The sequence below is a fragment of the Carassius auratus genome, chromosome 7 (assembly GCF_003368295.1).
Source record: "Carassius auratus strain Wakin chromosome 7, ASM336829v1, whole genome shotgun sequence".
Classification (NCBI taxonomy): domain Eukaryota; kingdom Metazoa; phylum Chordata; class Actinopteri; order Cypriniformes; family Cyprinidae; genus Carassius; species Carassius auratus.
The window spans coordinates 19,635,267-19,707,355 of record NC_039249.1 but is presented as its reverse complement, the minus strand read 5'-3'; the positions used below and the strand labels follow the sequence as shown (position 1 = coordinate 19,707,355).

The following is a 72,089-nucleotide window of genomic DNA, read 5'->3' as shown; positions in this document are numbered from 1 at the left end:
TTTGAGTCAGATTAAGCAGTATTTTGTCTTTAATGTTGACATTGGTCTAGTGCAGTTTATGTCAAGTCAGACTAACAGACCTGGAAAATGAGATTGCAGCTTGTCTTTCTCCACGTTACTCAGACTGAATTATCCTCTGCGTTATGTGTTTATGTAGGACTGAGATGATGCAATTCATGGTTGAAATTTTGGAGCAGTAGATACAACCAGTTAATCATCACTGATGAATAATCATTATCTATCACACAAGAGCATTATGCCACATTGTGAGCTGAAATATTGTACATGAAGTAATTAATTATGCCAGTTTTAAATTACTGAGACATCATCACCATAATTAAATAATTATAAAATAATCCAAATAATTAAGTAATTGAATTCATAATCATTGCAATCACTTTGGTCTCCTTACTTTTTTTGCTGGGAAAACAGTCGTCAGAAGATAAGACTACAAGCTCGCAGTTGTTTTATATCATAGCTCCACCTTGGTGAATTATTTATGTGACTGTGATTTATATCTTACAAACAACAAAACATTTCTTTCATGACGCCTTCCTGCCTGCGTCTCCATATGTCTCTCTGTATGATTCCTAATTTAAAGGCTTGGAGTGTTGGTGCCGTTTCACATTATCCTCAGGAATCTATTTCATTTAATCTATTCCACAACTCTTTTTTTTTTTTTTTTGAGCCTTGTTCTGCTGCTGTGTATTTTGATTAATATGTATATCTCTGCATCTATGCCTTCTAAGCACCTCTTTCTCCCAGCTCTGTCTTAAGGTAATCACATAATTCAATATTGATCATTTCCTTTGACAAATGAGGTGCTTTATTTTTCTGAAGGTACTTCAGTTTGAGCATAGGCAGATTCATTGCTTGAAGGTGAAAGCAAAACTACCAAAAACATGTACGCATAAGCATAATGAAGATTAAACAATTTTGCTTTACCTGCTGAGATAGATGAGAAAAAACAAAGCAGGAAACAAATAAAGAAGAAAAATAATCTATAGTATATTGACCTAGATGCCAATGTACTAGTTCTCCGCAGTAAAAGAACATCTTCTACCGAAAGCTATCGAGTCATCAATACATTGCTTCCTTGTTCATGGAAATAGCTGGACAGTTTCTCAAAGTGGCCATCAAATGAATGATTAATTCACAGCTGTATGTATGACACATGCATTGGATCAGATTTCTCCATGCATTTTTTATATTTATTAATAGTAGTGCTGGGCAAGCGCTCCACAGAGCTGGACACATGGGAGCCTGTGTTCCATTAAATGGCTCTTTCTTTATGAGTGATATCTTTACCTTTGAAATGGAACAGACGGAAAAAAATAATAAATAAGTAAAGAAATAAACCGAACCCAGTCTTTGTTTGTTTACTTCTCCAGAAGTGCTCAGAGAGTTGGAAGGAGCGCAGAGGAATAGGAAAGAAATCGTCAGGAAAATATGTACTCAGTGGAGACCTGCATATAAAATAGCTTTGGGTTTCTGATATCTTCCAGTTTGGCAAAAACCTCTGTCTCTACGGGTCATATGTGTTATTAGCGTATGCGCATACAGGAAGAGCTAACTGTTCTTGACCCTACTTTATACAGCAGCATGTGAACAACAGTATGTCAAATTATAGGCTACATCTAAATACTCATATTCATAAAATGGTAGGTGAAAAATACCTGAATGACCCACTTTCGCTGAGATTCTGAAGAATGTGTCCGATGGATGCTTTACTATCCCATGAGGAAAGGACCTATAAATGGTGTTACAGAGATGAGGCTGCCATCATAAGCCTCATAACAAAACCAACAGAGTGAATGCAGTATCGCTGTATTACAGAACATACTTCATCAAATGTGTCCCATACAGTCAGAATTATTGACACTCTTGGTAAATATGAGCAAAGAAGACTGTGAAAACAAATCTGCAGGGTTATCCTTTTGATCATTAATTTAATAATTCCAACTAAACATTCGTTAAATTAAAAATCATTGAAAGTGGCTGAGAAATGACATGGACACAAATATTGCCCCTCTTTTTATCCAATACTTTTTTTTAGCCTCCATCTGCCAAGAAGTGCTCTGTACATTTAGTCTACATCAGGTAAATCTCTACATTTGAAAGGACTTTATCATGGATTATGCTGGATAATTTATGAATATACAGTGCTGTTCAAAAGTTTGAAGTTAGTTTATGTATGTTTGTTTATTTATTGAAAGTTTCATATGATCAACAAAGGCTGCATTTATTGGGTCAGAAATACAGTAATATTGTGAAATAATATAACAATTAAGATGTGATTTATTTCAGCAATTATTACTCCAGTCTTCAGTGTCAAATGGTCCTTCAGAAATCAATATACTGATTTGCTGCTCAATAAACATTTCTTATCATTACATCTGTAAAGGTTTTTTTTTCCTTCTTTAAAAAAAAAAAAAAAAAAAAAACAGCATTCATTTGAAATATTAATTTTTCTATTTCAATCTGTGTGCAAGTACAATCGGTGTAAAAATAAATAAATAAATAAAATAATTGATCAATTTAATGTGCCCTTCCTGAAGAATATTTACATTTGGCAGATATTTGCACATTTCCTTGCCAGTTTACTGCTTACCATATTGCAATACTTTCAGAGATTTGGAAATATAAATACCAAAGGAGGAAAACAGCTGCAGTTGTATGTCATGTGACAGATGTTTAGTATACAACAGTTTGACTAATTCCTTGCAAAATGTCTATGGGTTGGTAAAAGTCAGCAAGGTGAAGAGAGATGATGTAAATACATGAAGTGCCCTGAGATTAGCCTGCTTGGAAAAGAAAAGGAACTTACTGCTATCCAAATATAAGTATGACTGCCATGTGACTGTCTCACTTCCCCACTTTTAAATATGTGCCTACTAACAACAGAACTATAGGAGCTACACAGAAAAATAGGTTTTTCTTATCTCTTCCCATCCAATCGAGTGCCATTGGTCAAATAGCTTTCACTTGTTGCCAAGGAAAGATTGTATTTCTCCACTCGTGGATATGAGAACACAACGACTGAATGCAAATACTTAATCAAGTTGCATCAATGTCCTCAGCACATCATCTGTAGATGTCTGATGCTGTTCATTTGCATAGATCTTGAGCACTAATGGTACAAAATCAATGATTCTGGCTGGAAAATCTTCACAGGACCCACAAAACATATCTGTAGCAGCCAACCAGTTGGCATAGGACTCGATGGCTCCACATCACACAGATTGGAGGCTGCTTTTTTCTGCTTTCACTTCCTGATCACTACCTACTTGAGAGCACATTTAGTTCTTCTCTACTTCTTCGTGTATGCCATCTATGTATTCATTATAGCGACATTCTACATGCTAGACATGCAAAGGAATTGACCAGAGTAATGTAAAAGTGCATATTAACACAATTGTGCTTCAGAGTGCTGTTCAATGACTGTAAGGAATGTGCTTGTTTAGTGTTTATTATATTAAGTTTTATATTGCATTTTTTCCAGTGTGAATATATCCAACATTTTTTTCAATGGAGTCATAAACATCACAACAGAGAAAGCAGGGTAGAAAAAAAAAAAAAAAACTAGTAAGAAGTGTTGCTATATTTAGTCAAACTATCCATCTGTCTGTTTGTCTATCTATCTATTTGTTTATTTGTTATTTATTTGTTTTGTTGTTTGTTTGTTTGTTTGTTTGTTTATTCACATTACCATGTTTAAACTACAGTATAAGTTGTATTTTGCATTATTAATTTGCTAAATATTTTTTCCTGTCCTCTTGTTTATTATTATCATTATTTTTATTAATTTGTTAGCATACATCTTAAAATTGTTTTAATAATAATAATAATAATAATAATAATTATTATTATTATTATTATAATTATTATTATTATTATTATTATTTATACATCCATTCTCAAACTGCTTATTTAATGTAGGGTGGATGGTTTAGTTTAGTTTAGTTTAGTTTAGTTTAGTTTGTATTTTTTCCTTGTCTGGAGCATAGATAAGTAAAAATTGGTCTGGCTTACAACACACTATATCAAAATAATAATGAGGTAGCAAGGTCTTTTGGAGTCTTGGGGCTTATTTATTGGTCAGCATTGTGGCTCTGCATGGGCATCTCATTGTTTGTTGACCCTTAACCCTTTGCTCATCAGTCCCAGCAATGGGGAGGCGTCAACTGTAGCCTCTCTATCCACAAGTTTTATGTTTGTTTGCAAGCATCATCTTAAACACAACCATTTGTCATTCAACCTACCCAAAAAGACACAGATAACGGGCAGCAGTTCAGTTTATGTGCACCTTGTCCCTGCTTGCTCTTGAAAGAGCAGCACCTCGAGGAAGATTAATTCTTCCTGCTGCCCAGTTTTCAATGCAAGGATGCTAAACGAGGTGATAAATACCTTGAGTTATCATACTCTGAGGAATAGAAACATCAAATCCGATCCTGTAGTGTTGATTCATTGGTGGACGAGGATGCATCTCAGAGGACAGTAATTGTGTGAGAGTGTAGAAACCTATTGATGAATTCAGGAAAAATGAAAAAGTCAATACATATAGCACACATTTAATGCCAGTGAGATGAAAATATATATTTAAATTAAGACCAAAAAATGTTACTATATGCTATATGTTGGGGTTCCCATGAAACATATGTTCACCACGGAGATGACCTTTAACTTTTCAGTTGGCAGATGGCATTGCTCTGAACATGAGTATCTACTGTATGTGTTCAGTCTGAGCATGGTTTTCAGTCAGCAAGGCTGCTTGAGAGGTTTTCAAAAGTTCAAAAAGTGAGCTTTGACAAACCTTTGACAAGAAGTACCTTGAGTGCTTGAATAATCAGTCCTGGATGAAAAATGTAAAGACAAGGTTGCTTTTATTTACTAGGGAGCATGTGTGGGCGAAAAGGGTGGCATCTCCAATTGCGACGGGAAACAGCAATTTACAGTAAAATGTTTCAAATAAACAAAAACAATTGGAGCTTTCTAGAACCTCATTTACAGAGGCAATGAAGGTTGATATAGCAGTGTCAAAAAAATAAAATTAAATCAATGTTTTATATAACAACAGGACAGTAGTGGAAATAGCCAGATGCTTGATCCCAATATGAACTATGTGAATTAGCTGTTTCGTTTTGTGTACCATAATCTCACTATCGATCATAAATATTATATTATAGTACTACTGAAAGCTTTTACTGGCCACCTCAAACTCATATACAAACCAACAAACCTTCCTAAAGCATTTCCTTTCCTCCCACACTCAGTTAAGGAGCAAGGTTTTACTTTATTTTACCTCCCTGTTTTCCTGGAACAGTGCCCACTCTCTAAACTGTTGGGCAAACATAGTAAGAGTGGTGTGTCAAGCAGAATAATCAGGCGGTCTACTGGGATTCCTGCACTCGGTTGTTTTGTATGTTCCAAAAACTCTTTCAAGGTGAGAGAGCAATTCATCATTGTATTTTGCGATGGAGGAGATCCACCCTTCTCCGCCAATCACACAGGGGACCAAGGGCTTCGGTTTGACAGAATCAGATCTGACTTTTTCAAGTCACTTTCTGGATGTGCCTGACTGTCAATGTTTATTTTGCTCAAATTGATGACGAGCTTCAACAGTTTTTCCACAAGTATACTATGCATCTCAGTTGCATGACAAATAGTCCCATGTGAGTGGCAAGAGTCTTGTTGTTGGATTGCCAGGCATCTGTAGGAGAGGCCCTCTTCTCTGTTCCTTAACTGCAGCTGCGCTTCTCACGCTGACACTTGCTGGCATTGGGATGCTTGCTGGTTCTTTTTCAAAATACTCTTGAGTCAAGGTGTGTATAATTATTATTATGTCCTTGGAGTTCAATTCTGTAATAAGCTCAACCTTTCTGCAATTTTTGTTTATGTCTAAATGCATTTATAAATGTCTCTTTGGGCAACTGCGCCATTCAGAAGTGATTGAGAATGGCTGGCGATTTACAATTACATTCCCTAATGTTAAATGGCATTGCAAACAATTTGCAAACAACAAATAGATAGATAGATAGATAGATAGATAGATAGATAGATAGATAGATAGATAGATAGATAGATAGATAGATAGATAGATAGATAGATAGATGGATGGATAGATAAATGGATGGATGGATGGATAGATAGATTAATATATAGATAGATAGAGAGAGAGAGAGATGGATGGATGGATGGATGGATGTAGAGAGAAAGAGAGAGAGAGGGATAGATAGATAGATAGATAGATAGATAGATAGATAGATAGATAGATAGATAGATAGATAGATAGATAGATAGATAGATAGATAGATAGATGGACGGACGGACGGACGGACGGACGGACGGACGGACGGACGGACGGACGGACGGACGGACGGACGGACGGACGGATGATAGAGAGAGAGATAGAGAGAGAGGGATGGATAGATGGATGAATGGATAGAGAGAGATGGATTGATGGATGGATGGATGTAGATAGATAGATAGATAGATAGATAGATAGATAGATAGATAGATAGATAGATAGACAGACAGACAGACAGATAGATGTGTTTCTAGGTCCCATAGCTGAGAAGCAAAAGATATTTAAAAAACAAAAAAAGTGATGAATGGTTCAGAATGAAGCTGTGAATGAACTCCCAGTGGATGTGATGCACTGTTGCCTGGTACTGGGAGAATTATTTCTTTTAACGACAAATAAAATATTATGAAACTAGGAATCTGTGAGATATTCGGTGACAGGTCGCAAAATGCTTCCTGTTTAGCTTGACAAAGGGGGACCCGAGGGCTTTACGTCCAAATGGTGAGCCTGCAGTCTCAGATGAGAGGGCACCACTCTCGGGCCCTTTACGCTCTGTTGCCTGCAAAAACTGAGAAAATGTTCTGGGTGGAGCTGTGAAATCCATTGTCCATCATCACATCCGCCTACCACAGTCCTCAGGCTGCTCTGAGACACCTGACAATACTGTCACAGAGGTGAGGTCATATGGACCAAAGTCACCTTCAGTGAGGATACCGCACAGGCATTCTAACTGCTTGGTAATATTTTAAGGAAAGGATTTCTTAGAAAACGAGTTATAATTATTTTCATTTGCCTTATTAGTGGGATGTTTACACAAACGCCCCATTAAAGCCGACTGTTGCTCTGAGCCTTGTTACGCTCTTACTGTTCGAGCTTCTGTAATGCCATCAGAGAATTCAGTTTAACGTTTAGAGAACAGAGGAAGTCATGCAACAAAATTGACTAACATAGTCCCATCCTCTTAAATTTATCATGTCTGAATCACCACATATTCCCTTCTTACACCGATAATGGGATGTGATGAAATGTTTCACTTTTACTCTGGCTGCATTCATATAGCCTACATAGAAGAACTATCTTTGAATTATGAATGCACTCATGCATACATAAGTATGCACAAATGTGTATGTCTCTTTCTCAGAAATCCATGGTGTTTGTAATGGCACTGAAAGAAAAAAAAAATGCTTTGTGCTTGGAAAAGGTGTACAAAAAAAAAAAAAAAAAAAAAAAAAAATTATATATATATATATATATATATATATATATATATATATATATATATATATATATATATATATATATTATTATTATTATTATTATTATTATTATATTTTTTTTTTTTTTTTTTTTTTTTTTTTTTTTTTTTTTTTTGCAAATCTGCCATCCCAAAAGTGTTTCATTTAATCAGATCAGAAAGGGAGATGCTGTGGAAGGCATCATTGCCATGGCAGTGGAGGGTCACAGGATGATATCTGAGACATTTAAGTATTTTAAAATCAATATAGAGTAAGGAAGATTTAAATGAATGAATGAACAATTGAACGAATGAACACACATTTAAACAAATGGACACACTTGAAATAAGACACATTTGAGGGAATAAGCAAACTAATCAAACTTTAAATTAATAAAAGCACATATTTGAACAAACTCGCCTTTAAAATAAACAAACATTTGACATGGCAAGCATTTGAAATAACAGACATTTGAAGGAACAAAATAAGGTAGAATTGAAATAATTAGAGAGTAAATTCACATTTGAATTAATAAAAAAAACATGTAAACAAACAAATGAACACATGAAGTAACACATTTTAAAAGAAAAAAAAAAACTCACATTTGAGAAATGCATGCATTAGATGAGTAAACAAATGCACATTTGAACACAAACATTTGAGCAAACAAACAAATCACATTGAACAAACAAACAAATGCACATTTGAACAAAAGCACAAATGAATGAATGAATGAAAGGCTGAACAAAGTTGAAATTTAAACAAACAAATGCACATATGAACAGAAAAACAAATACATATTTAAACAAACATTTAATGAAAAAATGCACATATGAATGAAACAAACAGACACATATTTGAACAAATGCATATTTGAACAAACATACATTTGAATGGACAAACAAATGCACATGCATGAATGAATGATCAAAGAGATTTGAACAAACAAATGCACATAAGAATGAACAAACAAATGCACGTATGAACAAAATTATGCATATTCGAACAAACAAATAAATGCACGTATGAATGAATGAATTCATGAATGAATGAATGAAGTGGAGATTTGAACAAACAAACGCACATATGAACGAACAAACAAATGCATATTTGAAAAAACACATTTGAATTAACAAACGAACACATACTTTAACAAATGCACATTTGAAGAAACAAATAAATATTTGAATGTACACATATCTGAATGCAAACATGTCTGTTTCTGAAACTTATAAATTGTTGAGCTATACTTTGGCTTTCCAGTGCCTTAACCCGCCCAGCCCGGCTGAAGGTGAAGGATGGGCCGTTCAGTTTTTCTCCTCTATTCTTATCTTGGATACCGTGGAGAGCAGAGAGCAGGCAGCAAGTGCGAGTGAAGGGCTGGGACCGCGTAAGCTCTTCCCTGCAGCTGCACACCCAGCGTGCTGCACCCTCTTTGGCTTCAGATGCAATTGAATAATTTAAGGCAATTAACGCTGGCAGGGGTTAGGGCCTGTGGCGTCCATCTTTTTCTGAATCTGCTGCTGTGTGGGTCACAGGGGAATCTTTGTTGCTTCTGCTCTTGCAGCTGGCAGTGAGTGAGAGAACACTATATCGCATCACACTGGCAAGAAGCCCAACAGTCCACAGCGTCAGCCCTGCTGCCTGCAGGTCGCCCGTTTTTTGGGTGTTGAGTTTAGCCATTTTAGCTAATATAGTTATCTGGCTGCTTTAAATGTCCTTATTTTACCCCTCAGCCATGACAACTGTTTTAAAAACTGAAAAGGGCCACTTGCGGTCAACAGTACTGTAGTGGAAATGATTCCTAAAGCATCACGATCATCCATCTTGCTTTTTCAAATTTTCTTCATTAAAGTGCATCTTTTGAGCCAGACTCACCGAGACATAAAGTCCATCATGTCTTTAGTGCTAAGATCCATCTGTTGACACATCATCTGTTTTCATTCCATAGGTGGCAGACTGCTGTTTCTTGGGGGTATTGACAGTGTCATTTCTCTGGATGCCTCATGTTGGGATCAAATGAGGATGAGTTTCAACTCTGGAAAGAAAGAAAACAAAAGAGTGTCAAATGAATTGACGTTAGAGGCAAAGACCGACAGACTGACGGGTATTTAACGACCTCCATTTTACATCTGGTCCCCTTCTCAAGTTTACTTGGGTCTAGAATGATGGCTGCCCAGAAAGGTCAAACCTTACCAGATTGTAAAACAACACTAATCATCCTGGCCAGCCCATTTCCCACACTGACATCCCCTAATTTGTTACCAGCCGTCCAGCCGTTTCAAAGTGCTGCCAGCCACAAGCAGTGTTTGGCTTCTCTTTTCTGCTAAATAAGAATTAGCGAGGGTGGTGAAGGGAGATGTGGAGGAGGGCTCAAAGCGTTTCATCAACACTGTTGTCTCTGCTGCTAAGGAGAAGGGCACACTTTATGTAAAATTTATATGGGCTTTCTTGTAAATGTCCTTTGGATGTGACACGTTAGCTCGCCGCTTGATACCAATCTGTAAGACTAGTGTCCTGCTGTCTAAAACAGGGCTCTCCTGCTTGTTCTTGAGTACGGATGAGACGTGGCCACTTCTTTACTCCCGCTTCCCCTCAGTAATAACAGCCCCAGCCCATGTATACGGGAATTCCATCTTCCTTGTGAGACAGCCGGCTTTGACCATGTTTTGTTGTGAATAATTGCATTATGACATTGATAAATATGAACAGGATATTAAACTTGCTACATGAGGCCTGGTCACAGAACAGGAAAACAGACGTGGTGTGTTTACTGTGCATTGATACTAGAAGGGCTGCTTTCCCAGACACCGATTAAACCTAATAGAGAGCTAAATGGGACATTTGATGGAGAATCCACATTGGCAATATCATTTTCTCCAGGACAAAGTTTAATCTGTTCATATTAAAAGCATAAAAAGAAAAAAAAAATCTATTGGCCACGCCGGAGGTAGCAAAACCAACAGCAGAATACCGTTAGGATGTAATACTAGACTAAATAATGACTTTTTAAATAAATAATGTGCTTTTTGTCATGATGAAAATATTATTTTTTGCTACCACTCATGACTCAATTTAATTTCCTCAATGGTATCGTCAGTGACCCATCCTCCAATTCAATTTCCTCAAATAGTAAGTAGCCTTCTGTCCGGGCCTAGCTAACAAGATCCATATGATTTCAATCTCAAGGCAGTGATAAAACACCGTTGAGAAGACAATTGGAATTATTGTAGAAAATCTGTCCTTTTAACAAGGCATTCATGAAAAAGAGAAAAATTAAAGATAATTAGACTTTGATTAAGACCAGGCAGAGGCAGGAATATAGATAATGGGGCTTCGTGAATGAGTGTACATGAGCGGCTTCACTGAAGCGTATCCAAGAATGTGGTACTCACAATCAAATGAGCTTCTTTCGGGAAGACCTCTAGGCAATGTCCAGTTTTCCTATTCAAACCAATCAGACACGCTCTTTCTTCAGCCCAGATGGCTGGAATCATCATTGTGTATAGATGCTGTCTGCAGACTTTCAACACAACAAGGCCATGATTCATTCATGTTGACAGGAAGTTGCATCAGCACATTTGGATTACAAACAGTCAGATGTTTCTGATGTACTTTTCTAGAATAATATCAGCACATATGGAAAGCATTCATACACAAGTACTTGTCCGATGTTCACACTCTTCAGTCTGAATACTGTAGTTCACATATGTCAAAATGGAACTATTATTTACTTAATTAAATTAACTAATGCTATGTATTGGTTTTAAACTGTTTAATTTAAATGAAAACAAAAATCATTTAAACAAAAGATTGCTTTGGATAAAAGCATCTTGTAAATGTAGTCATGTTTTTTTTTTAAGCTATGAACTTCATTAATATCCCTGATGGTCAGTAAACCACAGTGAATGGAAAGTGAATGTCAAATATGTAGTAGTGTACAAATATAGGAACATTTAAAAAGGCCTCATGTAATATCTTAACTGAAAGATACCAAATACTTCCATCATATTTACAGGGTAACTACATAAAAAAAAAAAAAAAAACAGAAATGAACGCAACTCACCATGTGTGTTCAGACTGAGCACTGATATTTCAAAACTAAACTTCGGGTAAAGTTTTAAAATTTGGCTGGTTTGTGAACACTGAGTGTCTCAGTGTTAAATCCATGTTTTTGCTTCTCACTCTGATCTTCTGTATCCTTTAATCTGGTGTCCCGCCTCCAAGCCAATCACAAGTGATGGAAATGAACAGGACTTCTAATCAAGTAGCTCCACGTTTTTTATCGTGTACATCTTAGACAAAATGAAATGTTGTAATTTATTATTGATATTCCAATTCAGCAGTGTGCATGAACAAACAAGAAGAAATGTAACACATACTTTGCATAACAATAATTTTGATATATCAGAATAAGTATGAGACTGACATATCTGTACACTGGAAGGGCAATACATGCTAACTTCTCCATAACTGGTATGAGTGCAGGTAATGCTACTTATAACATATGAAACTGGATATATTTGGATATATTTATTATTATTATTATTATTATTATTATTATTATTATTAAATTAGTTTTTTATAATGTAATGGAAATGTTGCCAGAAGGTGTTTGTGTTCGAGATAGATGGCCTGACTCATATGTGTTTTGGGCTACATTGTTTGCTGATGTAATACAGTAATTGTGCCTAATTTGTATATGTCGACAAATACTTTCATTTTACTATAGTTTAAGCCACCTACTTTTCATGCTGAAGGTAAATTACAAATTAGTTTATTTGATTTACAAAATGCATGTATTCTTTAATGGCCACGAGACATTATTAGAGAAATTCATCATTGCTTAACCTTTATTTATTTATTTATTTATTTATTTTTTAATGAGAAAAACTGTATGCAATGTGTTGAATTTCGTTTTTCCTAATTTAGAGAGTTCTTTTCCAAATATCACCTGGCATTTTACATCAAGCTTCAATGAAATGATTGCTTTGAAGGTTGCACATATTCAATGATGAACCAAAATGGTTGTTTGTGCTCATGAGGGTGAAGATCAATTATTAATTTAGCTTAGCCATGTGTAGTCCAAGTCAGCTGGTGTTTTATCCAGACTGAATTAAACACAGAGGCCACAAACAAGGTCTTGAGACCTTGATAGATTTAACTCATTTGAGTGTCCCTGAAAGTAACTAAATGATCCAATTATTTTGTTTTGGTTCCCTTAGATAATGCAGGCAAAAATTCAGTTGGTTTGGCCAAAGCATTTGTGTCACATATGTGGCTATTTCAGTTAAGATCAATGCCAGCATCATGTTCTTTTTAAATGGCATTGAAAAGTACAGATAATTAGATTTTGCCTGTTATTTGCTACATTGTGCCCTTGACCCCTTTCATTGGAGGAGTTGACCAGTCTAAGGTCTCTTATAAGAATATTCAATAGGCTAAATCCACCTTGACCCAGACCTTTAACTTCCGTGCATTGGGTGTTGCCATTGACAAAATTAAAAGAAGCTGGTAACTTGGTTTCTTAATTGTATAAGTTTCCATCTTCCATATACTGTATGATTCACATGGATGGCACATGTTCCTTAACAAACAGTGTTGCTAGGGGTTTTTCTTAAAACATTACATCCACAGACTTATGTTGTGGTTAACATCAAGCAATAATGATGCCATAGATAGTTATGTCTGATTGGATATTACATTATAATTGTCTAGAACAATCTATTATGAGATGTTAGCCTTTGTTCATAAACAAATACAAAGACAAAAAGATTCCTGCAAGGCATTACATTTCACAGACTTACTGTATACACAGGCATTTGGTCATGTCCGCACACATGCATGTACTTGCACACAATTGCATAGTCTTTTACTTTGATCCACTGTTACAAATCCAAATCACTTTGGTGAATTTCAAATATGATTCGAGACATCTTGCTGTGCTGCTGTGAGACATTTATTTCACCATCTGGTTCAGGTTCACCCTTGTAAGCTTTCCTCTCAGATGCTCACAGTATGTTTATTGGGTAGTTTCACTCTGCTGTGGAAACTGAGAACATGACGCAGGTGTTGACAAAAGTTGCAATATGCTGAGGGGGCATAAAACACAACTGAGAGAAAAAGAACAACGCTGGAAAGGCATTTTACATTTAAATTTTTATATCAATGAGCTTTCTTGTTTAGATTGAGTTCAAATTGGTTTATACAGGAAAGAATGAAAAAGCAGTGCAAATCACCCTCTTAGCACAGCAATTTGCATGTAGCAGAGCTTAAGTGCATAGACAAAGAGACACATACATATATACACTGAAATACTAGATTTGTTTCCCCCCATGAGACAGGGCACAGCAGTCAGCAATCAGTTAACAGAGCCTCAGATGAGTTTTCACCTCTCATCATCTGCCTGTTGAAATAACAGAAGGATGAGAGGCATTATGAACAGCAGATTAACACCAGTGTAGTTTGCATAGCAGCCCTTTGCTCCTATAATGAGAAATACAGAGATGAAAGAAGAGAGCCACCTGAATGAATCAGAACTAAAGTGACCGGGATCAGCCAGAGGCTTTACCTTTGTCCCTCCTCTTTGTATGCTCTGTTTTGACTAGTCAGAGCATAAAAGCCATGCAAATATTGTGTCTTTGTGTATGGGACAAGAGAGGTTAAGAGAGGACATGCTAAAGTCGGCACATTGAACTTACACACTTACACACAAAAGGAAATTCTGTCTTTACTCACCCTCTTGTCATCCAAAGCTATTATTATTATTATTATTATTTTATTATTATTATTATTGTATGGATTATATTTTAATAAAGTCTTATAATTTGTTTTTGTTTAGTTTTTCCACTGTTGGCCCTTACGCAAATGTAATATATGTATAAATATTAATTTAAATTAAAATATCATAAGGTAGATATCTGTACCAGACAAATATGCTTGTTTAAATACATTTTTTAGACATAAATGTCATATATGTCTATCCGTACTAAAATATAATAAAGTATATATAGACATTTATATGTAAAGATAAATTATAATTAAAAAAACAAAACATGTAAAGATACAGATATACACATACACACACACACAAACACAGTATGCTGTTTTGTAGATTAGTTGCACATTTGAATAAAATATGTAATGTTGTCATATATGGTTGCTACATATCATATCATAATTTTATCATTTCAAAATTACCATATAGATTTTATAAACACATGTACATTATTGCTGTAGTTGTAGATTGTTGCTGCTGCTGCTTCAAAGCAAGTGCAGGAACTTGCTACTGCCAATACATAAGCTAATACAGTGCTGTGAGACATTAAGACTTTATAAAGTATTTATTTTAAGACATACTGCTGCTGCACGAATGGCATATAAAATAACCTGTAGCAGATCTATACAGGTGGAGCTGGGGAAGGTGGAGGATTTCAGGAAAACTCTGTAAGCATGCTACAAAATGCTCCAGTGAATGCTAACCAGCTATTTAAATGTAAAGCAATATGATAATTGTCTACATAAGCAACATGAACCAATCAGCTTAGTAGTTTAACACTGTGAATATCATCAGTTTGCCTTAATGACCAATTAGCCTGCGCCTAGGCTCTAAAGTTTCATGACAGATCTTATATAATATATCATATACATATAAGAAGGCATATCTTTAATTTTTATCCAGAAACTGTACATATTTGAGAATTATATTTTGACTTACAGGTAACATATATGGCAATGTCTCTCTTAATATATGGCAATATACAATAAATCATGCAGTATGCTGCATATCTGTATATATGCATAAAGAAATCTAATGGGGTCCAATGTTGTCTGGACCTCAAAATGTTCAAAACAGATTATCTTGTATTCCTTGGGGAAAAGAAAGTCATGCAGGTTTGAAACAACATGATGGTGAGTAAAGAATGACAGAATATTCATTTTGGGATGAGTTTTTTCCTTTAAGTGAGTGAAGGGAAATTGTATGTCCATGCCACATATGTTACACATAAACCTCATCTATCCGCGTATTTGCTCTACAGATATATTTTTTAAATAAAATTGAAAGGAAGCACAAGTGAGGATGACATGCAGCTCTCCAATCTGGGGTGTCAGGTTCTTCTTTCCCTGCAAATAACGCTCCAATTTTTATCCAAGCTGTCTTGTGATTAGCCACGGTGGTCCAGCCTTGTCACTAAGGAAATGCCCCATGCCACTTCTTGGCATTGCAAATGAGCGTCAGAGTAAGCCAGCTGGCCCTGGATGGCTCGGTCCCCTTCAGTATGTAACAGGGATTTCTGAATGCTAAAAACCTTGGCCTGTTGCATCCCTCTGGTTGTTTTGAGATGGAAGAACAAAAAAAAAAAATGACTCAATCAGAAGCTATTTGTGTTAAAATCTGAATTAAATGTAAATAGTCCTTAACATGTTGGCTGGGTTTTGGTTGTATGCTGAAACTGTCATTTTAGTTTCAGGTAATAGATATTTACCTGCTTACAGTCATTAAGCTCAGCTTTAAGGACATTTAGCAATAGCTGGCACAGTGTTACAGGGAATCTATTTGTAGCGGCACTTACCTCCAGATGAAGTTCGGAGGAGATCTTGCGTCTGTGGCTCGGCGGTGGGTCGTGTCTCTGATCAGATTGATGGATGAGTTGAACTGAAGGGGCAATAGGTTGTGACTGTGTGGCTCGATTGAATGTCCCGTATTGGGCAAAGGGGAAACTTTAGGGTGGAAAACAAGGCATATGAGTGACAGGTATGGCCCAGACGCTGTCTGAGGTGACTCTGGGATGGTGTTTGAAAGGAAGTGCAAATCTCATCCACCTTGTTTAAGACAGTGACAGCAGTTAACTCACTCAGCTCAGACTTAAAACAAAGCAGGATACCGTTCAATAAACTGGAGACATGATAAAGCAAAACAGCTAAATCCATGATTTATGTATCCCCCCCTATAAACATAGGACACTTTTATACAAAATCCGAATGTATATGTCTTAAAATGACATAAATGACATAAATATTGTGAATACAAGCCTGTGCATTTTACTGTTATCTGAAAGGCCTTTGAGCCTCAGTGTGGCTGATTATGTCTTTAAGACCCAAGCACAGTGAAAGCTGAAATAAATTAAAGGAACAAAATGATATGGACTGTCTGTGAATGCACATGAGGGGAAATGGAGAGAGTGAGAAAGAAAGAGAGAGAGATGGTGAGCGTGCAATAGATCGATGCTACTCAACCAATTCTGTGTGTGTCTCTTTTAGGTTTTACTCTAGCCATCTGTAAAATAAAATCTACTCATGTGCAAAAAAAAAAAAAAGAAAAGATAAATCCCTAGTATAACACACTGCACTTTCATTTCTTTTGACACAGAAGAAAGCCAAGAACCACAACATTAGACAGTGAGAACAGTAGCTCAGTATTGATGGACCCAGGAACTAGCTTTGTATTAAAGACAGAACAGAACATGGTGTCCGGACAAGCTAGGATCAAAATTAAAGTGAACCTTCTTCAGCAATGTACTTCTTACAAGATTTCAAATACAATTATGAGTTAAAAAGTGCTATACGACAGTTGGTGGAGTTTAAAAGAGAGCCCTAAATTGATGATGGACAGTGTCGGATAAACTAATTTTTAGTAAATGCTTGCCTGGGGCCAAGACCTAGTTTTCATCAAAGTATAATCAACATCACCTAGAGCTTACAGGAACTAGTTTATTCCATATGTCATTTCAGGGTTATGCTCACAAGACTGACGTATTATAACAACCAAACTGCTGGAAACAATAAAAGAAGACTATCTGTGGGCTATAAGTTAGAGCATGTGTGCTGGTCTGTGATAACATGTAGAAATATTAACATCATTGCAATGCAATCTTGTTTATATTAGTAGAAATACAAAAAAAAAGAAAAAAAAAAAAAAGAGAGAGAGGTTGGTCTGCTACTATATTTATTAATGTAACCCTAAAGCACAGATCTGGCAAAAGAAAGAAAGAAAGAAAGAAAGAAAGAAAGAAAGAAAGAAAGAAAGAAAGAAAGAAAGAAAGAAATAATCTCTTATCAGTCACTAATTTGAGAAAAATGTAGCAGAATATTAAAATGATGCTGTGCCAACACCATATTTGTATTGCCAAGTCAGTCCATTTGTTGGAGCATGTTATCATTCTCCTTGTATGCCCTCAGACGTAGTCTCGGGGTATCATGCTTCTTGTGATCAGATTAGTGGGTGACACATGGCCGTGGGGCTGGGGAGACTCCATGGCATCCAGTAGACGAACCCCATTGGGCTCAATCCTATTTACTCGATATCACCATAGCAGCAGGAGCCCTCCGTATGGTGGCAAAGATTCCCATTTGAGTCTAGCAGCCTGTTTCCTTTCCATTAGCTGCTGCAGCACAGCCACAGCCCCATTCAATTATATCCGCTATACCTGCCAATGTCCTGCACTCATTGCCAACTGTCTAAAGCAGACCTCACCTATTGAAATTTAAGGACTCAAGCAGCAAATAGAGACTAATACTTAGCTTGAGTGACAAAGTGAAAATAGATTAAAGGAATTCACTCATGAATGAAATTCTGTCATCAATTACTTTCCCTCATGTCGTTCCAACCCATATGACTGGAAAGCAAATTAAGCTATTTCAAAGGCTGTTTCGACTGTTTTTTGCAGATACAATTAAAGTCAATGGGGTCCAAAATAGCATTGGATTGGACCCTGTTGACTTTGAGTGTATGGACTTCTTCAGAGATTTGGAAGGATTTGAGGGTAAGTAAATGATGACAGAATGTACATTTTTGTCTGAACTATCCCTTTAATCAGTTTCCCTCCCTCAAACTAAGACTATGACTAACAGTTTATGTTGTGAATTGTTTCTTTCTGAAGTCTTGCTGAAGGATGTTATATATACTTGCAATGATTTCAGTGTACAGCCTGTATAAAAGAAACTCTCAAGCCTTAATTGTCTATTTAGGAAGCAAGTGTCGGAGCACGCTGTCATCCGGTAGACAAAGGTTTCTATAGAAGTTCTTTGTGTTCTCTCAAAGAATTTTCTGTCGCTTAAATGACACCACTGAAATCTTTCCTTATTAGCATATATGCCTGAGAGTGAGACTGTCACCCAGCTGCACCAGCAATTAGCCAGTTTCATCATAAAGACTCGTATCAGCAGAAAAAAAGTAATCATTTGCAGTACTGTGAAAGGCCTTCCTCGTGATTTCCTCATTAAATTATTCATAGGGCTTCCTCCTGCTTGTATGTTTTCCATTTAGAATGACAAGGTTCATTACGAAGATGAAGCTCCCGGAATATTTTTGTGTAACTCTTCTTAAAGCGTCTTTTCTGAGTTTCTGGAACAAAATCACACGCTCAAGTCGTGGCCCACAAGTGAGAAAAGAGTGAAAAACTTCAGACTTTTACAAAGCAAGATTAAGAGGAAGAGCGAGAAAAACACAACTGTTTGTTTGCTTGTTCACAGTCTTCCCGTGCCTCGTCTGATGTGACACGACCTGATAAAGAGCAAGGACCCCATGTTTCCAGAATCTCCTCAGGTAGAAAGGCAGCACCCCACTTGCAACCATATCCGTGGAAAATCTCTTAAAGAAAATAAAGCGAGCTCTCTCTGATGAGCACCTCCAACTGATAAGGTGTCAGATGTATCACTCCATTACTGTGACTGAGGTCGTTCTGTTTTTCTTTCATTTGAACTCCCACCGCAATAGAGTGAGTAATCAGTCCTCTCTGTGCTCTGCCGAGACCCCCGCCAGGTCTCTGATCCACCAACAGATATCAGTGTCTCGTAATGGATTAAAATAGGGTTAGACAAAATGGATATTACATCAAAGAGTGCATGTGTCTGGATGTTTCTGCATGTGTTTCTGAAGTGAATACCTGGTCAAAACGATAATAGTTCTGAAGTATGTCGGAATCCAAGCCGTGTTTGCTTCAGCTGCTGGGATGTACATTGGCATGGGTGTCTGATTTTATTTTCCCAACTGTGCCCCAGCAAGACGGTACAATTGATATTGGCAGCCATTTGTTTGTGTGAATAAATGATAAAACAATAAAAGACATGTTCATTGTTGGCTTTTTAGGCATATTAAATGGTGGCTTTAGTCTAGCAGGTCTTTTAATGTGTTACTTCAAAACAATGCTGCCACTGTCGTATAATCTCTTCTGGGAAGTTAATAAGACAAACTGCATAAATCGTGTCATGGAATCCTCTCGGGAAACCTCGACAGGCTCTCCTCAGATGTAAAATTGTAAGTTCATACATACGATTTTGAAACGGAAAGGCAAAGCAAGACGTTTTCCTTATGTGACGGCTAATTTGTGCCTCAAAGGAACCTGATTAAAAACTGACATGGATCTGATTGCTCTGCCATCCTGAGGTATCACTGCCAACGTTGTCGCTCTGCTTCAGTTTGCTTTTTTTCTATTCCACTCACACCCCCGCCCTTACTTCTCTCTCTCTCACACACACACAAACACACTTCTTTAAACCAGCTTTGGCTGAAGCGACCGTGTGAGCAGTGAATCCATTACCCGAGCGACAGCTCAATTCAATTATTAGACGGGCTAATAATCTGACTGAATTGATTGTTCACTATATCCCCAGCCAAATGGCTGATGGAGAGAGGATCATGTTTGAGATTTCTTGCCGTAACGACAGGAATAGAGCACATGCTGAATATAATGAACACCACAACACTTCCTCAATCTGAGACTGTGGAACCTGAAGTCATAAATACGCCTAAGGAAATCACGTTTTTGCCAAACAATCATTATTGTCTTCCTTTATTATAACGGTGTTGCAAAAACAACACCGAAGAGAGAGAATAAAATTATTTTCATCTCATTAAACTCTCCATCTAAACAGAGTGTTTTGCATTTCTCTTGATAGACTCCAAATGGGATCCTGAACAATGATACTAAAACAGTTTTATTTTTCAACATGATCCACATTCATTTCCCTGCCTCAACCTTAAGCCACAAATGGAAAAGAAGTGGGTCAAACTGCAGTTTCAGTAGAATACCAATTTCAATCAACAATGCACAATGCTAAGAGTAGACATTCCAATTAGCAGGGCAGTAATGGATACCATAATTATAGACCAACCTACAATTAAGCTCTGACATGATGACCAGAGTAATGGTCTTACAATGTAATGACCTATTTGCAAAATGAGTTTTTGTGAGTCATGTGCTGTTCTCCACAGTAATTTTATGTGCAACACCATATTTAACCTTAAAAAAAAAATATTACTCTGAAAACATAGTCATCTTTGAAACAGGGGAAACTGGAGAGTTGTAAAACACCTTTACATTCAAAAAGCAGCATGGCTTTGAGTACCTTAAAATCGTTATAAAAAACTTGGAACAGATTTTTATTAAACCATAATTATTATTATTATTATTATTATTATTATTATTATTATTATTATTATTACCATCACCATCATCATCATCATCATCATCATCATTATTGATTAATTAGGCACTGTACACATATATGGTTAACAGTTGTTTCTGTCAGAGCTGCTACAATTCAGAACACAAAACAGCTTTAACTTCGTATTGACCAATCAGGTCATAACTTTACATTTATTTATTTATTTATTTTAAATTGATAACATCAAAAGCATTTCACCTATTTGCAAAAAAAAAAAAAAAAAAAAAAAAGCATACCAGTAAAAAATAAACTAATAAATTATTTTATTTTATTTATTAATTTGCATACTGAATTAAAAGATGGAAGACAATTTTATTGTAACAAAAAATAATAATAATGATTAAAAAATAAATAAAAATAAAATAAAATTGATTAACAAAATGAATCCACTTATAACTTGCTGTATAGCAGTCTCCGGTTTTTCCTATAGCCATCACGTCAACTAAACAAACAACAGTAAAAGTTCGGGTTTAAGAGTCATTGTGGATTGGCAAACGGTCTTTGTTAGTTTTATTAGCTTGACTTTTCAAAGAGAATTTTGGCACTTTTACCATTTTTATATTCCTTTACTTTATTGAGACGAGTGGGTTTTTCATTCCCCAGTGGGAGCTCAGCTTTCATCCGCCTGTTTTGATTGGAGGAGGATTTTAGAGGCCGGTTTAACAGTTACGTTGGTTGCTCGCTTCAGATGGGACCGCACGACAGGACAGATGAGAAACTGCTTCCATCTGGAAACGCGGGGACAGAAGGAGGGTCGACACGACTCAGTCACCGGCTGTAAGACACACACATCCTGCTTGCGTTACATCGCACCGGTCATCATCATCATCATCATCATTCCGACTGTTGGAGGAGCAGAGCGAACGTGCGCGCAGAGCAGCTGCACCTGACTGACTGGTCGTGGACATACAACAGTCTTCATTTAACAGTTGCCTTCGGTACTTACTTGAAGAAGGAAGAGGGGAGAAAAAATAAATAAATTCAAATACATAATAATAAAACAAGCGGCGTTTTATGTTTTGCTTCAATTCTGGGAGAGGACTTTGGCACGGAGGACCCTGCGTCTGGAGTGCTAACACACTGACTGCTCTTGTTGGATGTTGATTGTTGGTCAGAGAGAAGAAGGGGAAACGTTTAGCCGCTGTTGGGACCATCACTGGACAACTGGCGTCGTCTTTGAAAGTGTTCTGAAGGTAGGAAGTGATGCTGCTGTTCACGACTGAAATGCGCATCATATCAACGCTGGACTGTCTTCTGAGGAATGGAGAGGACAGGTCAGCCGTTCTCACCAAAGGTTTTCTCGATTCCTCAGCAGTCAGCTCTCTTGCAGTGACTGCACACCTATTGTAAACCGTGCACACTTCATTCTGTCTGTAGTAAATGTGAGCGCCCCAGATGACATTCAGAGGAGCGATTTGCTTTCGTGGACAATTTGCTGAACCATGGAGCTCTTACTTATGGCTCAGCGAGTAGCTCAACTTTTAGTTTTGAGCTGCTTTTCAGATCGTGAGTACGACGTGGTATGCACTGCGTTCCACTGAGGCTAAGCAAAAAAATAAATAAATAAAATAATAATAATAATAAAATCACGTAGTCAAGTTAATAAAATATAGAGTGTAGTACAGAAATACGCTGTAGTTTTATTTTTAATTGTTACATATTAACCAACCAGTCTATCAGATTTAATGTTGTGACTTTGGCATTATTATATATTCCCATGCCGTTTTAATAGCCTGTAGCCTAATATCCATAATAACGATTCCATCTGGTGCATAGTACAGGATTTGTGTCCCCGGATTTTTCATTTATTAATTTATTAAACGAGTTAAAAGTTAAATCGATTTTTAGTATTGTTTTGATAGAAGTAATGGGGTTCACGAGTTTGTGGACTGTAGAAGGGAATGCGAGGCGCCAGTCGCTGGAGTGAATCCACAAGCGCCTCAACATTCACGGTGAGGAATGAAGGAGTCGTGCGGGTGGTGAGAGAGCACAACCTCGGGCACAGAAACAGTCATATACCCCCCACTGTGAGAATCACACCATGAATCATTACACAAATCTTTTATGAACAATATCAGCTCTGCGTTTCCTCGGTAGGACGCGTAGAAAAGTCACGACAGTGAACGATTTAGTGAAGTGGAACAATGTGTTTAGACTGTTAAGGAAAGGGCCTGAAAGGTGGATTTTGTATTTACAAATTATTAAAAATGACCTTTATTTATTTATTTATAATTGTTTGAAAATAATATTTTGGTCATAGTTACGTTATACTATGTTTTTAAAAATTGTGCTATTTATTTGTCAGATGCAATAGGTAAAAGATGTCTGCTACTTTGTGACAGTTCTCAGATATAGGCCTAAAAAGATATATATATATATATATATATATATATATATATATATATATATATATATATATATATATATATATATATATGACCCTGGACCACCAAACCAGTCTTGAGTCGCTGGGGTTTGTCTGTAGCACTACCCATAAATACATTGTATGGGTCAAAATGACAATATTTTCTTTACGCAAAAAAAAAAAAAAAAAAAAAAAAAATCATTAGGATATTAAGTAAAGATCATACTCCATGAAGATATTTTGTAAATTTCTTACTGTAAACATATGAAAACTTATTTTTGAATTTTTTTTATTAGTAATATGCATTGCTCAGAAATTAATTTGGACAACTTTAAAGGTGATTTTCTCATATGTGTTATTTTTTATTTATTTTTTATTTATTTTTTTTGCACCTTCAGATTTCAGATTTCAAGTAGTTGTATATGGGCAAAATATTTTCCTAGCCTAACAAACCATACATCAATTGAAATCTTATTTATTCAAAAAAAAAAAAAAAAAAAAAAAAAAAAAAACCTTATGACTGGTTTTCTGGTACAGGATCACAATATATCCTTATCTCAATCCAATACTAATGCATTTGGCATTTAAAAAAAAATAAAAAATATACATATATATATATATATATATATATATATATATATATATATATATATATATATATATATATATATATATATATATATATATATATATATATATAATAATTGAATAGATAATTGAAATTGATAATTAAAATGGGGCATCACAGAGATAAAATAATGTGTATACACACACACACACACACACACACACACACACAAACATATATTTATTTATTTATTTACATTATATCCATATCTCAATGCAGTACTAATGCATTTAAAATAACATAATAATAATGACAACAACAATCGTAATATTTGAAGCCCACCATGTACGCTCACATGCATTCAATAGAGGGTGCTGTTGTTCTTTTTAGTCATGGCCCAGTGTGCTTACCACAGTTTTGTCTCGGAGGGCCACTCAAAAAGATTGAGCGCCACCGTCTGTGTTGCTCACGCTCCCGAGGGATGCAGAATTCAATCTAGCAGAGGCTCTGGCTAATGCTGTGGCACTTTGTCAGGATTAACATCTTTCTAGTCAGTGGCTTCTGTTACCTTTGGTGTCACATTACCACCTTGGAGTTGTGTACAGGGAGAAAAAAAATGAAGCCCCGGTATCTTGCTCTTGCATTGTGCTGGGTGCTGCGCTGCTCCAGTCCCACATCACTGCGGGTCGATGGAGGAAGAGACTCAGTCATTTTCAACAAATAAAGGCATTTGTTATGGTGACTGGTGAAGCTTCTCAAAGAGATCTTTTTTTTCTCTTCTTTTTTTTTTTTTTTTTTTTTTTTTTTGTCACATCCGAACAAGGCAGAGAGATCTCTTTGCTGAGATAAATTTTCAATTAAAGAAATTAATACCTCAGCTAGAATAAATTTTCAGAGCTCTTCTGATCAGTCCCTATCCTGTGAGGGAGCGTTTCATTTCAGCCTTCATTAAAGCCAGTCTTTTGAAAGGCAAAAGCAAAGTTACGATCAGACAAACAGCGCTTTTGCACATCATTTGGCTTTGCTGAAAAAAAAAAAAAAAAACGTAAATTAATCTCCACACCTTGGTAAATTCAGTCATGTTGATGCCTGAAGAAATTCCTTCTGATTCTGCTGGCAGCCTGCTCGACAGTATGGTCTCATTGTGGTGCTTTCTACTCAGGCGCAGAATAATGATGATTATACCAGCACTTGGACAGGGCCAAGTTGTTCGTGCCAACTGTCTCCAGTGCAGGAATCTCATGCCATCTGTTAGTGACCTTGGAACACAGAAATACAACTGTTTGACTGGTAGCATGGTGCTATAAGAGAACCCTGCACTTTCTAGGGGTCTTTCCTGGTGATTGATTGAAGCGCTTCGTTTGATCTGATAACCAGCTTATACAATGGCCTGCATCTTTAAGTGTTTCTAGAAAGATTCATGAAGAGAGTCTACATTTACTGCTCTGAAATTTGGTGGATGAAATGTGGCAACAGGAGAATAAATTGGATGCTTTCGTTTTTTTTTTTTTTTTTTTGTATTCCTCTCAAAGAATTATTAATAGTGTATTTGACACAGTGGAGAATTATAGCTTCATTTATACAAAGCAGCCTTCATGCTGAACGTGGTTGTACTAATCACTGCGTGGGTGCATGGAATACATCCATTCACCCCTATGAAGAGCAATTAGCAAAGCAGAAAATCATACACCCTTTTATATGCTAACTTTTAGAGCAGGGGCTGATTTTTCTTTCTTTCATTCTTTTAACGCTTTCCAAGGCGGTGCAATGACAAACATTATTCATCATTTGTGATCTCACGACTAATGCTGTACAAAAATGTTGAGATGTGGATGACTATTGAATAATCCCTGAGGTGATCTTCTTAGCGATACAGAAGTATATGAGCATGAATTGATATGAACAGTGGCTGCAACGTGCCAGTTGCAGTTTGGTGTTTGTTGTTTTATGAGATTTGGTGTGTTATGTGATCTCGCACTAAAATGTTGGCAATCTGAAGCCTGCTGTTCTGAAAATGCATTGGAATATGAATGAAAACACAGGAATGCATTATGAATTTGCTGCCAACATTACGGCATGCTAGATGTACTAGGCTTCACTGTTAATATTCTTCATTTACCCTGGATAGCCTGGAGTGTGACAGGCCAAGTAGATTTTGTCAAAGCGGTTTTGAAATACTTTTTTTCTGATGTCAAGTCCACTCTTTGATCTAGCACTATATCATCATACTGCTTTTTTTTAACCTTTGCCTTTGAAGACCATGATGTAACTCACACTTCTTTCACTGTTTTATCCTGTATTCTTTTATGGAAGACTATACATGGATACTATACCACATATTTTAAAAAGATTCAAGTGCACTGCTGTTCTCATGCTTTTATGTTTTTAAATGCATTTAAATGCAGCAGAACATAATGCCTATATTACACATAATTATGAAATGATGAAAGGTGACCTTTTTATATTATTGAGAGATTATCAAGCATGTGGACAGATTTCATTTTTATTTATATGGTATTGCTTCACATGGCTTTACTAAACGTTATAGTACATTTAGGACTGGCATTATTTGCAGCCTACAGTATTTTTCTTAATGTATTCAGTCTTATCGTTGTTATAAAAATGGACTTTATGTAATATTTATATAAATTTAAAGAGGTTAATTTTGCCAGTGATATTTTGTCCTGTAGACCCAGTCATTAAAATACTTCTTGAAATATTTTTTTTTTTTTTAAATGAACCCAAAATACCAAATCTTGCTGCATTCTCACAGAGCTGACCTTTAGAAAGAAAGCACTGGTCATAAGTGATGTCTTAGGTGTATGGCCAGTAATAGGCTAGATTCTTCTCTCAGGCTTGTTGGCCGCAGAATAGCAGATCGCATTATCCTGAACCTATTTCCACACAGCGCAATTAGACATGAGACACGTAACCTTTTCTTCAATAGTGTATCGTACGACAGAAATGCCACCCCACTTTTCCTCTCAGTTTGATTTCCAGCCGTTACACCACTGATAAAACAGACGTGATGGGTCAGATATTGGAAGCACAGGAAATATTTTATTTTATAAGGATGACAAGATGTGGTTGCATATATATTAGGTCCTTTTTCAACGTAGGAACCTTTTCATAGTACCAGAACTAATTGTGGAACTACCCACTTTTGGGCATTTTCACACCGCCTGAACTGGGTGTGATTTTATTACCTGACTACCTTTTTCAAGAACCAAATTAGCTCCTACTCCGGAGCAGGGTCTAACCAGCAAAAAACTGGTACTAACTGTGACGTAAGTAGGCATTGATTGGCCAGACGCGTTTGAAAACACCCTCACCCGCCATGATTTAAAATGCTGTGTAAACATACTGTAAACACTGTGTCAACTTATTTCACAAGTATGATGAACAGCAATAGATGAAAGGACACTGGAGTGCAGGCAAATATAGCACTTCCTGTTGTCGTCGGAGATTCTTAAGCCGACTTTCCGTTCTTTCAATCGCTTTACGAATACGTAAACATTCCATCTCCATTATTGTAAAACCTGCAAGACACAACAAAGCACAGCTCCAATCACAGCTTCCTCCATCCTACTGTAGTTAACGTTGTTCCTCTTTGTTAGCGTTGTTGAACGCCGCGCACAAATGACATCGCTGTCGACTGGATTACGTCACGTCCTAGTACACACTGTCGGTGCGAGTGCAGCCCTTTAAATGGTACCGGGAAATAGTTTGCGCAAAATCGTCCCCGTACTTTAGTACTGTACATTTAGTTCTCAAACTAAAGCGGTGCGAAAGGCCCTATTGTTATCTATGCATCAGTTCCTGCCATTTCATGAACTCCTGTTAGTAAACAAGTATGCTTATTCCAGATTCCAGCCATCTGGTTAGTGTTGCTGAGGTTTTTCACAGGTTTGCAACTCTTCCATTTTGGAGTGAGACAGTGGTGGGAGGATGAACTGATCTGCAATGACACGCTCCATTACTCCTTCTTTGCATTTGCAATAAAGCTAATTGTTGGGTTTCCCCTGTTTAAGCTCAGCATAGCCATAATGCACAATAACACTAATATTCAAGACACTGAAGACAAGGATTGCAGGCTGTGTTCCTTGTAGACCAACCAGAAAGAGCACTCCGTCAAAAATTGATCTCAGATACCCCCTCCTGTTCCTTCTGAAAGTGAACTAACATCTTTTAATTTACAGATCACCCATAGCCCACAATCAGAGCGTTAAGTGCTCTGGGTTTATTATCTGGTGGCATATGGTGACACATTTGCATGATACGCTAATACTTACTCAAGATCTCTTCATGTTATCCTTCACTGTGCAATTGGCAATGTACAATTTGGTGCAATTAAACTTTTACCGGAGATGTATACTCATTGTTCTTTTGTCTAATTAAGTCTTTGAACATAATGAAACAATAGGGAAGAATACACCTTGAATCAAAACCTGATCATTGTAATTTTGCTCTACATGTTTTGGAGGGTTGTCTCTGAAGGAATGGTGTGCATAAATCCCTATGTTATTCTGTCTTTAAATATTTATTTGCTGCCTCACCAGCCCAGAATTGACCAGAACAAAGGGAAAAAGACAGATAAAGCAAGTCATGATGACAGCAGCTAATGCTTGGTATTTGTCTCTTAGCTAGTTGTCTCTTGCGGTTTGTAAGCGATGTGCCATCACCCAGGCTTTCATAGCAATGTTCAAGTAGCTTATTGTTTCCTACTTAATGGTAATGAATATTACTGCAGATTGTTGATATGCAGAAACAAAATAATGAAAGGGAAATCTCTTAAAATTAGCTCACTTTAAGACATGAGGCATGAAATTGGATTTTAAGTTTGCTGTGGAGAAAGAAAGACGAAGAGAGGGAGGAGAAGTGCATTGCTGTTCTCACAGTTCAATGCATCCCTTATTGCTTGCTGTCCTTTTACTCTGTTGTAATTCTTCAGAGCTGCTGCCTCACCTGTTCTCAATATTTAATGTGGTGGAGGGTCTTTTGGGCTTGTAATGAAGTGGAGGTCAAGAGCTTCCTCCAGCTTCTTTCCTCCAAACTGGCCCTGTAAATGTCAGACGGCTGTGAGAAAAAGAGGCTGAACTTTCCCCCGTCTATCTCAGTCAGTCATCACTTATTTTTCTTCACCACTGCCCACTCTTTTGCTCCCTCCAACCTTCGTCAGAATTCATCTCAGAGCTCTGGCCTCCACTCAACCATAATCTGAGCTTTTTCCATGTTATATTACCACCTCATCAGCCTTTTTGTCTGTCACTCATCTCCCCTCTTTTCCCTTATCTGATGAAAGACTGAGAAAATCCACCAAAACAAAATATATATATATATATATATATATATATATATATATATATATATATATATACAGAGGACATAGTCATTGCTTTTGGCAGAGATGGAGAAATACATAACTCATCACCTCCTGCACTTAGCACTTTTGTGCGGTCCTGGCCATTTTGGTGGCCTTGATAAAATATTCATCCCTTTTAATCCCTAAGCTGACAAAATGGTGTGTGAAGAATCAGGCTATGTTCCATTCCACTGAAAATCTGATGGGCATCCTTCTCTAAAGACCTGGCCACAATGCTAGCGTTTGGCGGGTTCACTAAGAGAAAACAAGAGGGTCCAAATCTAGGAGCACTGGGGCTTTGTCAACAGTGAATAACAACCAGGCCAATTACAACTCAGTTACCAAAAGAACAGGGGAAAAGGCTGCGAGGAACAACAACTCCCAAACGGTGAGAGAAAACTAGGTTTATGGAACAGATGATGTGAAAGATAAAAGAATTTGTTGAATAACCTGGTGGGCCAATATTTCAGGCGAGGGATACAGATAAAGGCTTCCAATTTTTGTGTTTATACATAATAAGTAGAATAAATTGAGCTTGCCCTACGGGGATTTGAACAAGTACGACACTGATATCCTTCTGTAGTCCTTGTCATCCACAGCCATGTATCCACAATCTCCAAGGTCTCAAATTAACTTCTGGATGGAAATCTGTCTCGAATGAATTATGATGCTATCATAATCCTGGGGATTTTTAATCAGTAATTTTGTTTACTTTAGCCAATCGCAGGGCCCCAGATCCATGCTGCGATGTGGCCCTTTCTCTGCCAGGATCTGAGGACTTGAAAAGATATGTAAATTATATTATTTTCTTTATTACACCTCTTAAGTTTTTCAAGGAATTATAATGGGACAAGATGCATGATTGATTACATGTATTTAGCTAAATTTAACTATCTGAAGAGCTCATTTCCTCAGAGGGAAATTGCAGCTAAATCAATAAGGATGAATAATATTTTCTTTCTTGTTTTCTTTTTTTTATGAAAGAAAGAAAGAAAGAAAGAAAGAAAGAAAGAAAGAAAGAAAGAAAGAAAGAAAGAAATGTGTATGAACTCAGTTGGTTTGGAACATCTGGTGTTTTATAATGTATATTCTTTTGACTTGATATGCTAATGAAATTTTTAGACAAAAGAGAAAAAGCACTCAAAAGAGTAAAGGGAGAGTCCCAGCACATGTTCTCGGATCCTGGTTTCCCTTCCTATTGACATTTTTAAGAGAAGGGCATTCAGTCAGTCCATCTCTCCAAACGTTATTTGTGTCATTTTCGTTTTTAACCCTGAGATCAACAAAAATAGCATGGAATGAGTGAATAATTTATTTAGTTCTGCTTCTAATGGCTGGGTTAATGGGAAGCGGTTTGGTCACAAACGCATACATTTGTAAATGAGGCAGATAAACCTTTGGGTAGACAAGGAGCGTTTTGTTTGACACAGGAATTCTGTTGTTGGCTGTTTTGGTTGTCAAGTGCTCTGGGAAGGCAGGATGTGTACTGGGCCTACAATGGGCCTTTCAGCTAAGCATCTCAGATGCATGGCGACGCTGTCCCGCCTCCTTTCACACTGCCCTAATCTCTTTATCAGGCAGTCACAATGGCGGATTCAGTGTTCAGCCTTGCCGGCGAGATCTTAGAGACCAGGAGGCAGATGCTTCAAAACTGACCACCGTCTAACCTCAATCAAGTTTTCACAAGTGCTCAAGGGTTATAGACATATTGAGAAACTATTTGCATAATGTTACTAAATCAGTTCTAGGATTAGGATTGTTTTTATTTTTGTACACAGTCACTTTGTGAAATGTGTTGTCAGTTTATATGAAAATCTTCAGTGACATATTTTCTCAATTTTAGATTTTGAACTCAGTGTGGATTCCTTTGTTTCCGTTGTTTTCTGCTAAATCAGTGCTAGAAATGATTATTATTTTTTCTACATGACAACATATATACAGATATACTCAATACGTTTGAATAAACATTAATGACACTGAACAATAATTCTCAGAATGCAATATAATATATCCTGGTTTTCTGTATATTTTGTCTTCGTCATTCAGTTTGAACATTTAAAATGGGGCTACAGCAAATATTAAGGTTTATTACCATTTACAAAAAAAAGAGAAAAGAAACCTCCTACTGCATGCTTAAACACGATTGCTTTATTAGGATATGGTTCTCTTTGTGTAACTTTATAAATGATAATGGACATATTTGGACCTTTTGTTGATTTCTGGTCATTTTAAACGTATTTTGTAAAATAAATATAATTTTATTGGATTGCACAACACATTTTCACACATTTTAATATATTTGATTGATACTTTTGTATGTTTTGTCTGTAAAATGAACTATATATATATATATATATATATATATATATATATATATATATATATATATATATATCTGGGGGAGACCACAAAAGCAGAATGCACCAGTAAAGTAGTGTATGTTCCTCCATCTAGCACCTCATTTTTGTTTAGTGCCTGTCAATGAAGGTTTGCATCAGTAAACTCATTCACACTCTTGGATCCAGCACCCTCGGGAATCCGCTAGCTTTGCAGTGCTAACTCTGTAGCGCAGACTTTGCCGTTCTATTTGCAGGCTGTTTGTCTTTGGTGCAACAGCTTTTCCATTGCTTATATCCTCTCTGAATCATTATTCGCTCTCACATAAAGAAGGTATTTTAGGTCTGCCTGGATCACTGTAATGCCAAAATGCACTTAATTTCACACCTCTGTAAATTCTGTTGTGTCAGGAAGGCTCGTTTTAGACCTCTTTCTGTCACGGACAAGCTCTGTAGTAAATAGTTTGGGGCCTCAGGGACTCGTCCAGCCTGAGGTTTTAATTGTTATAATTTAATGCAGGGGTGTCCACATCCTGTTGACCCCTGTTTGCTGGGTTTTGTAGGTTACTGTAAGGCAGAAATTATTTCCAGCTGCCTGACATTGTGGGTGGCCCATGGGTGGACAGTCTTTTAAGAAAAGCAGCCGCTTCCCTTTCTAATTAGGCTGTTAAACATTAGCACTACAACTGTTGGAGGAGAAGGGCTGTAATGGCCTTTTCAGTGAGAACGGTAAAGGGCTGTACACTGCTTGTCACTTCCACAAGGACACAGGGCTCGTGAAGGCCAGCAAGGCGTTCATTAACATGACACTTAGGCTGCCATTGTAAAACCCAAACGGCTTGTAATGGAGAAGCCCGGCCCCTGCTGAGAGACCAGGACAGTGCGGTGTATGGGGGGCCTTAAACTAGACCACCATCCATACAAATCAACCCACCACTCCCACGAAGAGCAAACAAGCTGTACCTCCTTCGACTGTCATGTAAAATACTGTCTTTCATTTTATGCCAGAAAGACCAGTTCACATCCGCACAGGCGCTTTCTTCTTTTGCCATTTGCCCATTTGCCTTCTGTATGCACCTTTTACCCCACAACAAACCATCTTTATCTTTGATGCCCACTCGTGTGATTGTTGACCTGACAGCTGTCTGTGTTTGAATGGCTCTCCTTGGTAACATTCGGGAATGCTCCGATGGAAGTGCAAAAGCAGTGACTGTGCTGCCTAGAGAGTATAAAACCATTGCTTATGAATTGCATCATACACTCCTCAACGTTATGTCACTTGTTACATACGTGTTAAAGTAACTTGACTCTGAGTTACTTTATTTCTTCGTGCTGCTTCTGAAATCTGAGCTTTGAGCAGAACAGTTACTGCTGATATTTAAGAGTGAAAGGTTTTGTTTTGCTTTCAGTGAAGAACTCTGCTGTGTTTTATATGCGGACAGTTCAGGGAGAGCTGGTGTGCATTGTTTCTCAGAAGTGTCTTAACACAGAATAGGCATGCGCGCCACCGCATGCACACAAATAGGAGATTTCAAAAGCACTGCTCCTAGCTGCATTTGAAGCAAAGGAAATGGGAGATTTTGAGTGGCATGGAAGCCGACAATTCTAAAACTTCTTAACTTGGAGGTGTTTTCTTTGCTTCTGAGGGGTTATTTGGGGTACAGCGTATTGTCACTGGAGGTGGGGGATGGACAGAGAAAGCAGTAACTCTTGGTTGCAGACGTGTTTTGTTTCCTTTGGCTTGACTTTGAGGTCAAGTCAGACATTATTTGTGTAGCGTTTTGTCAAAGCGATTTCACAGAAAATGTTTAGAACTGGTGTTAAGATCAATCCGAGATGATCAGAAGTGGTTATGTGTCAATGATCTGATCACCCATTCTGAGGTGCGTGGACCACATGCCATTTGAAGTGTAAACATTACTCTGTCCTGAAGCGACGCAGATGGTTAACTGCTAAAATACTTTTTTTTTTTTTTTAAATGCTGCTGTGTTTATAATTGATTTAAATTGTATCTTAAGACATTTTAGTGGAGATTATATGGAGATTCTATTCTATTCTATTCTATTCTATATAAAATAATAATAATAATAAAACACTGATTTCAAAGCACGTCATCAGAGAATATAAGAATGATTCCTTGTTATTTAACAGTGAAGACTGAAAATCTAGGCTTGCACATATCACAGAAACAAATATATTCATAACATTATTTCACAGCATTACTGTTTTTACTTTAATTGTGATGAAATAAATGCAGTTTCTTAAAAAAAAAAAAAAAACTAATCGTAATAAATTAGTGATATAAGTAGTAGTATAATTGCCTGTTAAGTCCATAATTATAATTTGAAGTTTAGTTCTTAATTAAAATAATGCGATCAAGTCATCCGATGTGTGTATGTGGTATAATGTTTAGCTATTAAGGGAGAAAACGTTTAGGAAAAACATTATTATTATTATTATTATTATTATTATTATTATTATTATTATTATTATTATTTCCCTTTTAGATTGTAAATTATTAATAATATGTCTGTTCCTCCCCCTTCCCTGTTTGTTTGTTTGTTTGTTTGAACGGATGTTATTTTGTAAATCTAAAGACAATAAAAAGTTAATCAGAAAAAAAGAAAAAAAAAACATTATTGTAATTATACATTCAAAACACTTTAATGAAACACACACACACACACACACACACACACACACACATATATATATATATATATATATATATATATATATATATTCTTCCATGTGCAATGTGTAGTGCCAACCTCTTTCCGGTGAGCACCTATGTAAGGGATTTATAAATGCAGGTGGTGAAGAAGGCAGGCAGATGCTATCATTTATCACAACCCTTCTGTATGCAAGCAAAGCAAATCCTGAGGCTAAGAACAGAGAGAGAGGGGCGGAAAAGAGAGCGATTTCCATGCCTGTTGAGGCCACACTGACAGATAGAGTCGCCTCTGAGATTAAATCAAATTCACAATGAACACATCTGATACTAACACAAAGCTCGGCGAGAGCTTTGTTATTAACATTGTTATTCATTTCGTCATCCAGTTATTCCCCCTCCCATCCAGCCTAGATAGAAAACATTATTGCTTGGACGTAGGGTGCCCGGTGGATCATTATGGGTCAGTGCAGGTGTCCCTGGAAATCTTGTTGGGTAGCTATTCACACTGAGGTGCTAAGACCCACTCGGACCATTTTCCCCCTGGTCTCCGTCGTCAGTATGCAGCAAACACAGTCGCTCAGTCCCTACATCGGAGGTGGCTTTTCAATTACTGAGCGAGGCTGCGGGGGAAAGGCGCTTGACAAAAGCCATGACATAAACCATTTATAGTGCGGCTCCATCATGGCCCCAATGCCAAACCGGGCTGGACGGTTCATTTAAAAGAGAAATTAATCACACATGGTTTCAGGCACACAATAACAGATTATGACTGGCTAGTGGCACCTCACTGAGTCCAGGGCTAAAATTTTAAAAAGACACTTAAATCTGTGGAGAAATGCAATGGGGTTTGTGCACCCCTTGAAATGTTGAATTGTAGGCCTGCGATTTTAGCTTATTTCCGAACTGCTGCTGAACATAGACATTGTATCAAAAAGAGGGAGATGATGAATATATATATTTAGTTTATTAAGTAATAGCTAAAAGTAGTGATGCTACAAACTACTTTTCTCAGAAATATGATCGTAGCTCAGTACTTTTCAAAACACTAACAAGGAACTTTTTTCCACTGAGTGCAGTTTTAAAGAAAAAGAAGAAAAAAGTATTTTTCATCATATTTTATTGCGCCTGCAGATGAATGAGCTGAGGCAATACTCAGACAAGCTCTGTCTCCTGTTGCATGTGTCGTGTTCAACTGATTCGCTAAAACCATACTTCTCTTTTTCACAGTTAAATCAGTGATCAAATAAATGATTTTAACCACTATTTTAAACCTGCTGTATAAATTGTTTTCTGCTTTTATTCATAATTAAATTAGTTAAGTATCACGGTAAACAAAAAAAAAAAAAAAAAATATATATATATATATATATATATATATATATAAATAGAAGAATACTTTTTTCAACATGAGAAGAATAAGAAATGGTTATTGAACAACAACAGTAATATATCCCCGTGTTAATACATTTAGTTTTTCTTAATAACAAGGGTATCTATTTTAAATTCTAACTTTGTAATCTAGTTTCAAAGTTGCGTCCCCGATAGTGTCTTATATTTTAAGTTACACACGATGAATGTTCAGTGTAACATATGATCTCATTATCACTTCTTACTGTAATATTGAAGGTTACTGTGTCTATACAGTCAGAGGATGAGAGTCCAGGCTCACTTTCACTGAACCACTGCAATAATTCATTTTCATGAATTATTCCATATTGTAGTCTGCTTAATAATTGGGCAAATGATTGTGGAAAGTATGAGACATCAGAAAAGAAATCCACTCAAAGACCAAACTGAATATAAGAGAAGCCGCGACAGAAAAAAAAAAGATTCTGGGCAAAAATGGCCAAGAAGCTGTTGGATCCAGCATACCACAACTAATCGAGCATGTTGGAGACTGTAAGCATAAGGAACAGAAACCTTTCATTTCCTGCTGGAAATGACAGATTTAGTCATTAGCCACAGTATGGAGCACACATTGGGAGTTACATCTGCCTGTCCCCCGTGAGTGAGGGGTGCGAGGGGGGTTTGAGAGCCACTGCCTTGATGAATGAGGCTCAACTGCTGCCGATTAACAGAGCGTCCATGAGTGGGTGAGATACAGAAGCCAGATCGTCCTCTAAAAATCTCCCTCTGAGCAGCCCTTACCGCATCCCTTTACCTTGACTCTTTACTCTTTTGTTGCCTTTTAAAGTGGTGTTTATTGATAATTCAAACTTATTGATTTCATTCTCTTTTTTTATCATCACACTCACAGAAGGCTGTGGAGGAATCCCGTCCTCTTCAGGCTTGTCAGATCCACATCAGGATGCATTTAGTATTCACGAGCACAGGCCAGAGCCTCTTTTAATTTGGCGGGCGACAGTGGGTGTATGTCAGCGGCCCTACCTCACCTCTGTCTACTGCGCCCTGAGGTAATGGCTGTTTAAAAGGAGGCGGCGATTATAATGGAAGGGTTTTTTTCTTTGTACCCCCTCCTGAATGGCTGTGGACTGGAATTCACGTCACTTGATATTCATTGGAGGCTGTCACAGCGCATGCAGCTCAGGGCCTACTCTTATCAAGATAACCATTCAGCTTCTCACAGCTTTTGAGCGCTGAAAGAACCAGAGCAAAAGAAATAAATAACTCGGTAAATAAATCAACAAGTGCATTCTGTAGGATACTTTCCAATGACAGCAGCCAAGGAATGAAGAAAAATATTATGTTCTTATCATAGGGAAACGGGGGATGCCTTATCTAATGAGATGATGTTTCTTTCATTTAGCTCCCAGCACCCATAATGCACCACCTTGCATGAGAGTTCAAGTTCTAATTAATCACAAGGTTTATATTGACTGCTAAATTGTGATCCCGAAAACTTCAGGAATTAAAAAAAGGTGCCAGACTACCTTCAGGCTTTTCTCATTACTAATGTTAATTTTGTATTGGAGACAGACAGTTTTTCAAGCGTCCTTTACTTATCTCTCAGCCTTATCTAAATATTGGTTTATCTCCCATGTATCGCTGGGCTCGTCTTTTCTATTAATGATGATTTTATCAGAATGCACCTCGGCTATGCAAACGGGGCATCGATGTTGTGCAGGCACAAAGCGCCATTTAATAGCAATTTATAATTTCCACAGCTTGTTCTCCAGCTCTCTTCATTTCTAAAGATTTCTGTAAATAGATTACTACAATCAAATATGCTGCTGCACAAATCCTATTAGAAAGCAGCAGGGTGGAGAAAATCATTTGCAGTTTGATGTGAAGAACTATAGACAAATAATACAAACCTAATGATTTACAAAATTAGGGTCAGATAGGTGGAACTGCAATACTTCGATGAGCATACCGGGAGAAACATTGCTTTTTTATCAGATATACTCAACAGCAAATCTGACACCGCTCCCGCAGAGGCTAAATGCGTGTTGAAAGCATATTGAATTTCCCCCGATTGCGGGTTTTCAAACAGGTAATAGGATGCACTAGGAGCCTCTCTTTCAAAATAAATGACAGTCAAGGAGGAAAAGTGAAGTGATTTAATTTGGCCTTGAGTCAGGTGATCGCCAGCAATAGAGGGTCACTGACCTTTTTCAGGGGAAATAAAGGACAGTCATTCTGAGCCACATCTAATAATATGTGGAATACATATTCAAGAGCTTATCCATAAACATCACCCTCGAGAGAGAAGTGGTGCCAGGAATATCAGCGTTCCATTGACCCATGCTTTCCTTAAGCTTCTGCGGCTCTCCACTTTTTCCTATATTACCAATGCAATCACAGTTTGTGATTTTTTTTTTCTTTTTTCTTTTTTTTGACCTGTTGTTGGCGTCATCACACACACACAGACACATACAGAAAGACAAATAAAGCCTGCAAGCGCCTCCTCATAGAGAGGGTGGTTTCGATGCTGGTTTTGATGATGCTTCGAGTTGGAGGCTTCAGGGACAAAGTCATTACTTGGGCTGCACCCTCATTTGAGGTTCCTCTTGGGGAGGGGAAAAAATGGCCTGGAAAATAAATGAAAAACCAGAATAGAAGACTAGCTGTGGAAAGAGGACATCCATTCATCAGCCACTCACTTCACACCACTGTTGTCTTCCATACATGAAGCAGAAAAGCACAGTTGCTAGAACATGGCTTGACTTTGAGAATGTCTTCTTATCAACAGTTCACTGAATATGTATAGTTAGAGGTGAATAGAGGCGAGCCACACAGCTAGAGAAGGTGACCTCGCCATCTGACTCTTTTTCTCTCCGTTATTGAATCTCTGATGTTGTCGTCTCTGAGATGTTAATAAAACAATGTTATTTGGTTACTAAATGAACTGTGTCCATTCTCCCCACAGAAAAGCAGATGAAAGCAAGTTTTCTTTTTTTCCTCTCTCTCTCTCTCTCTCTCTCTCTCTCTCTCTCTCTCTCTCTCTCTTTCTCTCTCACACACACACTCACACACACACACAAATTCACATAAGCATCCTATCAGAAGCACTGGGTTTTGATTGTTCTTCATATGTGTAGGAGATTTGACGGCAGTTATTGGTTTTTGTGCTGTCTGTGTTGGGCGCCATGCATGGTGTTTGAGGATGCTTATTTATTCAGTTTGTTCCCCCTGTCTGGTTTGAAGTGCTGGAAATCAGGCCCAGATGGTGTTGTTAGGATGCTAGAACTATAGATGAGTGTTCCGTCACTTCACAAATCCTTTAAGGTTGCTTTTTTTTGCGCCGCTTTGATCGTATTTTGAATTGTATATTCTCTCCCGGTGCCGTACAAGATGTCCACTTGTTGTGTTTTGTTCCCAGGGACATTTCTGGTCATTGCTATTCAGAGCAGACAGTTTTCAAACAGTTGTAATTGGACAGCGATAATAAATAATGACACAAAATATGTAATATTCACAAAGACATTGCAAATTCAAAGGGAGAAGGGGGGGGGGGTAACATTGGGCCCATCTCAAATATATTCGCCATTTCCTCGTAGTTCCTGAAAACACACAGCTTTGAACATGAGTAATTTAGTTCTCTCTTACATCTCTGCCACAAATAACAGTAGTGTCTGGCAGGATGCTCCGTCACGTGTGGCTCCACACAGCTGTGACCTGTATATTTACCCTGTAAACAAGTCTAATCTGTCCACCCGTGCTCCATGTTTGCCCAAACCCAATTTCATCCTTTGTCCTGATTCGCTGAGGTTGGGCTGTACCACACAATACATTTTACATTAAAAATGGAGCACTTTCATACAAAAGAAAAACAGAGATGTCAGATTCACACACACACACACACACACACGCACACACATTTGTTTTTGTGAAAAGTGGGTTCATCCCATAGGCGTAATGGTTTTTATGCTGTACAAACTGTATATTCTATGGCCCTACACCAACCCTACACCTAACCCTCACAGGAAACTTTGTGCATTTTTACTTTCTCAAAAAAAAAAAAACTAATTCTTTATGGTTTATAAGCGTTTTGAAAAATGGGGACATGGGTTATGTCCTCATAAGTCACCCTCTCCTTGTAATACCTGTGTCATACCCATGTCATTATACAGAGTTGTGTCCTGATATGTCACAAAAACATACACACACATAGCGTCTTTGCTTTTACCTCTTCTTGAAATGCAACCTCAGTTATTTTTTTGACAGGTCTTCATGTTTAGGAAGGTACATTGGAGCATTTTCTTTTTTTTTTAAGCAGACGGCTGATCGGATGTCCTACTCACTGTAATTACGAGGATAACTTGCTCTGCCAGGTTTCACGACTAGGCTGTTAATTACCCTTCTCATGCCTTAAGATCTGCAGTCTTGCAGCTGGGGAACAGCAAAACTCAATGGGCTGTGATTGGATATATGTACTGGCAGATTCCTTTCTACTTACATTTGCAAGTCTAGACAAACATCTTAATCAAAGCTTTAGAGATATGCATCCAAATCGGACTTTTTATTCCAATTGAGTTGACTAATAAAAACAACATTTCATTTCGGCTCTACATGTGGTAACATGTAGAGATTTAAAAACACAAAAATAAAATAATGGTCCAGCCTGAAGGGTTTTCAAAGTATGGAATCAGTGGATGCAAGTGTATCCATAAATATTTAATACACAAAATATATAAATGAAAATGAATAGTTAAAATGGTACTGTTACATTCTGGTTTAAAATAAAAGTTGGGTCAGAAATCACACATTTTATTCTATTGATCTTTGTCATTTTCTGTGACTCTTCAGGTTTGTATACAACATTCAGGTTAAAAAAAAATAAAAAATATGTGGTAAAAAAAAAAAAAAAACCCCACCCCTTTAAAGAGAATGTATTTTTTTTTTCCATATATTGTAAATATTTTCCAGGTACGATTTGGCAAATATTTATAATATTATTATTTTATTTATTTAATTAGTTCTTGGCCACGTCCATATATGGCTGCTTTCATATTTCAAGAAGGGGATCTCTCGCAAGAGCATCATACATGGTTTTTTTTTTGGAATCACCACATTTGAAAACCCTAGGTTTAGTCAACAACCAATTAGTTCAAAGGTTTTCTTTTTCAGTAATTAGCATGCTGACAGTGTGGTGTCCTAGACAGCATGTTAGCTGTTGGACAGTTTATAAAACCTTCTTGTAAAATTTGAAATCCGTCCCCTCACCACTACAGCCGTACACATTCAGACATCATGGCAAAAAACACATTCTGTTCCCATCCGCTGGTTTTTGAACACATCTTATGTAAAAGGAATACATTCCATTGGGCTCAAGTAAACGTGAAACCAGCCTGATTATATAGTCGATTAGTCATCTAGTCATTCAGGGAACCCACCAACAAGTCAATTTTAAAAATACATGCACAACCCTAGTCTGAATTAGATTTTTGAGACAAAGCGTCTGCTTTCTGTATTAGTTAGGCCAGTCATATTTTCTGACAGTTTCTATATCTTTTTAATTCAAACTCCCCTGTGCCCTTTCTCCAATACTCCCCGCTGAGACCATTTCTCATTTTCTCTCATTACTGTACAGAATCAGCGGCCATCATTGATATTCAGAGGGTTCAGAGGAGTGACTGTGAGTCTGCCTCCTAGTTACCAAAGTTGATTTCATGCTAGTGTAGCACTAAATGTAATTCAATATGTCACCAGGAGCCATTTGTGGCCCAGAGCATATAGCATTTAATAGTTTAACCTTTCTTCATCTTCAACCAGTGTTCTAGCATGTAGAGATGTGTAAGGATGAAGGCTATAGTGAGTTTCTTTCAATAATTCCCTTTCTATAATTGGCTGAAAGACTGAGGGTTTCTTCAGTTTGTCATAACAAGCACTTAGTGTGTGATGTATTTGTCAGAAAGGTTTTGCAGAACATACTCAGCTGTGAAAAGTAGCAGCATCTGAATATACAGCTCTGTGAAAGAGAAGTTTTTTTTATTATTATTATTATGTTTTTTTTCTTTTCTTTTCTTTTCTTAAAGAAAGAAAAATGTACAATGTAACTGCATTTCAGAAAATTTATATTTATGTTGCTTCTGACATTTTTTGTGACTTTATCAAAGTAAAATGTCCAATGAGTGCCATTAAAAGAGCATTCGATATTAACCCAAACAGATGAATTTGGCAATGTTTTATTACATTGGTTGGTTTGAAAATAAATGTCGGAAGTGCTATGCTCTACCAGTTGAGTTTACTACATTAAAAAGCCAAAGCTATACAGCATGAAGCTGCTGATGCAAACATCAGGATAGTTTATAAATCACATACTATAGTAATAATGTTTTCGGGGTTATAGCATTGTATTGTTCTTTATTAGTCAGTAATCTGCCCCTGTAATCATAATTGGTGTGAAAATAAATAATGTTTTACTTTCACTTGTGTTCATCTCAGCTGGAAACAGAAATGAATTGGAAAAACCTAAACACAAGACTTTACAAATATGATCCTAAATTGCACATACTTAGCAACCTGACCCACACCACATTGATCCCCCTGGTCCTGTTAGGCACAGCACTTACATATATACGACTTGCTTTTTATAGGCTTGAAAGGCAAAACCCATTCATTCAATTTAATGATTTTTCTGCATGAGTTGCCAGGATAGAATTGTACTTTATTTTTTTTTATTTTTATTTTTTTTATTTTTTTTATTTACAGCATGACCTTTGTGAATCAGTCAGCCACAGTGAAAAAAAAATAAAAAAAATTACGCACATGCATACTGTGGTATTTAAGAGAGAGCTGCTTCCATTACATGACTGCAGTTTTCCTCGGTGTGCTCTCACTCTCTTATTGTTGTCTTCTTTTCATAGTCTGGATTTTTTATAAATGGCATTTTGAGAGTGTGAAGATGACTAATCTAACTTGAGAATAAACAAACAATTTCTTGTTTTGGCTGGATTTTGGAATGTTTTTAGTGCAGATATTGCATCTGGTTTCTTTTATGTTTCTTTCTTTATTTTCTTCATTTGCTGATATGAATGATAGGATATGAATTTCAAATGGTCTTTAACAAAAAAAAAAAAAAAAAAAACATTTTATGCATAACAATGCATTGTCATACATTTGATGTTCGCATGGCCTACATTTTGATTCAGTTTTCCCCATGCGTCTGGTAGGGTGTAGCTGTTGATTGAATTATTTTGACTGATTGATGTGTGATGCATGTAAATGTCAGGTGGTTAAAGAATGCACATCCTCAAACCGGCGTTCAGAAAATGACTCATGTGGGTAAGCAAGCGTTCCCCTTCCATTATTTCACTGCATCAAGATGTGACAGCTCTCATCACATTTGAGGTGCGCACTCTCACAGGGCAACTTGCATTAATGAGCACTGACTTGTAGTTGTTTTAGCAACCTTGCAGTTTTATGAAACTTTTTGCTAGAGCATGCTCTAGAAATAACGCATGGTATGAATTTGATCTTGACTTGTAGCATGGCTCTGCCATATGTCATGATTGACAGCAGACACTAATCCTGTCCTGTCTACAACGTGAAAAAAAAAATAAAATGCCTGATTTAAGCAAATGCCCTGGGAGTTGGATGCTAATGGCAACATTTGCAGCAGTTAGCCCCCCTCCGAGCCTTAACCCCTGACCCCGGCCCTGGCGTAGGATAAATCAGCGCGCTGGTGACATTTATGGAGGAGTGCAGATGATAATGATTCTGTTGTCTTTAACCATTGACCAAAGGATCAGGCATCAAAACAAAACACTTAGCCTTCTGGATTTTTAAAAAGAGATTAAACATTTAATTCAAGCCATGCGGGTTAAACTACTAGATTTATTGTCTTGTTGCCATGGTAGAAGACAGATTTTCTCTCAACAAGTTTGTGGTTTATTACTAATAGATAAGAAGCCTCCCAACCATCCAATTCTTCCCCCTAGAAGGATTTTGATGTGCCACTGGTGTTTTTCAGACCCACTGGAACTATTGATTGTAAGCAAGAGTTTTGATTAAACTGAGATACAAAAAAATGACAAATCGATATAGTGCCGCAGTTCAAAGCAATTGCTGATATTTGTGCCACTTTGATCAAATTTGTTCACTCAAATTTGAAACATAACAGTTAGTCTAAAAACAACATATGCTCTGGCAGAATATAGTCTATAATGGTACCTTCAGAATTCATGTTTTTGACAAGTGGTTCAAGTATTGTTCTTAAAAAAAATATAGGAATTAAACGGGTTAATGACATAATAGAGTATGTTCTCAATATCAGTAAAAACAACTAAAAAACTGAATATATTCTACATGTACTACATAAATGCATGGCCCAGATAAATAAATAAAGTAGAATTCCCTTGTCGTGGGATTATAATGATTCATAAATCCCACAGGAATCAAATTTAGAGACAAAAAACCAATGCAAACCCCAGAGGATTAACAATCTCATTTTCCAACTTGCTAGAATAATGAGAGGATCGCCCTGCTTCCTTCGATACCTGCTAAATTACTATCTTCTTCATTTCTTCTGCTGCGCAGTAAGCGTGTCGGTGTGCACTGGGGCCTGGGAGCTCCGGTCAGAATCAACCAGGCAGACGGGCCGCCTTTTGTGCTGCTCTTGAAATGGTGGATTGTGTCAAGCGCCGTTGAAAGCCCCGTGAGGCACATTCACGTGTGTGTCTGGGTGTGTGTGAAAAGGTCATTATGTAAAGGTGAAAAAGCACTGGGAGAGATTTACAGACAGTAATGCTCAATTCAGTGAAGGATTGGTTGGGGAAGATAGTCCTCAGACGAGACCTGATGATAAGGCGATGCCCTCTGCCTTGCAGCGATTTAAAGGTTATTCGGCTAGGTACAACAGATATGTGACATGAATTTGCATTTGATGTGGATCTGATATTATTGTGACTGTGTTAGGACTGCTTATGGTATTGAGGAATAGTGTTAAAATCACTCAAAAGTATTTTTAAAGCTTTTAAATTTAAAATTTCATTTATTTGTAGCTATAGTTACTTCTTTGAAATTTCCATCGATTAATTAAGTGGACCTGGAGGAGATCCAACGTGTTGGTGGTTCACAACCAGTGATTGACAGACACACAGTGGAGCGGTGGTTTGGAGAGGAAATGTTAACTTGCAATGTGGCAGACTGTCACTTTGTTAAATTGCAGTGTTGCATTTTCCATAAAATTACTTATAGCTGAAACAGCTGGATACAATTTTGTTATAATACCTCCATTATGACCAAAAAAGCTTGTCAGAGCAGAGATCAAGGTCCCATAATGTAATTTGAAAATGTATATATATATATATGTATATATATATGTGTGTGTGTGTGTGTGTGTGTGCGTGCGTGCGTGCGTGCGTGTGTGTGTGTGTGTGCCATTATTTTTTTTCCTCTAATGAATCTCTTGTTATGGACTATTTATATTAAAATATACAGTCACACAGCTGTTATAAACAGATAGCCTATTTCATTCTTTTAAATGACTGATTTTAACAGTTTTTTTTAATGTTTCTTTATATATTTTCTAATTATAAGACTTTAAAATCATCTATATTGCATTTTAGTTAAAACTTATTTGCCCCTTTTATTAAGAACTTTTAAAAATTAATATTTTCATTTGTCTTAGTATTTTTGTGATCAGGTTATATGAAAATCTAAATATATCAGTCTCAATACTATTGTTGTCATTACCTTAGAGATTTTCCTAAAATAATGAGAAGTGGCAGAGAAGCACATCTCTGCCAGGGCAGCAGAGTCACAGTTTAAAGATCTAATTAATTTTCTAATTAATTTCAAGATTTCTGTATAATTATAGGAAAAAGTTGTATTAGTCATTACTAAACTGGTCAGTAGTTGAACATTTTTAATTTAAAACAGTGTCTTTTTACTTTTAAGTTGTTTAACCTTTTAATCTCTAGCTTGCTGTGTTAGCCAGTCCAATAACCTTTTTCTAAACATAGAGGCCATGACCAAACCTTTACAGTGTGTGTGTATGTGTGTGTGTGTGTGTGTGTATATATATATATATATATATATATATATATATATATATATATATATATATATATATATATATATATATATATATATATATATATATATATATTAGGGCCGGGACTCGATTAAAAAAAATTATCTAATTAATTAGAGGCTTTGTAATTAATTAATCGAAATTAATCGCATTTTAATCGCATATAAATATTTGACCTGAGAACAGTGAGAATTAATTTTTTTTTTCACATGGATTTATGGTATACCATTGAATAATGACTGAATACATAAGCTTAAGCAACAAAATATTGTTTATTTTTGTTCAACCAAGTCTAGCAGACCAGTGTAATTTTTGCCATGAAGTGTAGCAATAGCATATTTAGAAACACTTTAGAAATAGTACATTTCAGAAATTCAGGTAGCTTATAGGTGCTGGAACCTTCTGTAAAGTGTTTTTTTAAGTAAAACACAATACTGTCAATTACATTCAGAACATTGGAAACCCTGACTATTAGAAAACATCTCTCTGTTGCTTCAGAGGCCATAACATACTAAGTCCAACTCTCAATAACCTTGGCCAAAACAATAAAGAGTTCAACATAAACTGTTGCACCAGCAAAATAATACATAGTTCAACTTTAAATGTAAAGTCCACGCTAGCTGCTATATGTTTTGCGATGAGGTGATACTTGAGGCTCGATGTGCTGCGCCTGCGGTGATATACGAACACTAGTTGGTGCTCCAGTATAATCAGTCCGCCGAAACTCATCCAGTGAGAAACGTTCCGCAGTGCAAAAATAAGTTATTAAAAATGCGGGAATTTTTTTCTGTAATTAATTAATCTTAGTTAACGCGTTATTTTTGTGTAATTAATTAATCTCAATTAAGTCCCGGCCCTAATATATATATATATATATATATATATATATATATATATATATATATATATATATATATATATATATCAGTTGCTAATGGGAGTTGGTTGCAACAAAGAAATGTCCTGAGAAGATTGATAACAAGTGTGATTGTGTTCCCCTGACTACATATTCCTTTGTTTTCTCCCTGCTGATTTATAGTTCCAAGGTTCTGTGTTATTATATCACTGCCTTTTCCCTTTTTGAATCATTTTCACCTAATCTGCGGCTTGAGGCCATCTCAAAGGGGACTTGCTGGTAGGTAGTTGTCACCAGATGTTTTAAGGAGACAGAGTATCTTTGTTGATTCAGCGGTGCATGACAGAGGCGGATTGGGTCGGAGGATTGAGGACAGACATCTCCTTGTTTTAACCACGTCTCAGGGTCTCTAAGCCATAGTAAGAGGGAAGCTTGAGCTTCAAATTGCTTGTGTTGAAAGACAGATGCATTCTCTCTAATGCCTTTAGAAATGGTCCAAAAGCAGCTTAATATATTTTTTTTTGTTTTATTTTTTGGGACAAAAATTCTGACTCTGCAGTTTCTGCTTTTGTACTTGTGTTTGTTAGTTGGTTTGCTTTCTTTTTCCTGGTATTAGGAATTTAAAATGTTTGCTTGGTCTAGAAACAGGCTGGGGAAATGCCATCATTTTAGAAGTCACAGCCCCCCACAATATACACCTCTCTGTGAAGGGATTATGGGTATAGGTTCAGTGTCACAGCCTTCTGTTCAAATGAGTCTATGGCTTCATCATTGATAAGAGGAAATTGGACGCAGTGAAGTGCTCTCTGACAGTGCTTTATGTTCTCTGCTTTTGATTTCCCTTCGCTCATGCTGTTTACCCTCAACCCTCCTTTCCTTTTCACTTCATCTTGCTCATCACCTTGACGTCTTCTGTGTTTGTTTAACAACCATAGAGACCGTTTCGGTTCTGCTGCCCGCACCCATAAATAAGATCTGTTCAGTGGCTATGAAATGTTGAGTTTAACATGTATTTTTGCCATGTTCAATAACCTTAATCCTGGGAGAAAAAACGGTACACAGTTTAGAGACTTTTAAGGACAATTTCAAAGTCTTCCTTTTCATGTATTTCATCTGTATATTCATTGAACAGTGAGTAAACATGTATTCCCATATGGATGCTGAGGAGTATCTCATGGTTGGAAAGACCTCTCAGCCAATCCAAGGACCAGAACGAACTGTTGTATAGGCCTACAGTGTATTCTGTACAGTCCATGCAAATGAGCAAAAGAAGCACATCAATTTGGAGTCATTCTTTAAAAACTGGAATATATATGAAATCCATTGTGGGACTGGATCAGTTTTAACCCAGCTTTAGACTGCTTTATTATATTCTAGTTTTTGACTTAATGTGACACACATGCCTCCATTTCATTCTCAGTTGCATGCAATTCTCTGCCAGAGCAGCTGGATAATCATTTTCAGTCTCTCTACATTTCGGTTGCGCACACTGTTGAAATGGCACTGAGGTTTAATTTCTCTGTTTACCAATTCAATGAATTAACCTCTCCTCAAAGGAGACGCTTGGTGAAAAGGTATTAAAAATCGAGTGATGTTTATCAATGCACCATTTGCTTTTCAATCATCTCTGAAAAAGTCAAACAATAAAGCTGTCAGTCAAGTGGCTTCAGCAAGGAAGAAGCTTACAGATGCGAAAGGTAAAAAGAAACAACCTACATTGAAATTCAGAAGTGGGGTTGTTAGTGAAAGTTGCATGACACGATAAGTTGTCTGGGCTCTGGGACTTGAAATGGTTCCCTAAATCCAGTCAACTTTGTTGCAGTAGCATAATAGTCTAATTTCTCGCTCACTCCACTGTCTCCTTACTTAGCATTGGTGGGATCCGTGACTTTTTGCCTGCTGTCCCTCAAACCTCAGGAATCCCAAGTATTTTATTTTCCCTTTGCCTCAAATCTATTCCAGACACCGCAGTTTCCTGCTCCCCAGATCCTCCGGGACGGGGCTGTCTGAAAACCCTGACTAGTCCTCCATTTTTCCAGAAAATGAAAAGGTTTGGGAATGAGAGGCTTTGGCAGCATCTCACCATTCACCTCTTTGTAACATAGCTGCTAAAAGAAAAATATGCAAGCACGTCTTACACACTGACAGAAATATTCTGCGGCCTTGTGCGTGAGACAAAAGAGAAGTCATGGGGCCTTTGTTAGCCTTGTACATTTTAAGAATGGATGAAGTGTCTCGCGGGTGATTGAAGCTCTAAGGAGATGCAGCTGTCGTTAGTCAGTGTTTTTATAACCTAGTCATTAGTAGTCTTGAATATACTGTGAAGCTATGAAGTGCTTATTGGAATGGCACAATAACTGAAGACATAATTAGGATGTTATTGATGTGTAAAGAGGGGAGAAAGAAGAAAGGAACAATTATCTAAACTAATTAGAAACAGTGTTAAATGACATCCAAGAAGTCAATTGAGAGGCTATAAAACTCAGGAATCATCATTCATGGCTGAATATTTTCAGTCGTGCATGATTTTTATTTCTTTTTTTACATTTTTTATAGACCCCAGTGACTCCATTTAATACTGTCATGTACGTCTCCTTGAACTGATCATTCATTAACTTTTGTTTTGTTATTTTCAGTTTCCTTAGTAATTGCTCAAATATTATTCTTGTATTGCTTTCAGTTTCAATGTCATCATCTACAATACACGCAGAAGGAAATTATTCATTTTTCATTACATTTCAACATCTATTCATGAAAATGTCTTATTACTGCATTTTTTTTTGTCATTATTTCATTTATTTAGTGGAGTTTTTTGTGGTGGTGGTGGTGGTGGGGGGTATGGCAGGAAAAGCACAGACTGGCTGGGTGGATTTACAGATTGTTATTAATACACCCATATTCATGCTTGCATGAATAAACAGGAGGATAATGTGTTAGCGGAGATGAATAATGATGAAAAATGCGTGTGAAAAAGCTGATTCTCGTGGTTAATAATTATGGCCAAAGCTGTAATGAGTTTCAAAAGCTCGGATGAGCGCCTCATACACACAACACACCAATTGTAGCCACACCTGCTTATGCCGACACACCAGTGACCCTTAGACTCTAATGAGTGCTAGAAATGGTGCTGTATACGCTTTTAGAGTTTGTTATCAGGACATTCGGCCGTGTTTGACTTGTATGACGGAAGTTGATGTTCTATTGGAAACGAATACACCTTGTAGAGTGGATAATCGAGGTATGCAGGGAATACAAGGCACACACTGTTGCCTTTAGGCATCTAACCTTCATGTTGTTCTAGGTAATATAAGTAGAGTGCTGAGCCTTGTTTGCCCTAGTAAGGTGATACTCGGTTCTCTTCTCCAAGGGCACGTGCTGCAGAATAGACATTGGTGGAGCCTTGGGCTCTTCTGAAATAACATCACGAGAAAGTGTAAGGGCATTCATCTCTGTAGTCCGACTTTTGAGACTCCACCAACGTCGCTCTCTCGCTGTTAGTAACTGTGGTTTTACACTACCATGAAGTGGTGGTGGCGGAAAAAGCAAAGGCTTCCCCTCAACTCCATAACTAAGAACCCTGGCCACAACTGTTAGCATATTCATAATCCAGAGATCTCAGAGGATGCGCAGGAGGCAGGAAAGGAGAAAACGGCATGAGCATTAGTCACTTTTTTAGAATACAAATCAGCTCTTTAGCCATGCACCGCAGTGAGCCAGGCTGAGGGATTTTTGTTTGCGAAACACCTCCACCGATTAGTCTCTGTAATTGAACGGCAATTAAGAGTCAGGTTTCGCCCTGTGAGCACAATCGCTGACCAGGGGAAGTACTGCTGGGTAATGAGAAACCAAAAAGCTCTTTTCTCCGTGACAGCATCGGGAAAGGCTTTGATGGCAGAACTTTGAAGTGAATAGATATGCATCTCAATTCCCAGGTCCATCAAGAGCACGTGTAGTGTTTAGAGGTTATGACTTCCTGTTACATTGCCACTTTTTAAAAGCCTTCTAATTTCTATGCCCTTAAATAGCAATTAGTCATTCGAAAGCTATTCTTTTTATAGTTGACTTTTAGTTGTGAAATTATGGTAGTAAGTACTACAAGTTTAGGCCTTCATCACATGTTTGTTTAAGGTGAGTCCACCACTGTAATGTGAAAGTTTGATTGACACTCTGAGATCCTTGAAATTGCACTTTGATGGAGTTTGACCCCATGTGTTCGAAACATTTGACCCCATGTGTTTGTACAGTATGAGCACTTCCTATGATGTAGTGGAATTTACATCTTTGTGTCTTGAGAGTTGATCTCTAAGTGCCTGAGGAGAAAGTGAAGATGGAGGAGTGAAATGAGAGAGGAACAATCTTCATTAAAAATGGTTTTAGTGGCTTTGAAAATACAGAGCTATTGTTTCAGTGTTTCTGCAATATTTCCTCTATTCCCAGCTAAATATCAAATGGCAATTACAACCGTGCGGTCACATTAGCAAGTTTTCTGGGCAAAATTGTCAATATAATGATGTATGAAGTACAGTTAACACAGAAGAAATTTTAAAAAGTGTCAAATTTATGTGACCAACTACTAAATCTGTGTAAGAATATCTTACCCTCATGCAGAATTCTTGATTGCATGGATTCCCATTGAATTACTGGATTTTGCCTGTAAATATTCTCCAGACACTATTCAGCCGTTTGTCTTGGGGAGAAGAAAAGAGTGCTTATTTCTGTTGATTTAGGATAAAGTCTGACGTATACCACTGTTATACAGATTCCAGCTGTGTATTCATTAAAGCAGTTGAATGGCTGTTAAAAAAAAGGTAACACTTTTTAATAGTCTACTTTATAAATTCATCTGACAGTTAGTAACTCTGCACCAACATGTCAACTACCATTTAAGAGTCAACTATCTGTTTAATATCTGCTAACACTTTATTCTTATGGTCCCCTAACACATTCTACTAAGTAACTTTGCAAGTAAATGTCAGCTTATTCTACTAACCATAACCCTTACCATAATGTAAATATTAATACTTTAATGATAGTTGTTGAGTAATGTGGATTATCTAAATAAAGTGTAACCACTTACTAGACTGTGTTGATATGCCTCCCATCAATATACACCAGAGTAGAACCCAAGTTTCTTCAAAAAAATATGTTAAAGCCAGCCACCAAACCAGCAGGCAGTACTTGAGCTCTCTTTTATGAAGCTTCTGAATATATATATATATATATATATATATATATATATATATATATATATATATATATATATATATATATATATATATATATATATAATATATTCAAATGTACAGTCTAACATTAACAAGACCATCAAAAACAAGTTACATTAACTGGAGTTGTATAGTAAAGCAAAAAGCAATACTGGATGGTTTTACTTGAATCACCATGTCAGTATAATTTTGAAAAACAGTATAGAGAGTGTATGAGTGTGTGAATGACAGTATTACTACATATACATACTGTATTCTTAAAAAAAAAAAAAAAAAAAAAAAAAAAAAATACAGCTGTGGTTGCTCGAAATTCACAGTGAAAATGGTGACAATGTTTAATGTATTACAGGTATTTACCACAACTTAAAATCCATGCTGTAGGTGATAATATACTAATATTGTCTACTAGTCTACTTGAACTTCCAAATTTGCTTTACATTAAATGTACTGATAACCACTGTAATAATGTGGGTAGTAAAACAGAAAACAACATGCTAGTTTGTGTTAATCATAGGTGGCCAAGAAGAAAAAATTATTTATATGAAACCTATGTGATGTGTCACACAGGCGTTTCTGGGAATGTCTATTTACTGTATTACACTGTTCATTGTACAGCAATTCCTAACTTGTGTGTTTAAACCTAACTATGCTGGTAATGTTAAAATAATGCATCACAGTTAAAAGGATAAAAGGTAATATATGGCACATTTTCTAGCGCAAAAGCACTTTAGTGTAATATCAAATGTGTACATGTGCACATACTGTAGATACACAGATACGCATGTGAAAGCAAAGCTAGGGATCCAAGCAGCTAGTAGCATACATCAAATATAAATGTTGAGGAATTTACCCAGGGGTGCTTTTGCCCATTCCTACAACAGTGAATGTCACTGAGAGTAAAATAAAAAACAAAAGGAGAAAGAGCGGGGGAAAATGAGTGAAACATTGAGTAGAGCTGACCACACCATTTTCACATTAGAGTTTGCTCTCAAGCCACTTTTCATTAGATACTAAGTTTGTGGTTGGAGATCCAGAAGCAGAGTGTGCTTACAGCTGAATGGCTGTAATTTTCTGCTTTAGTTTAGCGATAGCTGCTAAAATTCAGAAACCAACAGGGTAAGTGGCTGTTAACTGAAAATACTGTGCAAAGAACAGAATAACTGTATTTCACTAAGGTCTCAGTCTTCCACAGAAATAGCTTCACTTCTGTTTGATTTCAAGTGTCATTCCATAACCCTTCCTCCATTTCGCTCTCCATTTCCTTTTCTCGATCCTTCCGCTGTGAGAAAATTTGATAGGAAATTAGATTCTTCTCAGACTTCTGAATGCTTGCAATAGGCCATGACAGAGCTTCTGGATCCGGTTTGACATGTCTCCTAAGGATTTTGAGATCTATTAATGTATCCGTTCATCCGTTTATTTGTTTTATATCTTTATACTTGTTGGCCGAGAGGATCACTTCCAGTGCCTCTCAGATTTTGCAGTTGATTCGTTTCATCCCAAGGCTCTCGCAGTTGCAACAGAATCCGTAACTCAGCATTATGATTAAGGTCTTGGCATTTTATAGTGCAGAATTCAATATTTAGTTTAAGGCGTGTGTAATATATTCCACTGAATATATCCCACTAAACTAGTAATTATAGGCTGTGGGGCAGGGTGATCATTTGTGGTTCCAAAACACTGAGGCATTTTCTTCCCTTGCCCTCCATTAGTCGTAACAGTACACGCTAGCAGTTTCTTTGTTCCAGAGACACACAAATACTGTTGCTCTTAAAATACAATATCTACGTTTTATTTCCTACTACCTTTTAAATGTGTTTTAAGATACAACAGCTTGAATCCCCTCAGCAGAGACACACTTAGTCGTCTGGCTGATAAGAGTGCGTGATAAATAACGGTATCGCTTTTACAGACATTACAAACATTGCAGGGTTGGTGAATCACTTACCAACTCTGAGTGACTCTGCGCTTGGTTTGTTATACGAATGTTTCAGTAAGGACCAGAATAACTAACTCTGTGGTTAGAATATTTATTGTAATTTCTCAATGTTTTAATCATCAAGTAGTTTGGTGTTTGAGATAAAAGACCATTTACCCCTGGTGACTGAAAAAAAGGCTGAACTCTTCTGAAAAGAATGTTGTGGGTGGTAGGAGCGGGGTCTTCAACCTTTTTTTAAGATCCCTTGGTGGAGAGAGAGATGGAGCAGGGGCTTCTGCTAAATATTGTATAAAATGGCCTATAACAGCATGCATATAGTGCCATATAAATGTATTTACATACTCTATTAGGCTTAAAGTACATTACAAAGCTATTAAAATAATTATTGTCAAATGTACAGTCATATACTTGTAAATGTTGAGTGAGAGACAATGAACATTTAGCGCAAAATGAACCTCTTAATTTGAATTTCACTGATTATTATGCTTCTGGATAATGCATATATTAATTTTGAGATTAAACAGTATTGTGCAGACTTAATGCAGTACACCGCAGACCCCAAGGGGTCACAAATCTCGTGCTGAAGACCTGTTTTAACTGAAAGTGTGTGACAGAAGACTTTAACTGAAAGATGAGATATGATTATTAAAGTGTTTCTGAATACAGTATTCAGTTATGTACATCTTAACCTGAAGCAAGTATGTGTGCATCCTTTTCTTTTGTTTTTTTTTTGTTTTTTTTTAAGAAATTAATACTTTTAAGGGCATATTACATTGATCACACTTAAAGGTAAAGCAAATTCAGATTTGCCATAACAAATCAATTCCATTTTGAGATGTACAATTTTTTAATTCTATTGTATTTTGTATCTAATAAATTCAGCCTAAGTTCATTAGAGACTTAAAAAAATAATAACAAATAACTTATTTTAATAGAACTAAATGCTCTGGATTCCCAGTGCTCTCAAGAAGCACACTTGAGAGGAAGACTTCAGAGGCAGTAAAACCACTCCAAGTAGCAGTGCATCCTGACATTTTGGTGGCCGGTCAATAATGAAAGGAGAGGTAGAATGTCTTCTTTCTCTAGCGCCGATGCCAATTTACAGCCAAGACTGAGACGAACGTGAAGCAATATAATGTAATCAGGGCCTGACTTTACAGAGGTCTGCCTGAGTTAGAGCACCCACTTTCCTAGTTCTCCGCTGGATGCACTTTATTTGGGAAATATTTATGGGCTTTGCTTTGCGGACTGGTAATTGGTTAGGTTTAGGTTTAGGTTTAGGTTTCACACCCTCACAAACCCTGTGTGTGAGGTGATGATTTGACTTACTGTGATTAGGGTAAGGATGGCACTGCGTGTGTATGTGTGTGTGTGTGTGGGGGTGCAGCAGGCTATCGTGGCTGTTGTTGTCAGAGCTGATGGTTGTTAGCGGCTCAGTGGATGAGAAAATACCCGGCGGGCCGCTCTCCCATACCACATCCACCTACACCCAGACAGAGAGCGATGCACAGACTTTAAAGGATTTCGCCCAACACCTCAAGTGGTTAATTATAGGATGTGTAACATGACAGGCGTTTACACAGGATAAAGATCTAAGAAAGGATGGTCATGTGGGACATTTATGTTAGGAATTTTATGAGACATTATCTAATTTCCTTTATTAATTAACATAAAGTTTTATTATTATAATTTTTTTCTTAAAATATAATTTATTTCTGTTATTGCAAAGCTGAAATTTGCCACAAATGGAAATCTTTTGCAAATGTATAAATGTCTTTAATGTCACTTGTAATCAATGTAAGGCATCTTTGCTTAATAAAAGTATTAATTTCCTTTAAAAAATCTTAATGACCCCAAGCCTTTGAATTATAGAGAAGGAGTTTATGTGCTCATTTTTCTTTTCATTTTGTGCTCTTTATTATGTGTCTGATCCTCTGAAAGTGAATAGAAACTTATTTTTATTTGTTATGTTTTCATTTCATTTTCAAATAAACAGCTAACAGACCTTGTGGTTTATATACTGCAACAAAGAGAATAGCTTATCGCAACAACGGTTTGCTGGTAGACCGCTGACTGTGTAATGTCTAATTGAAAAGGCTCAAATGGGCTTACAACCTCTGATGCTTAATTAATTCAGTGTACACTGTTGGAAAATGAATTAATACATTTCAACACAGTCAATTTAACTTGACTCCAGTGCGGTCTTACAAAAGTCACATTGTATAGCCAAGTTTTATATAAATTGGGGTCCAAGATTGAGAGCACCATTTTTCTAATTTAATGAATTATTTTCATTACACATTATATAAGCATAACAATTTAACTAAAAGTTGAATTGAAATCCTAACATGAATTTCAGGATGTATCTTGTGTTTGATTTGTCCCCTTTTGTTTCAATGAGAGCAGCGCTCAAGCTGCACGAACTCCCCAGGTGTGTTTAGAAAACCTGATGATCATGTTCTCCAGCATGATTTGAGCCAAATAACATCTTGTGCTCCAGCGGAAACAAGAATATATGACCTTTACAAAGAATTTTTGCAAATGATCAGTGACACAAAAGTTCTCATTTGATTAGTGACCTAGTAATAGTGCAGAATCGTTTTTAGTCAAAGTGTCATTAAATGTTGTATTATTCTAAAACTATTATGCTGTCTATTCCTGGTTTTATGCGGACAATTTAGACCTTTGTAACTTACATTTCGCCATATGAGTAATGATGTTTTTATTTATTTTTTCTCTCTCCTTTTTTTTGTTTCAGAAACAGAGAGGAAGAAATAGTGGAAAAGTATGACTTTGTGATGAATATCAGAGGCCAAGTCGAGTGAGGTCTCCTCCTGTCCCCCTCAAACTCTTTATAGACCAGACCATCAAGGCGGACAGCATTTCAAGATTTTCTCTGAACCTTGATACCCTCAGGAGAGGAAGTGGACAGTGTGGGCAGGATGTGGGAGGGACTGAGACTGCAGGTGTTCTTCTTGTGTTTGGGGGCTGCACTATGGAGCGCTGCAGCGGCAGCGACACACAGGGGCTCAGGGCCACGGGAGCGCGGCCACCGCCGCCATCTCTCTTTACACAGACACAGGGAGAGAGGCAAAGAGGGCCAGGTGCTTCACCGCTCCAAACGAGGCTGGGTCTGGAACCAGTTCTTTGTCATTGAGGAGTACACAGGCCCAGATCCTGTCTTAGTAGGTCGGGTGAGTAGAAACAAGGAACTTGTACATCCATTTCTCTACATCCATTCTTCATCTTCCTTCCCCTCTATATTTCTCTTAAGGTTATGCTGTGAATGAAAGTCATTTGGGTTTTCATTACAGACAGAGTCCTTGCAATATCCTCCATTTGTTCCACAAAAGCAATCAGTGGCCCACTTGATTAAAGGTTATAAATTGGATTTCCTTTTTAATAACGGTGCAGTTCCCTATGGTTCTGGCATAGGGGGAATGGACGATTTATGGGCCTGCCGGATAGTTACATGGCGGACCTGCAGCACGTTGGCCTTTAAATTCCCACCTGAACCCAAGTGGAGGTTTAGACTTATTGAGTGGGGATATTCTGTGTCAGGAGTTTAATTTCATTTTAACCAGCATAATCAACATCCCTTAATTCACATCAGCTCTATACACGTCTATACTCGCAACATATAAACAGTCATACATTACAAAAATGAGGTTTATTCTCAAATTAATATAAAATGATGAAATTCGCTCGAGAGTAATGTAGAAAGGAGGTTTAGGAAAGTGATGTTTCCTTGCTGAATTCTCTGTCAGTGCAACTGACCATCAGGGTGGATATCACTGTAAGATAGGAGTGTGTTAATGTGATACTCTAGAGGAGATGCTATCATGGATTGCTGAAGACCAGCCAAAACGCTTTCTACTTTGAGTCAGCGTTCTTGTATGACCCGCTCATTGATGATGGAAACCTCTCACTCACATGCTCTTTCTCTTCTTCCAGCTTCATTCGGATGTAGATTCAGGAGACGGAAACATTAAATACATCCTTTCAGGGGAGGGAGCAGGCACTATTTTTGTCATCGATGACAAAACGGGCAACATTCATGCAACAAAGACACTGGACAGAGAAGAACAGGCCCAGTACACCCTGACCGCCCAGGCTGTGGCTCGAGACACCAACAAACCCCTAGAGCCTCCTTCAGAGTTCATTGTCAAGGTGCAGGACATCAACGACAATCCACCAGAGTTCCTTCACGGCCCTTACTATGCGCGAGTGGCTGAGATGTCAAATGTCGGTGAGTGCGAGCCTCTGGAAAAGCTTATTTGTCAGCTTCTTCTCTTTCTCTATGAGCCCCCCGCCTGACGGCTTGTTCCTCATGCATTATTCAAAAGAGCTGAAATCTGACTCTCAGAAAGTGAGTTGGTACTCTTGTTTCAACTGTTGTTTTGTGACTGCTGACTTGTCTGGGGTTGTGTGTGTGTGTGTGTGTGTGTGCTTGCATTTGTTTGTGTGCATGTGTTTGTGTTTACTGCATTTTCACTGTGCAATACATCATCAGTAATGCTCTCCTGTCACAGGGTAACGATCTGTTACCCCGATACCCCCCATTCACAGCTCACATAATACTACTGGGACCCTCGAAAGGCTAGTTTTTTCCAGGTCAATTCCTTATATTTTTTTAGACAAGTTGGTAAACATGCTGGGTAAATTGATTTTAGTGTGTAAACAGAATCAGATTTCATGGAAATTAGCCCGGCTGAAGGCAAAACATTGCATGCACAAACCCGAGGCAACGGTTTGTATCGTCTAGCTTTAGACTCTGAAATACTCTTGTTGCCTTTAAGAAAGGTTATTCAAGATCAACTTTATGAACTGAGAAATAGTCAAGTTGCTGTTCTTTCTCTTATCTTTGTTGTGAATGTTGATGGGAAGTGTACCTTAGACTGTGAGATATGTGCAATATCCAGAAGTGATCCCTATCGTGGCTTTCTCTTCAGGTACTTCAGTGATAAAGGTCACAGCTACAGACGCCGATGACCCCACATACGGCAACAGTGCCAGGCTGGTCTACAGCATCCTGCAGGGCCAGCCTTACTTTTCTGTGGAGCCACAAACAGGTACATTAATGATATTTTCACTGGTTCTGTGTTAGTTCTGTGGAGCCAGCCATGCATTCAAATATGCATCATGTGCAATTTCAAGTCATGTTTGGCTTCGATTCAATTACCATGGTATGAGGATTGGGAATGAAGAGGATAGTCCTTTCACGCTTCGCGGGAGCACCTTGTGTTCTCTGAGCTAAATTAACCCAGGTTACATTAGTCCTACAGTGTCCCAGTGGCAGTGGAAACCCCTACAGCAGTCAGAGAAGATGAAGCAGATGCTGCTAATAAACTAAAGCTGGATGTTTTGCTCGATCCTGTTCAGTGCTGCTCATCTATGTGGTATTAACAAAACCATCATGCGACTATTCATAGCGCATTTGTGTTAAATGCTTCAAGACCGCAAGAATGAGCAAAATAGCCACATATTTTTTTTCTGGTCTGAAAGAAGACTGGACGAGTAAAGTGTCAACTGAAAGCTAGACTTTTGTTCTACAGCACTATCCTGAAGTGTAAGACCAAGGTCAGTTGCCCTACTGGATAAAAGCTTCCTGTGTATGACATACAAAATGATAGGAGATGTAGAAGTGTGTACAAGATGCCCACTTGAGAACAGTATGCGTTTACTGCAACTTGATGATCATCAAGTATATTAAGGAAAGCATATTGCTAATTCGGCTCACACAAAATGTGTAAAATATATCTTCTATCATTTTAATTATTATTTTTTAATAAGATGTCATTCATTTGAAATACTAAATCACACATTCCATGCAAATGTAAGCATTTTGACAGATTAGTTGACTGAATAATGACAGTCAAATCAAATAGCATAATAGAATCTGGCAACTTAATTTAACTTTTAATTGAACAGATTGTTGTTATAGCAATAATATATATAATTTATATATTTAGACTAAAATGATCCCACTGAATTTAATAATTTATATATTTAGACTAAAATGATCCCACTGAATTAGCCCATAGGCTTATTGAGCAATGAAAATGCGCATCTAATTCACTAAAATATTAAATAGTTGGTGCATTCTGCCCCAGTTCTGAGGGGGGCATCGAACTTAGGGTTTTCACGTCAAAATAGCAATATTTGGTACGGCAAAAATCCATTCCAACTGGTTAGATGGAATAAATCTCATAAATGCTGATGAAACATACAATAAATCAATCAGTGAATGAATGGTCATGAAAGAATGGTTTGGGGTGCATCTTTCTTCATACTGTGTTTATATGTGTGTCTATAGGAATCATACGAACAGCTCTTCCTAACATGGACAGGGAGGCCAGGCAGGAATACGATGTCGTCATCCAGGCCAAGGACATGGGTGGACACATGGGCGGTCTGTCAGGCACCACTCAGGTTAAAATCACCCTGACTGATGTCAATGACAACCCTCCGAAGTTCGCTCAGGGTGAGAAAATGTATTCTTCCAGCTGTGAATGTTCCCTCTTTCTCTGTCTTTCTCTCTTTTCTTATCTCCATCTCTCCTCCATCCATCTTTTTTTGTCCTCCTCTATCCCTGTCAGGTTTTATTATTGTCACAGTGGCCATGTCCTGCTCATTGGCTGGCTACACACAACATTACTCTGACCTCTGCTATGCATGCGCCAAGGGAGGAGAGTTTGCTTTTAGCCAGTGTACAGCCCTTTCTTCTCCACACTTCAATTCTCAAACCACATAATAACATTGACAAGCCCTCAGGGACCAAGTCAGAATCTGCTAATATGAGCTACAGATGTTAACATGAAAATATCACAACTTAATTATTCAAATGTTCCTTAAACGTTCAACGCAAGCGTGATGACATCAAGTCTCTCGAGCGTGAAAGGCTGGATGAAATATTTACTGTGTTTGCGTGTACCGAAGATAGCAGGAACGAGCTAGTGTGAGCTAGCGCTCATGTGTTGCCAATGTGACATTAAACTGCACACTAAGCACATAGATTTAATCTGTCTTTTGTTCCAGAAATCGGCCTTATAAATCTCCTCCAAGCTTTTGCTTTTTTGTGCGCTCTGAGCCTCGGGCTCGGTAGAAAAGGGCCTTCAAGCTTTTCCCTGACTTAAGCAGAATGCATCATGGTCCCAGTGCTCCAGCTCCTATACAAGCCCTGTTTTTGGTGTTGGTAGAAACCATTATTCATGGATCAAAATAAACTGTACATTGCAAGGTCATTGCCCACAATGAGTAGCTTAGACTAGCAGATCCTTAAATCTACCTCACCGATGGTTCTGAGCTGACTGCATGATGGAGCATTTCAGGAGCAAGATAATTTTTTTTTTTTTTATGTGGACAGCAGTTTGGCACAGAGCACAGGTGAGAATCTGGGCTTCAGATATTTAATATGGTTCTGCTCACTCCAAAAAATACAGTTTGAGCAGTGGGCTGTCTCTTTTAGGCTCGATATTGATTCCCAGAGATGTTTGCCCTATCCGAAACAGACTTTGACACATGACTCGCTGCAAACTTGTGTAGTGTAGATGAAAACGTTTTTTTTATTTATTTATTTTTTTTCTGTCGAGGGTCTGATTGAAAAAGCAGACCTCTTTTCACACCCTGGCCTTTTTTTCGCGAGGATTCATCCCCATGTGGGAGTTATTTTTGTAAATGCAGCTGAAGCCTTTGGCTCTCAGCAGACAGGGAGTGGAGCCATATGGTCCTTCTGCAAGCTCCAGCCTCAGGCAGGTGTCTGTTATAGTCTTCATACACCCACCCACATACGCATACAGGCTCGCTCGAGCACAAAAATATAAATTTCACACATGCACTCCTGTTCTCACAAGCTAAGAGCTCACATGTGCCAGGCAGCTAGCTGAAGGTAGCACCGGTATCATGCAGAGAACCAGCTCTCCATTCCCGGGTGGGCAGTGCGATCATGATTTTTCTCGCCTGTGACTCAGAGATATTATAAACCCTATAACCTCCCACCCCCCCACCCCTCGCCTTTTCTGAGAGCTCCCAGGACTCACTCTCCCTCTTCACAGGTGTTTACATCATGGCGGTCTCAGAGGACAAGGTTCCCGGTGAGGAGGTGGGTCGATTGAAGGCCAGAGATCCTGATCTGGCGGAGAACGGACTGGTGGATTATCGCATCTTGGAGGGAGACGGCATGAACCTCTTCGAGATCACTAAGGACTCGGAGACCCAGGAGGCAGTCATCAAACTAAAGAAGGTGAAGTGTGTGAGAGCGCCAAAGAAGTATGTGTAAATGCAACGTCTAGTTACGTATGTGCGATTGTGAATGGAAGCAAGTATGTGCATAAAAAGGGTGAATTACTATGAATTTATTTGTCACCCCTTAGTCTTCTTCAGGAATCATTTGCATTTAACTTATTTGCTTGTTCATTTGTGTTCCTATTTGCATGGATGCTCAAATATGCAAGGGTTGTGAACGCAAGTGCAGGACTGCTGGGAAGCTGGGAAGTGATTTTTCACCATTTTCACTCTGTAATTGCAATGACATTGCCCATCCCTTCCCTATTATGTCTGAGATGAGCATTGACTTTCATGGCTGCTTCTCTCCGTCCGTGTGAGGGAAGCTCATCTGGGCCGTGCTGCCCGGGTTACTCTTCCCCTGCTCTGAGGCCCTGGATTATGCAGACAATTACACAGCCACTCGGGTTAGGCTGCCGCCCATCCGTACCCCCACCTCTCATGGCCGAGAGAAACCTCACATCGCCCCAAGAAGCCTGCTAGCCACTAACCAGCTTTAGCCTGAGAGCCAAAGAGACCCAGCCTGTAGCCTTAACACTGCCACCTGCTGGTGATCTTTTACCTCTCTCCCCCACAGCTTAAGATCTGGAGTGATCATCTAAGAAATGATCATTAGAAAGGAAAGCATATTAAAAGAGAGAAAGTCAAGAATTATTGCTGTTTAAGCTGTGTAATCCAGTGAAGCGTCAGCATATTTGTTTGTGTGAAGGAGGTTTGTATGATGCAAAAACAATTGAAGGGGATTTTGTCTGGATTTTATTTTTTTTAAACATCATGACCACAGCAGTGCTATTTCCGATTGCCGAGAAGGGTATAAGGAAGGGATGAATCGTGCAGAAGGGTGAGAGAACAGACAATACGGCATGCCTACAACAATCAGCTTGATGCAATGCTGCTTTACTCAGTAACACAATGTTTCACTGATACACCTCTTGGGAAATCATCACCTTTTGCTCTTCAAAGCATGTTGGAAATTAAAGTCGAAATTACTGACGGAATTGCCAGGGTTTTAATCAAGTATTCTGTTTCAACTGCGGGCAGGGCAACGCACGCTGAATATTAAGAGGAGACGTAGCATTATTGTGAACACTATCTGCTCCTGATTAGGTTCAGTCGGGAGTTATTAGGTGCCAAATAAAGGATTGTAGTAGGGGGGGAAAAGAGAAGGAGGGGGGGCTGCTTTTGTCAGGATAAACAGAAAATAGTTTCCAACCTGTTGGAGGAAAGAACTGGGTCATACTTGTTTCCAGCGTTGGCAGCTCCATTAAAGAGATCCAAAGAAAAGAAAATGCGAGAGAAGAGAATGAGGAAGCAGGAAAAACAACTTTCATCCAATAAGCAGAAACACAAAGCTGGCCGGCATGTGTCCGTGTGAGTGTGTGTTTGAGTTGATATGTACCCTTTATGTGTAATTCTCACTTGGTAATTTGTGACCGAGAGGTGTGACGGGTGAGACAGGCTAATCAGAAAACAGGCGGACGTGTGAAAACTGGCGATGCAGGAAGACACGAGCGGACCAAATGACTGGCTGCTTTTGAATACTTCTTTTTTTCTTTTTTTTTTTAAATCTTGTTTTATTTACTTGAACCTAAATTGCATGAGAAATGTGCCATTTGAGAATTGTAAAAAAGTGCAATCTGTAAGCGAAAGATGTCTAGGAGAGCCTTGATATTTCAATGTTTTTTTTTTTCATTCAAGCTTCTTTGTGGATTCAGTCTCCTTCCAAAATGTATAACAACAGTGCCCTCTAGTCTGCTTCTTTGAAACTTTTCCTTTTTTTCCGGTTAGCTATATTCCAGGGTTTACTTTTTCCTATTTCATTTCACTCGATTTACTATATTAGTGATATTTTAATGGTTATTTTATGGCTAAGACACATTTATTTTTTAATTCACCTTTGGTTCTCCATCAGTCAATTTACACAGGGGTCATTTCCATATTTGAACATGTACAGTGATTCCTGAAAAATAAAAATAACAAAATAAAAACATTCTATTGACAGCTTCATCAAAAGTGAATAACTGAATTGTATCCTGACCTTCTGTTTTCAGCCTGTGGACTTTGAGACCAAGCGATCATATACACTAAAGGTAGAAGCCTCCAACCCACATGTGGACCCACGTTTCGCTACCTGGGGTCCATACAAAGATACTACCATTGTGAAAATATCAGTAGAAGATGCAGACGAGCCCCCGACCTTCATGGCTCCCAGCTACAGCTTTGAGGTGGAGGAAAATGCCCCAGCAGGCACTCTGGTCGGCCGCGTGCATGCCAAAGACACCGACATCATGAACAACCCAATCAGGTACCAACTGCTTCCTTTAAAGAATCAGATTACTTTTGTTTTGGCTGTCTTTTTTTTCTTTTTCTTTTTTTTTTTTTTTTTTTTGTCAGCTTTGTTTGATGACAGTACCCCCCTAACCAAAGTTTATAATTTATTTATGTTTCTTTCATCCCAGATATATGATTCCACGCTACACAGACTTGGAAGAGTTTTTTACCATTAATACTGAGGACGGCATTATTAAGACCACAAGGCCTTTAGATCGGGAAGCACAGGCTTGGCACAACATATCTGTCAGCGCTGCAGAGATCGGTAGGTCACTCATCGCTTTTCTGGGTTTTTAAATAACAGAGTAGCCTTGCATGTTTCTCATTTTTTCTCTAACCAAGCTCCCCAGCTCTCCCTCCACCCTGCTCTTATGTGGTTGTAGCGTCGCCAGGCCTCCTGCATGATTTCAGAAGAGACAGCCACAGATTACCTCTTCAAACTTCAAATGATACCCTCAGTTCAGTGCACAGTGTGTAATTGGCCCTAAAATGTTAGATATTTATTTTTTGCGTGCGTGTGATTTCCTTGAAGTGCAGTTAGTGTTTGTTCTGGCTGGATTCAAAGTTTCTGTGTGATACATTTTCGCTTTCATTCCACTGTCTTTGATAATTTCGACCATCAAAATGTTTTGCCTGAAGACTACATCGAAAATAGTCTTTTGCCATGTGGAGGACTCTTGTGTCTGAAAGCAAAATATCAAGGGATTTACTAAACCTGATCATTTCAGATAGGATATGTGAGTGAATCATTCCAATTGTGACAATTGTGGTTCTGTCTTGTCACTCGTGTCCTTCCACTAAGAGCTAAATCAAGTGTAGTGTTAGGTCTGGCAGTTCACGTTAGTCACGCTCGCATCAGCTGACTCTCAGCTGATCCCCATCTACCTATGGGAAAATAACACCTAGCTAAGCTTTCATATATAAGGTCCCTCAGTATTATCAGCAGTTTTTGCTCAATAGCTAATTACCTGGCCTCCTCCATCCCCAACTCCTCCTCTGTCAATCAGGATTTACCTTCTTATTCTCCTTTGAATCAGACTTATTCTGAAATGTGTAGAGATTTATTTGAATTATTGATAAATCGTAAAAATGTGTGTCATTTGGATTTCTGTTGTTGTTCCAGGCGGCCATCACCAAGATGCAAAAGTACGAGTAAATATCAAAGTCAAAGATGTGAATGACAACGCTCCAGAGTTTGCAACTCAAAACGAAGTGCTTGTCTGTGAGAACGTCAGCCCTGGAAAGGTAAATCAACTAACTGTTTATTTGAGAGCCAAGTATGTTTCAGCACTTATTAAAAAATTAGCAACACTTTACAATAAGGTTCATTAATAGTGTGTTTATGTTATTAATGCATATACACATGCTTGACCATTCAAAGGTTTGGGATCAGTAAGATTACTTTTATCCAGCAAGGATGCATCAAAAGTTACAAGTTACTAAATAACTAATCTTTGAATTAGAATAATTTCTGCAAGAAATTCACATATATATATATATATATATATATATATATATATATATATATATATAAACTTTAAAACATTAGTGAATAATCTTGCTGTGAATGTTGCCAGATAATATTTTATAGCTAGATGAAGAGGCTTATATAACTTAATGTCCCTCAATTTGATCTTTTTTATATCTGTGAAATGTATGACTGCCTATATAAGTAGGTACAGGAAACGGTTAATGAATTAGCTAATTCCTAAAAGAGGTCACAACTTCTATCAAAACTTTTAAATGAGCACTATAAAAGATTATATTGATGTCTAAATTTAATCAATTCAGTGTTCACTTTCCCTTTGTCGGCCAGTTGCAAGTTTGAATGAGTGATAGAGAAAAAAAAGAAAGAGAGATAAAAGAGGCATACATTTATTTAAAGGCATGCCCTGGTGACTTTAACCAATTTAATACGACCTGATTTGAACCCTCTGCTCCACAGCTCGTTGAAACAGTTAGCGCTACGGATAAGGACGAAATGGCCCACCGCCAGCACTTCCACTTCAGACTGGCCCCTGAGGTCGCTAACAACCACAGTTTCTCCCTCAAAGACAACAGAGGTGTGTAGCACACAAAACACCTTATAACTGAATCATTTGCACTGAAGAACCGCTTCTTTCAAGACAGGTAAACTTCCTATGGAAATACGCCAATTGAAAACTCAAAACTTTTTTAGTCTCTTTCCAAATCAACTTAGTTTATCCATGTGGAGGAGTGCGTGTCTGCCCAGCCAACCTTGTGTTGGTAATTAGGTCACGCTGAGGTGGGCAAACTCAAGTCAACTTCCTCTCTTATTAATTATGGAGGCGTCACTCTCGTTTGAGCATCTCCATCTGTGGATTCGAGACGTGGGTGAGGCCCAGCTGGTAGGCAGCCCTGTTTCTATCTGTTTCTCAAGCATGCTGATTGGTGTGCCCAGAAAACCTTCAGCACCATGCTTTAGTCTGATAGTCTGAAGGTCTGAAGAACATGTTTGAGAGCCCCACCTATACTGTAATGTGAGAGTCAGTCGCTGGGAAATGAGAAGCCTCAAGTTAGAGCCAGTTGAGGAGCCTCTCTGAGGAGTGCCGTCGTGACTGGGTGGTGCTCAGTTTGAGGGGAATTTGCTGCTTTTATATGAACTCATTATGTGGTGGCTCTTGGTAGATTACAAGCTGAATTATGAATGCTTCAAAGGAACTGTAAATCGTGTTTACTTTGCTCACAGTTTTGGTGTTATTTTAGAATGCTCAGTGTGACTGCTATATGATAATGATAGTAGTCTAACATATGCTAACAAGCTAAACTATTTTCCATCTGTAGAGCTGTTGAATTTTGAGTTATATCTGGAAGATAATTATAATTTTCAAGCCATCGGATGAGAAATTTGCAGGCCGGTTTTGGAATTACTTCAGTTTTTTTTTTTTCTATTTTGTTTACACAAATTACACTCTAGACAGTGGAAGCTGATGTGCTTCAAGAATCAGACCACTGTAGCTCCATGTAATTCAATGCCACAGACCACATTTTACTCAAAAATCGAAAACCTTCGCTTTTCTGAACCCCTCAAGGGACCCCATGGTGAAATAGCCTTCCAGGATGGCCTACAAATTGACGTCATTGACTGAGCTGCTCCGTTCCATTGGTTAATTTCTGATTGTGCTATATTTCTCGTTGACCACCAATAGATTGGAAATATAATGAAATCCAATAGCTGATTCCAGCAACTCCACATAACTGTTGCCCGAGTGATTGAAACATGCATTCATTGTTTTTAAAAGGTAAATGTTTACAATCACAGATCTGTTTAGGCTTTTTTCTTGGTTAATAGAGCAGACCGATGTGAAAGCGAAAGAGAAATGGTTGTCTTTCCCATTCGGTCTGCTTTAATGAGAAAGGAGATGAGCAGTTTTTAGCTGGCCATTTCAAAAGCCAACAATATTAGGGAGACAGATTAGGCTACTCAGACTGACTGCCTTTATCAGGATCCGAAGTCTTTCAAATGGATACAGTTTTCAACAGCTTTGCCCACCCATTTATCTGACGCTCCATTATGCTTCACTCTCTGCACAGAGGCTCTGACATTGCTCTCTTATCAGACGGTCGTAATGAAGGCCTGCTGATTATAAATGTGCACGAAATCGAAATATTAAGTGTATAGAATATTATCGGGTTTAGTAATGATACAAAAAATGCATTAAATCTGGTTTTGATCTGCAAGGTTTTGAAATGTCAACTGCATTTAAATGTGGGAATTAATCATCATACAGCAACTGCAATTTTTAGTAAATGTTTTTTTTTTTTTTTTTTTTTTTTTTCATTTATATATTTATTTTAAACTAGGTTGCTAGGTCGGGTGATCAAAATTCAGTGTCAACCCCATGTTTAATGTTAATATCACATCCAATACTGACGTCAGCTGACAGTGATATTTGTTGTTTTTAGGTTGTGTAACCAAAATCCAACGTTAAGTCAACGTCAAATAGGTGTTCAAATACTGACATCAACACATCTGTGTTTCATTCTGAACCAAAAATGCAACATCTGTCCAATGTCATGGCCAACGTCAGCCTGATGTTATATTGATGTCCTGTGCCTGATTTGTTGTTATAAAGCCAGAATTGTGAGATATAAACATACAATTCTGAGATAAATAGTACATGGCCATGGTCTTCCATAGATTATTTTCCAGATAATAATATATGAAGAATTTGATTTGGTTTCAACTTGACAGTGTAAAAAAAAAATATATGTTTATAATAGCGGACTCAATATTTTTGTCACACATTATGTGCACATGACCAACACATTTACGCTCCCTTCCTGGCACAAAGAAGGCTTCCTTGAGAGTGCTCAGTGTACAGCATTTGCCAATAAAGGTGGCCCAAAAGCACAACATCATAAACAAGGACCCAGAAGAGCTCTCTCAGGTTCAAACATTGCAAATTGATACTTCACACAGCCCATGGTAATCTCACTGACAGAATGTGGTATAGAATTATAATGGATAACATTAGATTGATCGAGCCTGTCCACAGCGTCATGCTATATGAGCGTTGTAGCCATATCATTAGTGGCCTTCCCTGACAGAGCCACTGAAGGTTGAAGAAAGTGCTGCCAGAGGGAGTGAAAATGACTAAACCCCAGGCCCCTAAATGAACTCACTCCATCTATGCCTTCAGCGTGACCTTGCACTGAGTCAGGGAAATGCACTGGCACTGATCCATCCCTCCCAGTTGCAAATAAAACCAATACCGCTCCCTCCGCTCTAACTTTGATTACACTTCCAAAAGCTGATAAATGTTCTCAGTATTAAACATGAATTTAATATCGGAGGATTCACACCTCATTGACTCTCACCGGTGGCAGTGGGTAGCTCTCCTGCACCTAAACTCCAGGGAACGGAGAACTTTCCTGTAATTCTATTCAGCACATTTACGACTCTGTTGTTGTTTTGTTCAAATCTGGTAAACTCCTCATCAGCTGAAGTAAACATTCCATCAATGTTCCTCTGTTGCTTCCACAGATAGCACTGCTAGCATCTTTGTGAGACAGAAGGGCTTCAGCAGAATGTCCCAGGATGTGTATCACCTTCCCATCGAGATCAACGACAATGGCGTACCCCCAATGAGCAGCACCAATACTCTTATAATCCGCGTCTGCAGCTGCGACAGCAAAGACACGATCCTCTCTTGCAATGTGGAACCTTTCATACTAACAGCAGGGCTCAGCACTGGAGCTCTGATTGCCATCTTGGCCTGTATTGTTATTCTACTGGGTAAGCCTAGTTATATTTGTTTACGAATACACAAGCGAAGCAATCACATGTAAATAATAGAGGTCTAGCTTGGCTGGTTTAAACATCTTATAGGGACCTGATGCATGTCAATATTTACATTTCACCCCAAAGCACACTGGGATTCTTTTACACTCATACAACTACAGAAGTATTTGAAGAACAGATTGATTGTGATCATTGATTTACTTTGCTTGCCTCTATAACTGATTAGGGATTTGTTTCCCTAAAGTATTCTGAGCCTAAGAAGGTTGTAAAGACAACGTTTACTTAAGTAATACTTGAAATTGTCAGAGACGATTAAAACTTTTGTAGTCACTTGTTGAGATTTTAACAATTTTTAAACTGAAAAAAAAGATATGAATGCAAAATACAAAAATACAAACAAAAACATAAAAATATAAAAGTACAAAAAAATATATTTTATAATTATACATAATCATATATTGTAATTATGTTGATATTTTTACGTCAAATACCTTTTATGTAATGTTTATACAAAGTGTATATATATATATATATATATATATATATATATATATATATATATATATATATATATATATATATATATATATATATATATATACACATATATAAATATGCAATTTTTGAACAGACAGCGGGCGAAACCACACGCAAAATAAAGGGAATAAACACTTAAAGCTTGTAATCTAAGGAGGGATTTTTTATTCATTCTAATGTGTAAAGAATGTCAAGTTATATTCAAGTACTCTACTATTACAGTTCATCATTTCCCAAAACATATTAGCTATCTCAAGTTATGTGGGCTTATCAAAAAGCAGTATTAAAACTTTGCGTTTAATGGGAACACTTTATCTACAGAGTCAAATCTTTCCAGCAGCTACATTTAAGAAAACTGATGTGAATACTTATCTACAGAAGCATCGTAGCGACTCTAGCATAAGTGAAAGATGCTATTAGCATTGGCTTGACATTTGTTTGCATGTCTGCAGCGATCGTGGTGCTGTTCGTGGCCCTGCGGCGCCAGAAAAAGGAGCCTTTGATCGTATTTGAGGAGGAAGACATTCGGGAGAACATCATCACCTATGATGATGAGGGAGGTGGCGAGGAGGACACAGAGGCGTTTGACATCGCCACCTTACAGAACCCAGACGGTGCTAACGGCTTCCTGCCCCGTAAGGACATCAAGCCCGAGCTGCAGTATCCCATGCGCCCCGGAATGAGGCCCATAGGCAACAGCGTAGACGTGGATGACTTCATCAAAACGCGGATTTCAGACGCGGACAATGACCCCACAGCGCCCCCGTATGACTCCATTCAGATCTACGGTTATGAAGGTCGAGGCTCTATCGCCGGCTCTCTCAGTTCTTTGGAGTCGGTGACCACAGATTCAGACCTGGACTATGACTACCTCCAGAGCTGGGGGCCTCGATTCAAGAAACTTGCCGATCTATACGGCACCAAAGACTCTGCTGATGACAACTCTTAACGTCCGCTCAATAAGTCCTTTTCAGCTCCCTCCACCCGGCCCTTCTCCACTAACTGTGTGTTTTGTGAAGTTTACTATAAGTATTCCATGAGTTTTTCACTTTATAGTAAACTCTAGGTTGTTCGTAAGTATACACACAGTATACTAGATGCTGGGAGTGTCATAGGTACAGTACGATCACAATGTGCTATGAGGAGCCAGAAGGGTAGAAAAAAAAACAAAAAATGGTACAAAAACAAAATAAAACAACAACAAAAAACAAAAAAAAAAAAAAAAGATAAAGACACACAGACACATAAGTGGTGGACGTGGGTCTGTGGCGTGTATGAAATGAAGAAATATGTGACAATGTTGTTTAAGAACTGAAGAACATTACGTTTCACTTTTGATGTTTGTAGGTTCCTACAGGTTTGAGGTTATGGATGTGGATCACAGAGAGACATGGATTTGCTGATACTGTGAACGAGCTCACGAAGAAATAAAAACAAAAACAGTTGCCTTATTTAGTAATCTGGAGCGAACGTCAGCAAATTAAGACTTCTGTAACTTCTGTAGCGCCTCCATATTGTCTTTGGAGATCCTCTTGTTTATTTGTTAGTTCTTTTTTTTTACGTTATATATATATATATATATATATATATATATATATATATATATATATATATATATATATATATATATATGGAAGCAGATGGATCCAGCAAAAATAGACTCAGTGTGTTTCTGTCTTCTAGAGAAAAAAGAAAAAAATAGTAAACGCAAAAAAAATAAAACCTTCAGCCCAGTTCCATCTACAAACAATCACAAAGAAAGACCTGTGAGCTCAAAAATCGCCTTAACTAATGGACACTCTTGCAACGCAGTGCATTTTTTTGTAACTTGAAAGCTATATCCTAAAGCAAGCTAATGTCCTTATAACGTATGTACAGTACAAAGTGCAAAATGTCTCTTGAGGATCAATCTTACACAGATC

At 37.7% G+C, this 72,089-nt stretch overlaps 1 protein-coding gene across 1 annotated transcript; it reads left to right on the top strand.

Moving 5' to 3' along the window:
* Positions 1-21,653: 21,653 nt before the first annotated feature.
* On the top strand, positions 21,654-71,392 carry LOC113106187 (cadherin-11-like). Its single transcript, XM_026267863.1, has 12 exons — positions 21,654-22,178; positions 56,509-56,944; positions 57,705-57,999; positions 58,703-58,822; positions 60,067-60,234; positions 61,805-61,992; positions 64,085-64,338; positions 64,493-64,629; positions 65,488-65,609; positions 66,310-66,427; positions 69,373-69,624; positions 70,620-71,392. The coding sequence occupies exons 2-12, from the start codon at positions 56,693-56,695 to the stop codon at positions 71,114-71,116; spliced, it is 2,403 nt and encodes an 800-aa protein (XP_026123648.1). The 5' UTR covers positions 21,654-22,178; positions 56,509-56,692; the 3' UTR covers positions 71,117-71,392.
* The last annotated feature ends 697 nt before the right edge of the window (positions 71,393-72,089 follow it).

Excerpts from the sequence above, each read along its gene's own strand:
- LOC113106187 (XM_026267863.1), top strand. The coding sequence starts at position 56,693 with ATGTGGGAGGGACTGAGACTGCAGGTGTTCTTCTTGTGTTTGGGGGCT. Across the intron at positions 58,823-60,066 it reads TTCTGTGGAGCCACAAACAG|GAATCATACGAACAGCTCTT; the intron begins GTACATTAATGA and ends GTGTGTCTATAG. Across the intron at positions 61,993-64,084 it reads CAGTCATCAAACTAAAGAAG|CCTGTGGACTTTGAGACCAA; the intron begins GTGAAGTGTGTG and ends TTCTGTTTTCAG.